Here is a 72,089-nt window from a genome sequence, read left to right on the forward strand (position 1 = left end):
GTTGTGTGATGGTGTGCAGTCACACCGTCACTTACTTACCTTTGCTATGTGTGTTTTCCTGTTCCTTTCACAGTAGCAGAACATGACAGAATTCCAGACCCAAATAATAAGTGGCTCCTATCCCCCCAGAATCCACCCCAGCCCGTTCTGTACTCCCTTGTCTGGGATTGTATATGTTAACCTCTGCTATGTTTGTTTTCTTGTTCCCTTGGATATTATTATAAGTCTGTATATTTGAATTGGACTCTGCGTCTCCTCGTTCCTCACTCTGTGCTCCTCACGGAAGCAGAACATGACAGCATCTTTATGTGGCAAAAAGTTGACTGTGCAATAATTTATCCATTAAATGTCTCTTTGAACTTTACTTGTTGGCTTAGTTTCACTTGATAGGACCTGTTTTTATATTACCCCCCCCCCCCCACCTTATTTTTATATTTCAGCTCAGTTCAGTATTTTGTGTTCTTTTATTTGTGGCAAGTAGCCATGTGATCCTGCCCTTTGCTGCAGCAACAGAAACCCCTTCAGTAAGATGCAAGGTCAACCTGTCAGGATTTATTTGCAATAACAATCAGATGAATGTACTGTACAGCATTTTTTAGTAACACTAAACCCCTATGTTGTGAATGTAGTCTGCATTAACTATACTTCAATAACACTAATCTTGACTTCATGAACAATATATTGCAATTACTGCATTTTCATATTGTTACAGCATATATATATAATACATACTTGTATTCCTTCAGTTTCAATCTCTGCTAGCTGTATCCTATCTTTAGTATAGATCTTTTTTTTCTTTTCTTGCTCCTAAAAAATGGTAAATAAACTAGTTTTGAGTAAAATTTGTATCTATATTTAATCTTTCTGTGTTGTGATATGAAATATGAAAGTCTCTGTATTCATATAGTTGAATAGAAAACTCTCAATGACCAAGACTCTCAAAATTCTCACTTAAGCAGCTCAGCTTGTTTCATTTGTTTTGACTGTCATTTTGCATCAATACAGATGCAGCAAACGCTTGATGAACATGTCTGGCTTCCTGATAGGTTTGTAGGCTGTGATTTATGATTATGTAAATTATGTCTAAGCCCTTTCTATTGATTAGAGTGTTTGCTTGCACGTTTTGTTTTGTCAGCGTCAAACTAAGATGTACAACAATTCTTACTCCATGTAAAAGCAGAGATGAAACTCTGCAATTATGCCTCACACAAACTTTGCAAATGCAAACAAAAAACATCCTAATTAAAGATATGTGCTTGTGTGGCAAGATTTGAGGTGAAAGAGGTGTTGAAATGTATTTTTGTTTTGGCTAGCTCTGAGATAGTAAATGTCCCACAAGAGCTGTGCAAATAGTAATAAAACAGCTTTGGGTTTCTTACAAACTTTGAAATCCATTCTATTAGCATATTATTGAGGCTGTAACATAACAAAATTTACAAAACAAAAGAAATGAAGCAAGCAAGATAGATGGGCATAGTTTACAAACACTTCCATTAAGATATAATCACACCATAATGTTTTTACAGGTCAGAAGTGCATAAGGGGGAAGGGCAATCAGTCTGCCATACTGAACCTTGTGCAGTTGCTTAATATCAATAAATCGCCCCTGGAGAAGAAGGTTGGCCCTGTTGACTGTATATCTCCCCTGATCCATCCAGCCATGCGGCACAGATGCAACATTAATTAACATAAAACCGCTGGCCATGTGCAGGGACTTCAAAGTGCCTAGACGTCAGTCTGAGTGACTGCAGAGAGCTTCGGTGTGACTAATGAGCTAGCCAAAGAGAAACAACAGCAGTAGGACAAGTGTTGGAAAACCTTCCCCAGTGACACAGAATCAATAAAGCAAACTGTTGTCGTTCTGGGAGGAATATTTTGTCTTTTTTTTTTTTTTTTAATAAAGCTGGTCATGTCTTTCCGGCAGTGCCTCTGACTAAATAAGACATGACTTAGAGTAAAATATGAGTCGTCTATCGTATTGCTTTCTCCAGTGAAAAAGTCAACTCGTCTGAATCAGAAGAGAAATATACAGAGATCAAGCAAAACATATGAGTGTACAACAGAAGACTTTTTCACTGGAGAAAGTTATATTATGGATTATAGACTATGGATTATAGATTATAGATATTTTGGACAAAAAAAAGGAAAAAAGACTTGTTCCCTTTCAGTCGGTCACGTTTGATGTCACGAATGGGATCTCGCCCGAGAGCCCAATAACCCAATCTCATTGCGGGGACATGACCATCTCGGCGTTGATATCGAGAATCGATTACCTTAAAAGGTATAGAGTCCCCTCTGCCACACCCCATTCTAGCTCTTCTTCTCGTAAGAGGGCTACTTCGGCTGGTGGCCACGGTGATCTGAGGGTTACTGTGTGGGCTTCCCCGACGAGCCAACCTCCTCGGGCCACACACCCCGCAGCCGGTTGAGATTCCGGATGAGTTTGCTGGACCCTCTCAGGCTCCTGGCATCTCCTTCGGGGCTCGCGAAGAGGACCGTATGTCGATCACCGCTTCACAACGCAGGCTTGAGTCCTCGGGAGATGAAGATTCAGCTGCGTTGCCTCCTTCAGGAGTGCCAGCATTGTCCGATGTCCAATATCCACAGTCTGAGGCCATCAGACACATCCTGCCCCTAACCCTGTCAAACGCCAGGCCAAGCAGCGTTTCTGAGATGGGTGACCCGGAGTTGGAGACGTCAGCTCGTCAGGAGATGGTAGCAGGACCACTCCTTCCCCCGGAGGAGGACCAGGGGAGAATCTTTTGTTCTAGTTTTCTTTTTGTACCGCCACTGGCCCTGCGGCCGGTGGTACCTATACCTTCACTAAAAGAGCTGTTTCCACTACCTCCGGGTCCAAAGAGGCCATGAAAGGCCGCTCTCATTCTCCTCTCCCCTTGCCAGTTCTCATGCCCTCTTTGCTTCTTGGAGCTTCCTCCTGGGCGCTGGTGCATGGCACCTTGCTAACAGACATCTGTAGAGCTGCTGGCTGGATCCACTCCACGGACTGGATGCGTGCGCTATTCCCCTCAGGTGAGTTCCTCAGTCAGAACCCGGGGTTCCTCCAGCATTGTTAATGTCCAATACTTGCGTAAATACCTTTTGGTCAGCCCTGTGTAGGACTAGGTGCCTCCATGTGTTGTGATTCCCCTTTTCTGGGCAATCCCACGTGTGTATGTCCACAGTAAGTATCTCCGCAGCATGTGTCTTTCCCTTGGCAAGCCCCTTGCCAGCTCTGCCATTGAAACTTCCACCGCGGGCTGGGTACCTCAGAGTTCTTATGTATCCCCACCTTGGTGGATACCTGCCTTCTGTAAGTCCTCCCACGGGCAGGCAGCCTGCTAGCATACGTCCAACTGGAATATGTTACCCAGTGTATTCTGTGTGAGCTATAGGCCCTAAATCGTGCTGGCCTTATGACAGGGTGCTATCACTCACACGGCCATGACAGCCAAGACAGCCATGTGGTGTTTTGTAAGGGACCCCATTCATAACATCAAACGTGACCGACTGAAAGGGAACGTCTTGGTTACGAATGTAACCCTCGTTCCCTGAAGGAGGGAACGGAAACATTACTTCCCCTTGCCACATTGCTGTTCCGCTTAATGGCCGGGTCACTGGCTCAGCTCCTCAGCGAAGACTTAAATGCGAGTTGCTCGCGTTGCTCCTTACATATTCTTATAAGTTTGTGTGTTTACACACACAAGGAATTGGACTTGGCAACAGGAGCTTCCAGTGCAGAAGAAAGTATGGACATTGTGCAAACATACATGATTGAAACATTTCTAAGTTTTCTGTCTACTCTCTATACCTTTACAATTATATTAATTTATAAGAAAAGGATTTCCAGTCCATATAAGACAAATATGATAATCAGTGGACTTTGTCCTTAATAAATATTTAAAACCGTAAGGTCAAATATCAAAACAAATTAAAAAGAGGAACCCTGCTTGGGTTGTTAGATATTTAATTAGTACATGTAATTACTTTAAGCAAGTCAATATAGTGTTTTTTTTTTTCATGTCATGTGTAAAGTATGTTGTACAGCACTGTGGAAAGGTTTACAGACAGATGCAATTTCTGTGCATTTTTGCAGTATTGGTTTATCATGTTTACGCAGCACATCTCAAGAGTAGTTTGCTTGCCTCTTTTCTAGAGTGTTTTTAAAACTGTCTTTAATTCACACCATAAATCACATTAAAGTCCGTAATTTGTTGAAGCACATGAAAGATGCCCTGTGCAGCCACATCTTCTGGTTTTTATCAGGCATTTCTGCTAATGAGATCGCTCTCAAGAGACCTTTCGTAATTACAATTATCTCAGGAATTAAACCTTATAAACCTTAACTTGACCCTAGATTTTACTTGGTTTTTATTTTATTTGTAAATGAATCAGAACTCAGCCAGAGCCCAGCTCTGCTACTTTACATTAAATAAGTGAAATAACCAAAACTCATTTACAGTAGGTTGATAGAGGAGTATTCTGTAGTAAATGGACTGTAATGCACTAATGTTGAGAGGGAATACATATGCAAGTACACCAAGAATATATGGTAACACTTTATAATAACTGCATGCTATTAATCATTAGTTAAGCATTAGGAAACAGTTAATTCATCATTTATAAATCTTTAATAGACATTTATAAGCAGTTTATAAATACAGATATAAATGCTTTATACCTGATTTAAAAGCATATCTATAATGTATTTAATAATTGTTTTTTCATACTTTATTAATGATCAATTTATCATTTCTAAATTAAGTATAGCATTATTTACACACCAGTTATTAAGGAGTTGTCAGTGGTTCAAATTGTAAGTTTGAAATTGTAAGTAAATGATTAATAAACTATTTGAATGTGCATTCATACATTCTTTTATTCAGACATATAGTAATAGTTACTTATAATGTTAATAAATGGTTTATTAACATGTATTTCTACTGTAATTCAGGGTTAATTCAGGTAGTTATAAAACATATGTAGTTGTTAGTTAACTATTTTTGTGAGCTCATCTAAAGTGAGGACTATTTATGCCTTGTAAAGCTTTTACAAATTAGATTTAAAGGATGTTAATATTTCTATGTTCTGTATCACTGTGTTGTGTTTGTTTCTGTTTTTTTTGTTTAGAAGATAACTGAGCCTTTAAATATCCTTTATAAATTCTTTACAAGGCATAACTAGTCCTCACTTTAGATGAGCTCACATAAATAGTTATGTGACCACTACTAAATGCTTTATAACTACCTGAATTTACTACATTTCTTGTGATCTTATGAATCACTGGCAACTCCTAAATAACTGGTTTGTAAATAATGCTATATTTCATTGAGAAATGATAAATTGATCACGAATAAAGTATGCAATTACACATTATAGATATGCTTTTAAATCAAGAATAAAGCATTTATATCTGTATTTATAAACTGATTATTACTGTCTATTAATGCTTTATAAATTATGAATTATCTGTTTACTAATGTTTAATTAATGATTAATAGTGTGCAGTTATTATAAAGTGTTACCGAATATATATATATATATATATATATATATATATATATATATATATATATATATATATATATATATATTTTATTATTATTATTATTATTATTATTATTATTATTATTCATAATGATGAATAATACTTTAATGTTATGTAATTATCACTGAACAAAATCAAAATAAATAAGATAAAGATAAATAAAATGAGAAACCACCAGGGTTACTGACATAAACCAGGAGGGCTGTGTTTCATTTTAAATAAGTGAGTGATGATTTGGGAGCAAACTAAACATTATGCAAATAGATTTCTTATTGAGCCTGACACTGTGCGTCACAATTCATGGAGGCACTCAATTACCTAACTACCTTTCCATGAGAATGAGCAACCAAATTGAATTTCTGAAATCTTATTCCCATGGATATAAAATATCCACTCTACAGCATTAGCAGTAATTGAAATTCACACCTGATCCTTTTATACACTGGCCACATGACAGGAAATGCAAGAAAAAAACTGCAGGGTTCCTTAAATCCTGCCCTGGAAGACCACTGACCATCAAAGGCACCTGAGCAAGCTGGTTAGTGTTTTCAGAGATACTGTACTAGAAAATTACAGGTAGATTACAGAGGTCTACAAAGTTCAGAATATAAGGATTGGTTCTGATTTAAACCATTAATTCTAACAGAAAGACTGATTTTAGCAAAAGCATACATGTAGGAAAATAATGTGCAAGCTTGATAGAATCATCTCTGTCCACCTTTCTCTTGAACAGATTATTCTGTCCATTTCCAGTCTCTGCTACTTCTAGCCAATATTTTTACACTATTTTCAAAGCCAATAATGTCATGTTGAAAATAGTTTTAAAAAGCACATGGTTCTATAGGTTCATAAGTTTACAGTGTCGCTTTCTTCAGTGTCTCACCCATCAAAGTTTAATGAGTGGGGCCCAAGGTTAGCTACATTCACTGAACAGATGGGTGCTCATATCCTACGTACAGCTCCTGATCAGGGTGTTTGTCACCAAGCTGATAAAATCAAACATTATAATTACAATTCTCTTTCTTACCATGCGTTCACACTGGTGAGCCAGCGGCGAGCTCCGGAGAGTAGTGGTGCATTGCATCTTGGACGTTCTTTGGGCATCAATGAGAATTGAAGTCATGTCAACTTTATGGTAATGAGCTATGACCCAGTTTGGCGACAAACAATTGGAATGTAGAAGTCCTACTTGAGAGGATTCCAGAGAACGCAATCCTGTAAACTTTGGTTCCGAAGCATTTTTGTGCTATAATGTTTGTTTTTCAGCGGGAATGCAATTCATTTATTCAAAAGAACACCAATATGACCAATTGCATTAAGGATACACTTTAATCGGGACAGTTTGTATTGTAGGCTGCACACAAATGAATGTTAATGTTAATTAAATACTAAGGCTAGTAAATGTCTCCCGTAAAACGCATGTTAAAAATAAGAATAACGATGAACACAAAAGCCATACCACACAACTGGCTTTTATTCTTTTTTATTTTGTCAAAAAACATTCTCAATTTTTGCATTTAAAATATTTAATGCAGTTAACTTATAACCTTACTTGTGGTCAGTCTGCACAAGATCAACATGCTTGTTTCCTTTGCAGCTCCTCTAAATAAAAGAACAAGCATTCGCTTATCAGAGAATCCATGTTTCTACATTGTTGTTGGCAGAGCGAATCACACACATACAACAGTGTCTTAAAAATGTACTTAACTAAAGAATGTGAAGTAGTCAGTATAAATGTTAGTCAATGCGTTTGCATGTAAGTGTATGTAGCTACTACCAATGTCAGTGGTCCAACCCAAACATAAACAGCAAAGATCAGTCATAGGGGATGGATCCGATTAGAACTCCAATGTAGCGGTGGGCTCCCATAGTCCCCACATCCTGTAATCTCTCTCATAGGTTTTTTTAGTGTAGCAAAAACCAACCCCCTGACCTCTTCTTGACAGTCACTCGTAAAGTTAATTCAGGTGTAAAGCCATGCCCTTCAGCAAATCACCTGTGTCTCAAAGACAGCGACAGTTACTTACTGAGCCGTCACACACACCCTTTTAAAACATCCTGCATCCTATGATTAGCATCATATATAGCAAGAATATATTTTATCTGTAACACATAAGTATAGAGACCAATTCACACTATTAACTAGTTGCTTATTAGCATGCCTATTATTAACATATAGACTGTTTATTATTACTTAAAAAGCACATATTCTGCATGATCGTATTCTCCATCCCTAATCCTACAATACCTAAACTTAACTACAACCTAACTATTAATATACAGGAAATTATAAGTTTACTGAGGCAAAAGTCATAGTTAATAGTTTTTTAATAGTAATAGTTGGACCTTAAAAGAAAGTCTGACCATTTTATCTTTATATAAACTCTGACCTTAGTATGATCATGTTTCCACAGTCTGACTGCCCACTCTGCCCCCAGCGATCTGGAACTTGAAAGTGAATTAAGGATACAGAGGGAGAGACTCACTGACATTTACACTGACTGCATAACATGTTTAATTTTTATTAGTTAAATAATTGTTTAACTTAAATATTGTTTAAGATGCCATTGCATGTGGTGACTCACTTATTTTGCTGCGAACTATGGAAGAAAAACATAAAAATGGTGGCTTGTCCAATGGTGGCTTGTTTTACCTTATTTTACCAATTTCAAATACTCCGCCTCTAGTTCACACATATGTGCTGACTTTCACCCTCTAATTGTTTTCTGTTTAATCGTCATTTCGCACTGTTTGAACTGTTTTATCTCCAAATCAAACATTCAGTTTCCTTGACCATTTATTTATGATGAATTTTCTGCATTGGCAAAATTTTTTAGTCTGTTCAAACAAATTCTCCTGAGAAAATATCCAAAGAACCTTTTTTAACAAAGCAACTGAACAACATTAAATAGGAAAATATTTTGTTGGCTGTAGAGGTCCTTTCTAGGTGCCGATCCCCCATCTGGTCTGGATACGTACTGGTTCCGTGTGACTGCAGTGACCCTCTGATCTGGATACAGACTGGATCTGGTGGCTACGGTGAACTCGGAATAAGAGAGATCAGACTAATATTAGTCTAACGATATTGCAAGTACATCTTGGTTGTCGGAAGTGTTCCCGGTTCTGGATTTTCCTTTAACGGATTTGAATATTAGAAATGTGTTCGTGTGTTATGTGTTAGCCAGGTTAAATAGGTGGTTCTTAATCTAGATTTAAACTGACAGAGTGTGTCTGCCTCCCGAACAATGCTAGGTAGGTTATTCGAGAGTTTGGGAGCTAAGTAGGAAAATGATCTGCTGCCTGCAGTTGATTTTTGATATTCACAGTATTTTATAATTGCCAGGGTTTCGAGAATGTAGCGGAAATGGAGGACTGTAGTGCAATGATATTTCAAATACTGAGATGCTTAACCATTCAGGGCCTTATAAGTAATAAGCAAGATTTTAAAATCTATAAGATGTTTGAAAGGGAGCCAGTGCCGAGTTAGTCTCAGCCTCAGATGTCATGCCTAGAGACCATTGGCTAAACGTCTGATGCATATGGGACACAAAAGTGGATCTTTGTGACATTGATTTTGGTTTAGCTTCTTGTTTTCATGTGATTTCCTCATGTGTTCCTTCCATGTGCTACCCTTGTCTAAGTGTCTTGTTCTGATTGTCCTTGTCATGATGTTCATGTGTCCTGTTTTCTCATTGTTTCAGTGGTTGATTGTTCACAGATGTATGCTATCTTGCTATGTCATTAGTCCATCAGTATATGTAGCCCACTTATTTTAGTTTCTTTGTCTAGCTTTGTTCATGTAATCCACTGTATTCTCTTTTTAGTGAATTGCTGGCCTTCTGGTAAGTATGCTCATTTACTGTACATGTACACAATACTTGGTAGGATGTCCTTTTGCTTTAATTACTGCCTCAATTCGGCATGGCATGGAGGTGATCAGTTTGTGTGCTGAGGTGGTATGGAAGCCCAGATTTATTTGACAATGACCTTCCGCTCATTTACATTTTTTTTTTTTTTTGGTTTCTTGTTCCTTATTTTCCTCTTGACAATACCCCATAGATTCTGTCATGCAAAGAAAGAAAGCATAACTTTGTTTCTCGATGTAGTATTATTGCTGCCGCTACCGTCATGTCATGGAGACGCTTTGTTTCATTGTCAAAGCGAAACTACTTTGTTTGGTCTTCCAAAAGAGGACACAACTAAAAATCAGTGGTAAAGTTGTATTTACAGCACTGTCCCAGAACAGTTCAACCCAAATATTCAGATGTGTGCAGTGCATTTTATTAACTTGGAAGAGTAGCCTACATTGTTGTATGTGCACAAAGGTTGTTTCTATAAAGTAGGGAAATTCCAACTTTGCAAGGACAGTCTGGAGTCACAGTACGTTTTCATATTTAAAGAATTTGCCATTGACAATTCAAACGTGAGTTATGAGAAGTGTAGAGTAATGCTGTTTGTTGCTATGCCCCGAAAGGTGGGGTATAAAGGAGCAACAATAATGTACAGTATGTGAAAAATATCATATCATATGACTATTGCACTACTGGACAGACCAGCCTTGATGACTATAAGAACAATTACATGTAGATGGAACTGTAAATTTGCCAACTGTGTACCTGTAACTGTAAATAACTGTGTAACAGCCATTGTTCAGTCAAACTCTTCATTTCATGATGCTGAAGATGCCTATTTGCAGAAGAGATCAGACAAGCAATCTCATTTCAAGCAGCAAAAGCCCTACAAGGAAAACACTGCTTCCTGTTTAAACATGAAAGTGCATATCAAGTGTGCATGAATAGACATATGGTGTGTACATAGCCTAAGATACTAATGGTTTGTTATAGACAGGTATTGACTGACTTTTATATTTCCACGGTTATCTTCATTTAATTCAACCACTCCCTGCTAACGTATGTGTGTGTGAGTGTGTGTGTGTGTGTGTGTGTGTGTAATTGTGTGTGATTTGTATAGTAACTGTGTGTTGTAGCCATTTAAGACCATGTATTTGTGACCCTGGACCGCATAACCAGTCATAAGTCGCTTGGGTATATTTTTAGCAATATCCAAAAAACATTGTATGGGTCAAAATTATCAATTTTTCTTTCATGCCAAAAACCATTATGATATATTAAGTAAAGATCATGCTCCATGAAGATTTATTTGTACATTTCCTACCGTAAATTTCAAAACGTAATTTTTAATATGCATTGCTAAGAACTTAAATTGGACAACTTCAAAGGTGATTTTCTTAGTATTTTGATATTGTTTCTGCTCCATCAGATTCCAGATTTTCAAACAGTTGTATCTTAGACAATATTATCTGATCCTAATAAACCATACATCAATGGAAAGCTTATTTATTCAGCTTTTATATGTGAATAAATCTCAGTTTCGAAAAAATTTACACTTAAGACTGGTTTTGTGGTCTAGGGTCACATTTTATATTATTTGTTTAAATATTATTTGTTTATGTTTTTGTTTAGTTCAATTTGCTATTTAAGAAAATGATAAACATCATAAGGGTGTGGTAAATCGGACAGCAGTACGCTAGCTGAAAGGAAGTTGCCCAGACATAATTTCTTGACCACTTCATCCGTTTTTATTTGTAGAATCCTTTTATTATAACACGTTTGGTTTGGTATAATTTGCCTAATCTTTATTTTATTTATTTATTTTTATTTATTTATTTTTTGTTCAATTTTGTCAATTATTTACCTAAATAAGAAGAATTAATAAACGTTTCATGGAATGAAGTGTGTTCAAGACAAGGCCCGCTACCATGCTTCCATGGCAAAAACAAAGACCGAAACGCGGTGCATTCATAAATTCATTGAACTTTTGTGAACATTCAGTTGAGTTTGAGTCTGTGTTTACTGCTTAAATACAAAGTCACTTCAATGCTCCTTGTTACATATTCTAAGTAATTAGGACTGAAATAAGGTTATTTTCAGTAAATATATATATATATATATATATATATATATATATATATATATATATATATATATATATTAGAAGTGATAGATGTTTCCATTTTGAGCTAATTTGCTAAACAGACTTTTAAAGTCATTGTAACTTGAGACGCAGTGATTGTGAAATCATCCTGCAAGAACTACAGTTCACAAAGTCTCTGGAATGATCAGAAAGATTCAGAAACAATGTAGTGCAAGCAAACTTCCTCTAGGTATAAATTCATATAGAATTAGTTTTAACTGAAAAATAAATCCAATCTTAAAGTTAACCAATTAAAAGAAAAATAAATGAATGCCAGGATTCTGATAAACACTTTCTAAAACTGTCTACAAAACAAATATACTGTAAGCTATACACTTGCAAGCTAAACTAAATTTCATTATTATCCAATGCAGACAAATTGCATAGAAATACTCGACTTAAACACCCGCATCCAATTTATTTATTTGTATCCAATTTTCATTAGGCTTATATTTATTAATTGTAACATTTGATTATGTATCCACTTATTTTGTGATACAATGAATTATATAATGACTGTTATATTACATGCATCATTATTTCATCATATTTTTTTTCATTTTACAGTATATTTGACATGTTAGATAATTTTTCATGTTAAACGTAACATTTAATAAATATTTCACATCTTATTATGCTTTATTAATTTAAACATCTATAATGCATTTAATAATTTAATTATATATTTATTTAACTTTTTCTCATTCCATGTTTGCATTCACAGCAGGCTTTCGATGTACTGAGGCATGTATAATGGTTTCTTCACAAGAGTGAGCTTAACTGTTGGTGTTTACCGTTCCTTCTTCTGCTATGCTGTCAAACATCTCCGTTCCAGTGTGAACTTCCCTTTGTGAAGTCATAGGGTTTCCAAAATGTCATTTGGCACCTCAAAAATAGTAGATAAAGATGTCAAAATATGTCCTGTTTAATGATATACTGGAAATAATCAAAGTCCGGTTGAAGCCCATCTTAAAGGCTTAAAGGCCATCTTAAAGGCCATTTAATATGCTAAATTCAGACGGTTTACATCAACATGATAATATACAGTTATCATGAACAACAATATGATGTTAAGCAATAAACTACAAGAGTGCTTTAGGCATAACAAACAGTGGAGTTATTGCTTATTGCTTATATGTATGCATTGGATTATTTTATTCAGCAAATAAATGCAGTGCTTTGGCTAACCAATGTAATCCTTGCCATAATGCAACAACCCAAACCAAAAACAATGAATTAAATTAGCATATTTAGCAGACGCTTTTATCCAAAGCGACTTACAGGGCATTCAGGCCATCAATTTTTACTTATCATGTGTTCCCGGGGAATCAAACCCCCAACCTTGTGCTAGCTTGCTTGCTAACGCAACGCTCTACCAGTTGAGCTACAGGAACTACTGTGGGTCATGTTACAGACCTTACTGTATTACTAATTACAGATTACTCTAGCATGTACTGTTATTTATTACGACAGAGTAAAACAAAACCTGAACTGTTAAGGAACTCGGGGCCTAGTGGTAAGAGAGTTTGACTCCTAACCCTAGCGTTGTGCGTTTGAAATCTTGGGCCAGCAATACCAAGACTTTGGTGCCCTTGAGCAAGACACAAAATCCCCAACTGCTCCCCGGGCACTGCTGCATTAATGGCTTCCCACTGCTCTGAGTGTGTGTTCACGGTGCGTGTGTGCACTTTGGATGGGTTAAATGCAGAGCACAAATTCTGAGTATGGGTCACCAAACTTGGCTGAATGTCACATCACTTTCACTTTAAAAAAAATGTGGTACATGTCACATCAGTATCTATTATGAGATCCCTCACAAAAACAAGACTTCACTTAGTATTTTAGAGTTATGAACATGGTTTTTATCTTTTAATTTTATCAAATTATAATTTTAAATAATTTTATTTATTATTATTTATTAAATTTTTTATCCAATACACACATTATTTATTTATTTCACATACAATTTGTGTATAACCACACTACTATAATAATAACAAAGCTGTTTACACAAAATAATACGTAGTCAATTAAGTCTGTTCTGTCTGTTTTCATTTATTGTACTTGTTTGTTTGTAGTATAATGTCAGATCCAAATCATGAAATATATATTTCAAGATGTATAAGTAAAATATGAAATACAGCATAAAATATGGTAATTATATAATGAAACAACACAGTTTGTCCACCATTAATAAATTTGCAGTTCCTTAAATTCAAATACTAAATACAGTTTTGCTTCCCTCAATTGAAATTAAAGGGGGGGGGGGGGGGGGGTGAGATGCTCATTTTCACTCAATCTCCTGTTAATCTTGAGTACCTATAGAGTAGTACTGCATCCTTCATAACTCCAAAAAGTCTTTAGTTTTATTATATTCATAAGGGAAAGATAGTCTGTACTTATTTTTGCCGGAAAAACACGACCGGCTGGAGGCGTGACGTGTGGGCGGAGCTAAAGAATCACGAGCGCGATTAGGCTTTTGCGTTGAGAGCATTTGGAAGCTGTGACACTGTGAGGACAAAACCAACCAAAACAAACCATGGCTAACAGTCAGATTCAGCCGTTTATTTATGATCCAGAATCAGATCCAGAGGCTGAAACTGAACGAGAGCAGCAGCAGCAACGACTCGCTCCGTGCGGGGCTCGAACCCGGGCCTCTGGCATAGGAGGCGGACGCACTAACAAGGAGGCAGAGATATTTGAAGCAGTTTTACTCACCGCCTGCGGTTCCAACACACGATCGTGACCCTTTTTTGTTGTGATTGCATCATCCTTAAGAAATAAACGATACGCAAATCCGTCGTCAAACTGGGCCTTGTTTATAAAACAAGCATCTTCGAAATGCAGGAAACAAACAAAAACACTTGCACAGCTCCGTTGATGCTCTGTAAAAATAAACTCCATCCACTGGTCCCTTAATGCTGTTTTTTTTGGTAATCTGTGCAGGGTTGTCTTGCCCTGGCAAACAAAAACACACTCCTTTTGTGACATTTCGCGACGCTCTAGCTCTGATCAGTGAAGTCTGTTGTGCTCTCAGTGCTCTGCTATACAGGAGCGCGCGCTCTTCCAGCAGAAGTGCCTCAGGACCCATATAAGGAAATTCCGCTCCATCTAACGTCACACAGAGCCATACTCGGAAAAAACTTTCCGAAACTTGTGACAAACCGGAAAGAGTATTTTTGGAACAGAAATACTCCTTCAAACGTACAACTTAATTTTTGAAACTTTGTCCATGTTTAGCATGGGAATCCAACTCTTTGACAGTGTAAAAAACTCAGTATGCATGAAATAGCATTTCACCCCCTCTTTAATTTAAAACGGAAGAACTGTGTTGGAATTTAAAAGGCATCCTCAGTTACATTCTAATTAGCTGAAAACCATGATGTGAATAATTCCAAAGCAGTCACTTATGAGGTTCTAGTCCAGTGAAGATGTTGCTGTGGAAGGCAGCAGCTGACAGCAGGGCAGCTTACTGAGGTTTTGGAACAGAGCCCTTGTGTGAGAGCTGCGTGTGTTGAGATACTTGTAAGCAGCTCTGATTAAAGAGATGCTGGATGTCATTCTGCTAGGCAGACCTATGGGACAGCTGCCAATAAAAGCGCGTCCCCAGGGGTGTTGAAACAGAGATAGCAGTCGGTAACTGACACGAAGTGCATGGCAGTAGAGGGCTTCTCTGAAGGACAGAGGTCGGAGTTGTGCGGAATTGTGATAAACATCCCCGCTGTCACAGTGTGAGGTGTGAATTGTTCGTGACAGAGAGATCGACTGCACCGTTACAGAACAGAATACTTTTCTTTTCCCATTTGTATATAACATTTGGACATTAAGCTGATATTCTGATATCAGGAGTGTAAATTAGACTCGGAACTTGAGAATGCGAAATATGGACACAATTCTGTATGAATTATAAATAAATAAATATTAAAAGGCTTAAAGGGCTCTATCATACACCCGGTGCAATGCGGCGCAAGGTACGGTGCAAGTGTTTTTGCTAGTTTCAGCCTGATGCAGTTCTACATTTTCCTTCCTGCACTGTGTTGTTTAAATTATTCTTATTTAAAGAGCTTGTTAGTAATATGCGGCTATAGGCAGGTGCGCAATGTGCGTACACTTTGTTTACTACACACACAGGATTGCAGCAGCACACAAATTATTTTACAAATTAAAAATGATTTTCCGCCATGTAAATAGTGAACCCGCCATGGTGCAAGCGCAACTGGCTTTTAAAAGGGATGGGAGATGAGACTCTGATTGGTTTATTGCACGTTACACCCAAAAACTACTCTTTTAAATTGTAACGTTTTGTAACAATTTTGGAAAAAATTAAATTTGACTGTATTTTTGATCAAATAAATGCAGCTTTGGTAAGCAGAATATATATATATATATATATATATATATATATATATTTTTTTTACAGTAATATTTAAATCTTAATTATTTTCACTTAATTATTTTTGAGAAGATGTGTAAATTAATTCAACTCTTTGGGCCCTATTTTAACGATCTAACCACATGGTCTAAAGTGCACAGTGCAGGTCGAATCCACTTTTGCTAGTTAAACGATGGGAAAACAGTTGGCACCCGGGCGCATGGTCTTAACGGGTTGTCCCTGTTCTCTTAATGAGTAATGGGTGTTTTCTATTTTGATATATTTTACAATCTAATTTATTCACTCAGTATTACTTGATCCTCCAGAAATCATTCTAAAATTCTGAATTTAGAATATTTTTTAAATAAAAAATGATGATTTTATTTAAGATTATTTGTTACCATACCACTTATTTGTTAGGCACTTTACAACAACCAAAGTTGACCAGAGTGCTGTACTTTTAAAAACAATTATTTGATGAATAGAAAGTAAAAAAAAAAATTAAAATAACAAAATAAAGCATTCATTCATTCATTCATTCATTCAGGTTGTTAATTAATGTATGTGTTTAGAAAGGGACTTTCGACAATAAATTTGCCCTGAGAAATAATAACTAGCGTAAAACCTGTAACAACAAAGGCTTTAAATGAAAGCTTTCAAATGCAGCACTCAGTGCAACCAGAATTAGCTGATATATTACAGCATAAAATGCCCTTTCCAAAACATTGCATCTAGCACTCACATAAACAAATGCATATGATTTATTCTGACTGACACCATCAAAGTGAAAATAAGGTCGCTGATTCTCTGAAATGCAGCACGAAAGAGCTCAGAGGCAGGTATGTAGCTTTCCATAAAAATAAGAAACAGCCTTATCAGGTTTGAAACAGCCTAGACATTTTTATCTTCCAGTTTATGACAGAAAGATACCCTGTATTAAATGTCAGTGGAATTTTTTTTTTTTTATACCAGCTTGAGGATCAAGCTTAATAATGTTTTGTTTTAGGCATTAGCCGTGATAGGACTGAGAGTGGTATCTTCACACAGCTTAACATCATTTAATCTCTGAGTTAGAATCCATTTAAGATGTTTGTTGTCACATCTGTCAAGCAGGATCTTGTTAAAGCCAGCGATCAGCCTTGCACATATTTGACCCTGTCAGAGAATGAAGTGTGGGTAATATCCTTAGCTTGAGTGCTACTCTGCAGAATTAAACGTCAGTGGATTCACAGCACATTCTTACTTGGTGGATCCCCAAGAGTCAAACAAGTTCAGTGTATTACACCTCACACTTACAGTACATGCATCTCCAATGACCACTTGTGATCACTGCTAGAGATGCAAATAGAACAAGGAACTAGCATTGCCAAGGTTGTGGGTTTCATTCCCAGGGGAATGTAGCTAAATCATGAGTCTGCAAAAGCCAGACATAAGTGTAAATGTGCCAAGACACATCAGCGTTTACACTTTAGTGTTTCTGACTATACCTCCCAATAAAGATGACTGATTGGATAACAAAATGTACTGGACATCAGGGCTGCATGTAGGACATCTTTAGATATCATCCAACTGATATTAACCCAATATTGAATATGTACAAATCAGAGCATGACCAGATCCATCCATCCAAGTGACTGCTAAATGAATAAATGCAGATATATTACATTTGTAAGAACTTAGAGACTGAATGATTGAATGCATTATACATAAAACCTGGTAATACATTTATATAAAAAATTAACATTATGGGTTGTTGAAGACTTATTTGTCTGTGTCTGCCATGGGATTTCAAAATTGTGAGTTAATGTCTTAAAGTTCTGACTTTAGACACCTCATTTGCTTTGTTTTATTCTGTGCAATAAGCAATAAGTTGTTTGTCCCTAAGATGTTATAAATTCACTGTAAACCTCAGCTTCATGGGGCTTATTGCTTTTATAAAACGGTTATTCCATTCACGTAGTAAGGTTTCACAAAATAAAACAGAGCAAAATACGTGTAATCATACTAATAAAAACAGTATTCTTTCACCAAACCTTTCCTCAGGCCCCATTCCCACTAATGCATTTTCATTTTAAAATGGCATTTTAGAATTAAAGGTCCCCTTCTTCGTGATTCCATGTTTTAAACTTTAGTTAGTGTGTAATGTTGTTGTTGTTAGAGTATAAATAATATCTGTAAAATTCTAAAGCTCAAAGTTCAATGCCAAGCGAGATATTTGATTTAACAGAATTCGCCTACAAAAAAACGACCCGTTTGGACTACAGCCCTCCAATTCCTGCAGTAATAATGTCACTAAAACCGTTTTTTTTTTTGACTAACCACCGCCCACATGAATTCACAAACAGGGGGGCGTGGCCCTGTTGCGCCTAACCTGATTTTACCAAGTGAGACATGTTCCTGGGACAACATCGTTGTTGACCCTGGAACAACATTGTGATTAACCAATCAGATTTGAAGAACCAGTTTATAGATTTTGTGACGTTTATGCTTAAAATCAGTGTTTGGTGCTTGTACATCAGTGTCATTCATCTATCATTTCCTCTGATTTTAGGGATTACTCATGGTTAAGGTTAGGTTTAGGTGTAGGGATATGGTTAAGAATATATTTTTGGAGTAAAATGTTGTTCCAGGGTCAACAAAATATGTTGACCTAGGAACACATCGGACTTGGCAAAATCAGGACGTGCCCCTGTTGCGCTCCAACGGAGAAGAAGGAAGAGCTGTTTGTTTTTGTCGCCATGTCGTAGAAACGCTGTTTTTTTCATCTCTGAGTCCAATCACCTTTGTTTGGGCTTCCCAGGAACGCTGTACTTTGAGATAAATGGTTACAATTTATGTTTAACTCGGTTCCCGAAAATTATAATGCACATGTAAAACTATGTGCAGCTCATTTTGCTGACAGTTTGCTGAGGACAACTTTCTCAATCTCAATCAGTTTAATGCTGGATTTGCACAAAGATTATTCTTGAAAGATGGAGCAGTTCCCTCTTTGTCTGGAGAAGGCGTTGTTTATGGACCACAACTGGTAAGTGTATTTTATTATTTAAGTTGGTGCGTTTAACTGTTTCTGTAACTTATTACACAAAGGGCAACGCTGTTTAGCTTTGTTAACTTGATGTTAGGGCTGTGCAAAAAACAAAAAAAACAAATGCGGTTTTCATGCGCATCTCGTCAGTAAAAACGCTCCTGTGATCTCCAGCACGTGCGTTCTAGCCACATCACGTTAGCAGGAGGACAGCCTGCTCTCAGCTGCTGTCGAATCACAGCACAGGTACCGCTGGCCCAATCAGAACTCGTTACATATTTCTGAAGGAGAGGCTTCATAGAACAAGGAAGTCATCAGCCTGTTTTTGTGACAGTGAAAACAGCAGAATACAGATAGGTGAACTGTGTGAAAAATACTGTGTTTTTTTACACGCGAAACATGAACATGTTATATTGCACATTGTAAACACAATCAAAGCTTCAAAAAAGCGCGTAAAACGGGAGCTTTAAAACAATCCGTGTTTAGACTGGCGTTACAGCTGCGTTTCAGAAACGATCTCCAGCTACACTACATAACCAAAAACGCATGTCACGTGACCATTCATCACTGAGCATGAGCATAAAAGTGTAGACAAGAAGTCGGTTGCTAGTCACTGGCAGGTTCAACGATGAACATGATGGTGAGGAAAATCAAGGACGTCTTTGTGTGGACAGATGAATTGTTATTCAAAGTAACTAATGATTACAAGGCGGACATGGCAGCTGAAAATCTTGATTGGGAGTCATGCCAAAACAAATACAGCGACATACTTCAACAGAGACTTGATACGGTTACACGGTCTTCAAAGATACCCAGAGATCAAGTGGGCAGCCATGCCCTCGTTTACGAAGGTGTCCATTTAGGTCCGTATATACTGAAATGCAATCCCGGTGATTTCAAACTAAAACAGGTCAGAAGCGTTTTAAAAATTATCTGTTTTTGAATGTGGAAAACGGCGGAGTACTGTATACGATAGGCTTAAACGTAGCAAAAGTAATGCATTTTAAAATGAAAATGCACTAGTGTAAGCTGGGCCCACTGATCTCTATATATATATATATATATATAACTGGATAGCTTATCGCGTTCTAAACTGCCAACAGGCAGTGAAACCACCGGAAGTGTTCGATCCACCATCTTACTAATCCCTACCAGCAGAGAGCACCATTGAGTTACATTCAAACCGCTGTCCAAAAACGGGACTCGTTTTAATGTTATGTGTAATAAAGTAATGTTTACTTCAGATGTTATCTGTAGTGTTTACGGTCTTTTGGGACAGGATAAGCGATATATTTAAATCGTGTAGGTGGTTGTGTCTGCTGCGCCCTGACGACACAGGTAACTGATCGAACACAAAAATGGCTTATTTCTTCATGAACAAAGTTATTCAGGAATTATTAAACGAACGTATTAGTATCAGAAATGGATTGTAATATATTACAATGAATTATACAATTATGTTGTTAATATTTCTCTGTAATGAAATTAAAAAAAAAAAAAAAAAATTACTATCTGGGAAATAAAGCTTTGTGTTTATTTCTTAAATCTGTACTGTATATAGTCAGTTATTTCTCTGAATAAATTCAGATTTCACAACGAACACTTTGTATTTTGTTATACGTGTTGAGGTTGTGTCCGTTTGATGTTTATCATGTTCATGATGCTGTCATGTGTAGGTAAGGAGGAACTCAAGCGCAGACAGGAATGCACAAAACACAGAGTTTATTAAGGGAAAAAGGGGAAAACAAAACCCATGAGGGGGAAAACAACGACTAGGGCAAGGACAGATAATCTAACAAGACTAGATAGACACGAATAAACAAGACTCTTGACACAGGAACTCTTACTAAAGACAAACACTCACGGGTAACACAACGACTTCTTCAAGGGGTAGCAATGATACAAAATCTCCCCAGGAAATCACAATATAGAAACACAATGAACCGCACAAGACAGAGCACACTAGGGGATATAAATAAGAACACTAATCAAGACACAACAGGTGGCACAGGTAAGGCAATCACGACAAAACTAGGATAACAAGGGGGCGGGGCAAGGGAATGAGACAACACAAGCACATGGCCCAAAGACAAGGCCATGTGCTTGTACACAAAACACGGGCCTGTCATGATCCTGCCTCAAGACTAGGAAAAAAATCAAGGACACGAGGGCAGAATCATGACAGAACCCCTCCCTTAAGGAGCAGCTTCCAGACGCTCCTCAAGGGAACATCAAACACGGGACATGACAGACTGGGACACAGACACAAACCAACAAAACATGACAAATAACAATAAAGGTAAACATGAAAACCCTATGACAGGGTTAGGGTGACAAATAAAAAAAAGAAACAAACAAGGAAGGGGAGGAGGTGGGACAACAACGTTCATGGGGGGTAGTCCAGGTTGGGTGGGTGGGGCAGGAGTCTTAGGAGGACGGGACGAAGGCTGACGACGAGGGATCTGGGCAGGTTTGGGTGGTGTAGGGTGGGGAGTGGTTTCTGGACAACTGACAACATCTATTGGACACTTGACAACATCCACTGGACAACATCTACTGGACACTGGACAACAAGTTCTCAACTACTGGACACATGACAACATCTGTGGAGACAGAAACTGGCTCTGGAACCGTTCTCACTGCGGCTGACTCGGGATCAGCGCTCACTGCGGCAGGCTCGGGATCTCTGGGAACAGCGTCTGGGGACAAGACAGGACTGGCAGGGACTTCAAGGATCTGAACAAGACATGACAAATAATCTGACAAGTTCCTGGCAGCAATAATAACAGGCATCTCTTTACGAGCTGAGACAGACTGCAACACTGCTTCTGCAGCAGAGTCGGCCGCGGCTCTCTCCTCAGCACTCACGACTGTTGACTTGGACACAGTTCTCACAGTCGCTGGTTCCGGATCAACGTTCCGGATCAACTGCTGCTGGCTGACTGACGGACGTGGGAGGTGCCTCAGGATTCGGGGAGGGATTTGCCTGATCCCCCAGAGTTGCAACGGCCAGGACACGACCCTCTGGGATCACTGGCAGCTGGGCAGAAGGTGGGGACCTTGAGGGGGAAACCTGCGGCTCTCCCTGGGAGAAACTCTCCCATAGCCGGGCATAGTTCCGTAGTATGGGAGGGTGACCCTCTTCTTGTTGGTGGGGGATGACATCCAGCATTGCCTCCGGAACTCCAACTGTTGCTGAAGCTCGGAGGGCCACCTGTCTGCTGAGTTCCTAGTTCAGCGGTTCATTCTGTCATGTGTAGGTAAGGAGGAACTCAAGCGCAGACAGGAATGCACAAAACACAGGGTTTATTAAGGGAAAAAGGGGAAAACAAAACCCACGAGGGGGAAACAACGACTAGGGCAAAGACAGGTAATCTAACAAGACTAGGTAGACACGATAAACAAAAGACTCTTGACACAGGAACTCACGGGTAACACAATGACTTCTTCAAGGGGTAACAATGATACAATATCTCACCAGGAAACAATCACAATATAGAAACACAATGAACCGCACAAGACAGAGCACACTGGGGATATAAATAAGAAGACTAATCAAGACACAACAGGTGGCAAAGGTAAGGCAATTAGGACAAAACTAGGATAACAAGGGGGCGGGGCAAGGGAACGAGACAACACAAGCACATGGCCCAAAGACAATGTACACAAAACACGGGCCTGTCATGATCCTGCCTCAAGACTAGGAAAAAATCAATGACACGAGGGCAGAATCATGACAGATGCTCACTACTGTAATGAATGTAGCTTTTTAATAAGTAGGGGAAATTCCCGACATTTAAAAAATAACCGTTTACATGCCTAAGGTGTTCGCATTGTAATAATGTACAGTGATACTTCATATTTATAAAAACTGACTTGTTAGGTGATGTTTTCTCATTAAAATCATACAAATTCCTATTAATTCAATGGAACTTTTTCGCACACTAGGGATTACCAATATGGCGGCACGGCGGCTTCACTTTAATGACGTCATGAGCAATCCAGTTCTATATTATAGATCAGTGGCTGGGCCTCAGAAAGAGTTGTGGTTCCAACAAAGTGGTTGCCGGGCAACACACTGAAAGCAAAGGTGTATGTTTGTAGTGTAATTTACAACTGCTTTGAACACGGCTCAACCAATCAGAATCAAGGACAGGAACTATCCGAGTTTACACCTCACTTTTTTTCGCTCTCTCTGGCTACACACACACACACACACACACACACATGTTTGTTTTTTGTGAAAAGTGGGTTCATCCCATAGGCATAATGGTTTTTATACTGTACAAGCTGTATATTCTATGGCCCTACACCAACCCTACACCTAACCCTAACCCTCACAAGAAACTTTGTGCATTTTTACTTTCTCAAAAAACTCATTTTGTATGATTTATAAGCGTTTTTAAAAATGTCCTCATAAGTCATCCTCACCTTGTAATACCTGTGTCATACCCATGTCATTATACAGAGTTGTGTCCTGATTTGTCACAAAAACAAGAGCGCGCGTGCACGCACACACACACACACACACACACAAACAAACACAGTTAATTCAATAAACACACACAGTTAAACACAATAAATTTTGGCTTTAAATCTCACAGTCACCCCCACCCCCTTTTTAATCATGAGGTGGAAAAAGCTCCCATACTTACTGTATGATGAACTACAAAAGTAGTTTTCACCCACTACACTGAAACATCATCATTAAAGTTCTCTTTGTTGACTGTTCCATCATATACAGACCTGTCAAAATGTTTTATTATAATAATTTCAGAAAGAAAAATTATAATTACAAAAATACTAATGTTTAGTTATTGTTGCAAACCTAAAGGAAACATTTTCTGAATTTCACTCAGCAAACTATTTTCAAACAGGCAGTATTTGCATTTGAATTGTGTTTCGATGACATACTGACTTTATCATATCAAGCCTCTTTTACAGTCATCTTTATGACATTCCCATTAATACCGCCCCCTCTGCTTACCTCTCCTGTTTCTGAGCTTATTTCCCCAAAGACTTCCATTACCTTAAATTGTATTCGCCTGTTTGCACTGCATGCTGGGAATTCCCACAGATTGTTGTGTGATGTCTGGTGAGTGATGAAATCAGATAGATTGAGGGTGAGTCACTCACTCGCTCGGGTCGCCATAAAATTAATGAACTACGTCTGAATAACGATCCAGTCTTCCTTAGAGTCCCACCTCTTATAATTGACATCTAAACTGCTGCCACACTGGTGCAATATCTCAGCGCTGCCTCTGAGACTCCAACAGCATTTTGCGTTAGATTATTCTGTCTTCAGCATTTCTGATTAATGTAATAGATAATGCTGTTGATTCTTCCTTCATAGGATAACTTAACTGTAATTGTTCACATCAAATAAATTACACTGTCATTTGCTCTATATATAAATAAAGCAGTTGATTCTATTCCCATCATGACTGAGACACCCCCCCCCCAAAAAAAAAAAATCAAACAAAACAAAACAATTATAAATAAATAAAATAAATAAATAAATAAACAAATAAAACAAATAAATAAATAAATATTCAAGACCTTCAAGATGAAGAGTGACATGACTTACCTTAATGCCCAATCATTGAAAAAAAAAAAGCTTTGGATCACAGCTTTTAACCACTATTCCAATTAAAGATTGTTTTTAAAGCACATATGTGCAGTTTTGTGTATTTTTGCAACTTTGAAGCCCCATACAGTTAAGTGAGTGAATGTCACTGTCATAGCTATATTGGGTAATTGTAAATGTGCAATTGTTTACTCGTTTTCTACAGAGCCCTTAAAGGGGCATGGTAGATTTTTTTTTTTTTTTTTTTTTTTTTATTATTTTTTTTTTTTGAACCCCCAATTGCTCCCTGGGTGTGTGTTCATGGTGTTTGTGTATTCCCTACTCACTGCTGTGTGTGTGCAATTGGATGGGTTAAATGCAGAGCACCAATTCCGACTATGGGTTACCATATTTGACAAATGTCATAACTTAAAAAAAAAAAAAAAAAAAAAAAAAAAAAACTTTAGTGTGGCTTTAATGTGTATTTTAAATAAAATACAAACCTTGGGCTTTTTAGGGCCCGAGCACTGCAGTGCGAGGACCCTATTGGAATTGCTCCGTTTATTATTATTATATCATTGTCTTCTTATATTAAGCCTTATTAAGGGTGGTTTTCTATGGGGTAAAACATTTTCTTTATGGGAGTAAATGCTTAATGTGTAATTTAGCGCTTTCTGTTCATATTCTGGGCTCATCTGCTTTCCTAGTAGAATTCATTAAAAAACTAAATTCAGCCTTTTTATACCACTGTCTTAGTCCATAAATTAAGCACTTTCTTTATATGGGTGATACAATGTTTGAATTGCAATTTAGTGAGAGAGAGAGAAAACAAAACAGAAGCAATTCCCCTTATTACAAGATTATCAGTATGATTTCGCAGCTGTTATTTCAAAGTACATACCTTACATAGTTACTGTAACGTTTTATGTATTTTCTTTTTTATTTTATTATTTCAATTTTTTTATTAGAAATAATTAAAAAAAAATTTATATAAATAAAATATTTTATATAAATAAAATATTTATTTTTTTATTATTTTATTATTTCTTTTTTTCTTTTTTATTATTTTTTATTATTTTTATTATGAAATACTTGGTATGTGGTAGTGAGTGGTAACATAGAGTACTTGCAGGTAGTATTAAATATGTTATTTTATTTCTTTTTCTTTCTTTTTTTTTTTTTTACACTTAAATTTAACATGAACACATATATTTTAAAAAACCACATTTTAAGGTAACACAATGATTGCATTAGCCCTAATCAAGGGTTTTACAAAGAATATGGAAAATGGATGCATGGTTACATGATTGTAAAACCACATTAAATTATACAAGGCACATGACAAAACATGAAGTCACTGGGACACATCAGTAAAACCATCAGTATTCCACCGCATTTACTGTGTTTCATTTTTGTTATATTGGCAGATCAATTATTTAAGAATGAGCCGTTAGATTACCTTTTATCAAAAGTCACCTTATATAATAACACAGGACTTAGCCCAGGAGAACAAAAATATTTGAAAGAAATGGTGATGAATTTTTAATGGAAGAAAAAGATTCTCAATATATGATTGTCTGACTCATCATTTTGTCCACACTTGTCTAAAAAGAATCATAGAAATCAATAACTGTTGTATCCACATACTATCCTTCATCACTATCGTTTTGAAATCACCCCTCCATTAAAACAGTGTTCTTTTTTTTATTTAAAACACATACTGGCGTTAAATTAAATCATATTGCATTTGCATAAATAGATGCATGCAAACAGACAGGTGCTTTTGTAGCACATCAGTGGGAAACATTGTGGAAAGCGGGCCTTAAGGGTCCCCTGCAGTGGAATCATACTGGAGTGGGGTTGATAAATGGGCCGTGGAGAATAGTGCTTCTAAAGAAGTGCACAGGCAATCAGCAAAGTAGCAGAATAAAGAGATTGGCCTGTGGCACACATCAGCCCGCACTATAGAGGAAGAGTGCAAACACAACACAGCAAGCTGAAAAGATTTATTCAATCTTTTTGTGTTAACAGTACTCATCTAGCCGAACGACAGCTGATACATTTGCACTGAGGTGACTTTTCTCCGCTGAAAAGGAAAATGTTTGTTTTTGAGAGAGTGAAGTTATTTTAGCACATAGCCTGTAGGTGAAACTGGAGGTTGTTTTAGAATGTGAACTACAAATGCTGTGTCAGATTACATATTGAAATGTCAAATAGGGTGTCTTGTCATGAGCTAATTGGCTCTTTTTGTAAAAGCTTTTCACACATTCAGACTGCTGCTGCGGTGCAAAATGAGTTACGCTTACTACCATGCACGGATATGCCATCGTAAATCTTTGATATGTCTGTGCTGACACATCACGGCTATTGCAAATATCGGTGATTACTTTGAGGTCACGACAATGAGCTATTCCAAATCCAAGTGAACAGTCTGAGCCCAAAGGCTTTTAAGCTAATTGCTTTCCCTCCCTTCCATCCACTTTTCCCTAAAATTAATGACAGTACCATATGACAGTTCTTAATAGAAAACATGCTTAAAAAGCTAATTATGCATTATGTTTTCAAGTCAAACATGCTAAAGGGAAATGTATTTACTCACAGAAAAGTGCATTAATTTGCAACAACGTGTCATTTTGATGTACAGCTCTTTAGTCATTAAAGATTTTTGTTCTGCAGGTGGTAATTAATATACTCCCACTGAGCCTAAAATGGCAATGCTATGGAAGTCCATTTCCGCCAAAAAATAAAATAAAAAATAAACAAGGTAATTGCAACCTTTTATCTCAAAATTCTGACAAATTTTTCTCAGAGTTGATATAAACTCGAAATTCTGACTTCAATTCAAAAATGTAGTTCAATGAAACTGAGAAAAACGTGCAATTATGAGTTATAAAGTCAGAATCGCAAGATATAAAGTTGCAATCCAGAGTTATTTTTTTAATACTTGCAATTCAAGTATATTTTTCACAAGTCTGAATTGTGAGAAATAATCTCACAATTGCCAGAAAAAACAATGTGACTAACAGCCACTAAATAAAAATAAAACAAGGTAATTGTGACTTTTTATCTGTCAGTTATGACTTTATAACTCACAATTGCGAGTTTTTAATTTCACAATTCAGACTTTATAACACTCAATTTTGACTTTATAACTAATTTCAGCAAATAGTATTTTACTAATTATTTTACTAACATTAAAATTGGTGACTTTATTAAAACTTTTTTAATATAAAAAATCTAAACTGTATTAATACAATATCCGAAATTGTTTAAGTTGGACAAACTAAAATAAATGCCAATAAAATCTAACAGTTAATTTTGAATACGGTAAGCGTTTATTACTAACATGTATTTTATGAAAATAAATTACAATTTGACAAACACAATATTTTTAATGTATACCTTTTTTTTTGTTACATTTCCAATCAAGTGAAATGATCCTGATAAGTTTCAATAACTACAGTTATTATTATTTCAATATTAATATTAGTTTTATTAAATTAGGGTTAGAGTTAGGGTTAGGGTTAAGGACACATTTAACAGTTGTGTGAAATGAAAGGGAAACCCCCTAGCATGATTTGAAATAGTCTGTATAAGGACAGTGTTTTGTTTGTATTTGAACAATAGTGTAATATGGTTAGATATTATGTCTGGATTTTTTTTTTTAAAGAGAATTAGCAATTAAAAAAATACAAAATATCTAAATCAAATCATGTCGAATTTAAAGGCATTCGACATTGTTGTTTCTCGTTTATTATTTTATTTTCAATATTTTATTTATATTACTTCAACTTTTTTTTTAATGAGTTTAATCTCATATTGATGAGATTAAACTCATAAAAAAAAGTTAAAGTAATATAAATAAAATATTGAAAATAAAATAATAAACGAGAAACAACAATGTCGAAATAAAATAACGTGCATAAACACACTCATGTCAGCATCTGCAGTGATATAGGATGAAAAGTAGTGCTTGTGGATGTAGCATGATGCAATCGACTGGAGTTCAAGTCTGCCATTTTCACATTGTAAAAGTGGAAATCAATTTCCTAATGCGTGCTTAATTATAATGTATAAGTTGGGTAGGTTTAGGGGTAGGTAGGCTATAGGGAGGGCTTTGTTGTTCCAATAAGACATAGGGCTCTATTTTAACAATCTAAATGCATGATCTAAATCTACGGAGCAGGTGCACTTATGGCGTGTTTGAATCCACTTTTGCTAGTTTAACAATGGGAAAACATTCGGTGCTCCTGAGCACATGGTCTAAAAGGGTTGTCCCTATTCTCTCAATGCGTAATGGCTGTTTTTTTGGGCGTAACGTGCAGTAAACCAATTTTCTCATCTCCCATGCCCTTTAAAAGCCAGTTACGCTCAGGCCATGGCAGGTTCACTATTTACATGGCAGAATAAAAAAAAAAAAAAATTGTGTGCTGCTCCTGTGTGTGTAGAAAGCAAAGTGTACACATGCACCTGCCTATAGGGAGATAATACTAATGCGCTCTTTAAATAACAAAGAAAAATAATTGCGCCAGACTTTGGACCAGGTTTGTGTTGGTTTACGGTACAGTCTATTTTCAGTTCCTCAAAATATCAACACACCAACAATGCACTGAACACACCTCTTTTTTTTAAACCATGGGTGCACAAATGGGCACAGATGCATTTGCTATTTAAACAACGCAGTGAAGAACGGGAAAATGAGAACTGCGTCAGGCTGAAACTAGCAAAAACACTTGTGCCTCATTGCACCGGGTGTATGATAGAGCCCATTATCTATTTAATAATTGTAATAAATAAAATATTTTACACTGTTCTTGCATCCTGATAATGTACAACAATGAGGTGCAAATAGTATTTGTAACTGTTTATAAGTATCAATAGTATCTAACTACTATTTACACTTTGTAACAAACGTTCATAGTCATGGGAAGAAGAAGGCGGGAACCGTCAAACATTTAAAGACTTTAATAAAAAAAAAAAAAAAACACAAATTTAAGTCCAGGCCTGGTCCTCTCTCATCCAACACTGTCATAATTTCTCATTTTATCCTTCTGGAGCTCCTCCGTGTGACTCTTGACTAGTGAGTGGCGCAGGTGTTGTGTATTATCACCTACTCCTCCGTTCCCTGCTCCTCCCCATCATGGCAGGCTCCAGTCTCAGGAAAACGGCGGGGACACCTCCACTACCTCGCGGATGGCAGCTGTCCCTCCACATCCCAGTCAGCTGACTGCGTCTTTTTCCACTTAGTGTAAATAGCATCTATGGCTATCTGCACTTATAGTGTAAACAGCATCTATTGCTATTCTCACCTAGTTCAAATGGCCGCTGTCCTAAACTAAAACCATAAAGCATTTCTTATTGCATTAATGGCTGTACAGATGGTTACAGATGTTTCATTATATGGATGGTGGTATACACAAACATCAACAAGGCTAAAGTAATAGCCAGTTTCTTCACGAAACACAACAATATATATATTTGTTTCTTATAATTTAATGAGTTTATTATCAAGATTTTATTTTGACACTGAAATGTAAGGTTTTTTTTTTTTGGTAGCACTTTATTTTACAGTCCTGTTCCTCATGTACATACTATGTACTTATTATAGTAATTAAAATAACTATGTATTAACTAGGTACTAACCCTGAACCTACCCCTAAACCTAACCCTACCCCATGAAGTTACCTTGTATTACCAAAACTTTCTTAGATAAATACACTGTAAGTACACTATACGTACATGTAAGTACACATACTGTAAAATAAAGTGCAACTTTTTTTTCTTGAAACACAACTTAAATTTCACAAATTGATCTTTTTTTCTAAACATTTTATTAAAAAATATTATAATGACTATAATGTCAAGATGGTTTTATTTATATATTATTGTTTGGCCCTGATCCTCTTTTAATGGGGTTTCTGTTATGTTGAAGTTTTGCACGGTTGCTGGTGTCCGTGTGTTTTCTCTCATTTTTTATTTTCCCCTTAAATTTTGAGAGATAACACAATGTTAGTTTCTGTATAATGCCTCTTTCAACATTGACAACTTTCATGATGAAACTATGTCATGTACTAAATGACATTGTAAAAAAAGAACCTCTCTTAAACATGTTAAAAGGGGTCATATGATTGTTCCTTTCTCTTTGGAGTGTTACAAGCTCTTGGTGCATAAAGAAGATCTGTAAAGTTGCAAAGACTAAAGTCTCAAATCCAAAGAGATATTCTTTATAAAAGTTAAAAGTCAACCACACCCCCTAAAACGGCTCGTTCTAACACACCCCCACAACTCTACGTCACTATGTGGGAAGATTTGCATAATGGCACACAGATCGGCATCCAGAATACATTAATCCACAAATTATTTAAGTTATTTGGTTTATAAATGTGCCTTACACTCCCTCTGATGCAAAATAAACCAATATAGAGAGTTATTCCGTTACTCCTAACAGTAAATTGACTGAACTCCTAAAAGAGAACCAATGATGTGCACGAGCAGAGCAGCTGGACTGAGTCTCGTGCTGCTGGCCTGGGAGACAACATAGTATGTTTAGGGGCGTAACATTTCCGTCACACGCAGGCATTCGGCCAATCACAACGCACTGGATAGCTGGCTGACACTCGCTCTGAGATAAAAACAAACCAATATCCCGGAGTAAAACATTTACTCAAACAGTACACTGACCAAACTGCTTTGAAGAGTGAACTGAAGATGAACATTGAGCCGAGCCAGATAATGAACGAAACATCGACTCGTTCGCGATTTAAGAACCAGTTGCATCGGTTTTCTGATCACCAGTAGTTCTTTTGGACAGTTCGATTCAATAAACCGGTTGAAGAAAACAGTTCACCGGTTCTTTTGTGCTCGACGTAATGGCGTCATTGGCGATGATTGCCCTCAAGCCTTTGGTTTAACCGTGCTCATAACATTAGCACAGAATCAGTTCAGAATCAATCACCAAAATAATCAGTTTAGTTCAAACACACTGTGTGTCGGTTTGCTTCACGCTGAATCACACATGAGCAGTATCATCAGCTCCTCGGTTCTCGAATCGGACGCGTCTGACAGAAACGGTTCTTGACTCGTGAACGAGTCAGTCTATTGTTCATTATCTGGCTTGGCTCAGTGTTCATCGGTGTTCATCCACTACTTATTCTAAAGTGTGCATCTGATATATACACTGTGCTATCCCATGATGCCAAACAGGCAGTAAATGGCAATGTAGTGAAGTGATGCAACTGATGCGGTAAGTCACATGACAATGACAACAAGGAGGGTGTAGTACATCCAGACTTAATTATTTCCCACACTTTCATACTACGTTACATAAAACATATTTTTATTAGTGGATGCAAAGTTTACTCCTAAACAACTGTTGTATCTAGTAAGTTTGCAATTTTAGACAGACCTTAGACACTTCCAGAAATGTGTTGGAGGAAGTTGGAGCTAAACTCTGCAGGACATTGACTCTTCAGGAGCAGGATTTGACACCCTTACCATTGGGACTCTAGTAATCACCACACTATGCAACAAAGGGCCTGTGGGCCCCTTCAGACTCTTCTGTATGTACTCAAGACCAATCTCAAGCAGCTAGGCATTGGAGGGGCTTGATGGTGTAAAACCCTGGTGAACTGGCCCGATCCATAATTCAGCCAAGGTCAATTTTATCATGAAAATATGTGCTTGATAGGTATGATGGACCAAATCTAGGAAAGACATGGATCACAGAATGCTCTATTCACAGTAACTCCCCTGTGTACCCACATGCCTGGAAAGAATGTGCAAATGGTTGGTGTATCATTGCCCTACTGGATTTTATCAGTTTAATCCCCCTGTTCCACCTCAGCATTAACCCCACCCACCTCACTTGCTCTTGTCACCCTTTGTACAACATGAGGCCAGCCAGTTTTCTACAGTTTTATTGAACATCTGCCAACTGGAGAATGGCAAGTAATTTCTGCTGCCATTTCTGCTGGGTGGGACTGGCCTGAGTCCAAAAGATATGCAAATCATGACTGCAGTAGAAACAACATTGAAATGCCTCTCCAAGCTAGAGAAAAATGCCCCAACTTCATCTGGTACTCTTGCTTACAGGTACAGACTGAGTGGATGAAAATCATTTTCATAATACTCTGAGGTCACCATATAATGTTATCAAGATTTACAATCAAAAACATCATAGTTTAAAAAGTAATAAGCTATATTATGTCCCGGTTTTTACCCCCTCATCAGAATGCTCTGTTTGAATAGCCGTGGCAGATTGTAGACTCAGAAGTAAACGTCCACTGCTGTGATTGGCTAATAGTTGTGAATTTGTGACAGCGGTCAGCCTTAATAGATGGATGCTGCTGTGATTTAGGTCAAAAACTATATAACTCAATACATATAAATTGATCTATAAGAAAAGACAAAACAAAAGTGACCACGTAATGAAAACTGTCTCACTTGTGGTGTGAAATTACTCTCGGATTCAATATAGTCGGCACAGAAGCATCTTTTAGTTTCAATCTTTTTGAAAATCCTGCTTTGAACTGTGCCTTGTTTGTAAACAAATCCACGGTAAAACATCAACAACAAAAAACAACAAAGGACCAAATTCTTACAGATGAGGTCTGCATCTGCATTAAAAATAAAGTTGAGTTTGAGTAGAGAAGGAAGGCAATGCAAACATTGTTTTTCCACAACTACACGGCATCTTGTTGTCTTTCTGCACCATCTATATCGTTTGGTTAACTCTCGTTAAGTATGAATGTGATCTGGACATCATGCGCCATGTTGACGTTATCATGTGACCTATGACTTAAAAAAGACAAGCACTCAATAGAGTTGCACTCAATAGAATTGTGTGTGATTGGTTAAAATTTGCAATACTTGTAAAAACGGCTAAAATGAAATGCATTGCAAATATCTTAATTTAATCCTGCAATCGACACTCTCTATTAATATACACTTTGAATAGACAGATGTAAGCAACAGATGTAATAGATTATATTTGTTTGTGCAGGGGCAGTTTTGTCCAATTAAATCTTTGCCTCAAGTCCCCGTGGCCATACACGCTCCACATATGCTCTTTTGACTGATGTTGTGTGAACAGAAACCAGCAGAACAAACTTGACCAAAAACACATCCTCGATGTCTTTTGGTCTTTCTGTAGATGTTCTCGCTGGCTCTGGACTCACTGAGGATGAAGGGACCAGATCAACAACTGGCACAGATGAGAAAGTTAGGGCAGGTGGAGTGATAGGGTGTCTCATCCATAGCTCCAGACCGTTTCCAGGATGATGCTGTGAACTCTCCATCCTCAGTGCTCACACCAGTCTTTTCAGATGCTGCAAAGATGCACAAACACAATAGAAAAGCAGCCATTTTAAGAGCACAATGCCATTTGATTTCTGTATAAGTAGTAACAAAATTATTTTACTTTATTATTATATATATATATTTTATTTTAATATAGTTTTGCCTTTTTTCCACAAATGCCGCCTTGCTCTTCTGCTCCACCACAAAAAGCTCTGCATTAAATGTACAGCAATCAAGAATCAGTGCTGCAATAGTTCTGTTTGAAATTACAAAAATGAAAATAAACAACTTAAGATCTAAAAGCTGTTTTATTCATTTCTACAGTGAACTCACTCAAAGCCTTTGATGGCAGCATTCCTTCATCAGACACTCTGCACCGGGGTAAACACACGTCTCATCTGTCCCTGCAACATCCAGACAAGATTCAAGTCACCTCTGTGATTTAGCTGCTTAATACTGCATTTACATATTGAGCTGCTGATGTGTTCATTCACATTTATCCAACACAAATGCTTCTCAATTTATTGAAAATGAAACTGATAACTTATGTTTAGTTACTAGATTTGTTTATTGACATTACTTACTAATGCAGTGTTGACAACAGTGAATTCTTCATAATAGTACACATGCATCACTCACTCAGACCTCTGTTTAATGTTGTGATGTACTCATATAACATTTTCCTGTCACATATTGAATATACATTTAGTAATAGTCTTTAGGATGTACTGTACATAGTTTATGTAAATCCACTTTGTTGATGTACGTGGTGCTTAATGGAGCGCCACTGTTAGTCATACATAATAAAAGTTTTTTTTGTTGTTGTTGTTGTTTTAGCAAAATCCCAAATAAACTACCCTCTTTAGTGTCTTTGCACCTTTAGCAATTGAACAGTTTGTACAACTGTTTGCTCTACAGTAGTTGTGATTTTAACTCACATTTGTAAACACCCTCGTCGCTGTTTTTCCGTCACGTTCAATGATGACATATCCTCTTCCGTGTGCTTCTGGCATAGAAATGTGTCCATGGATGAACACTTCAGAATCTGGGCTGATGGAGTAGGACATCCTGGTATTCTTTGCCTATTCTTACATGAATACTGAGATTTTGGACATACTAATCTGTTCACGTTCGGTTTTCTGCTACTATATAGTAGTTAAGTAGACATATTAGAATGCAAATGAAGTATATATATCCAAATCTCGTGAAAATTAGTCCACCATCCAGGTAATTCTTGCATGCTCCTTTATGAATACTGAGGATTCAAACATACTTTTTATAAGTCCCCTAATTAATTATATTTATAATCTATTGTTATGTATATATATATATATATATGGTAGTTAAAAAAATTCTTGCACAAAGGGGCTATGCTATACTTTAAATAAATGGCATCTTTTAAATAAATATTGAAACATAAATGCAAATTATAATTCTTATGACATTTTTTTCATGAATACATTGGAGAGATTAGACTGATATAATTCAATCATGTTTTTATATAGGTTGAAGACTTTTTCGATCACAAATGATGTTAAAGGGACTCACTGCTCCACTGGGATTTTGAATCTACATTCTTCACCTGTTAAAAACCATGATTTCAGACATTCAGAGACTGTGCTCCTAAAGTGTCCCTGGAGACTTTCTGGGGATTTTCTGATAGTTTTACTGCCTCAACCATTTGGGGTGCCGTTTGGTGTCTTTTATACTGACAGCATGCTTTCCTGGCCAAGAAGAAAGCAACTTTGTCAATCCTTATTTGGATGCTGGTATGCTGCCTAGGGAAGAGCCATTATTGCACAATCTAGGCCAGCTGTGAAACTTGGACCCACACAGGTATCCACCAGTCGTATATTTACTTCACTTGCCAGGGAAAGGCCTGATTGGGCCAACATCTCTGATTTAAAGGTGGGAAGGTGGACGCAAATAATAACAGGCTAGCAGCGCCTCCTCCAATATTCCAGCCCTCTATTGCTTTTCCTAACTCTTAGACACAGAGATAACTTGGCAATATGTTTCCACACAGTCCTGATCAGTCAGTTTTATTGATAAGTCGTGGCTAATAAAGAGTGTAGTTTGTGACTCAAGTTTCAAGGCATTTTTGCAGCAGCAAAATAAACATTTATGAACATCAGAATATATTTTATTTAAATCGTGGAAAGACGTCAATACACACAATTTTAAGTTTTAAGTCAATACACAAAAAGCTTAAGTTGAATGGTGAATTATGTCTTCTGAATAGTAGGTGCATCACCCGATTTTTGTAATTGTGCATACTTTGTACACCCAGCTCACACATGTCCTTTGAATTTGTTTTGCACTAATCAGTTGTTCCACAATGTGGCAACACTGGCACAGGACATTGATTCACAGTATAAAACACAACTAAAAAGACAGAAAAACTAAAAATATCGGACACTGCAACAACAACATAGGTATGCCTGCATTGACAAGCACTTGTGTGAGGGGGTTATGAGATGACCACTGCTTTAGTTTAAAAGAGTATTAAGATGTATTATTATTAAAGATTAATTTATTTTATTTATTTATGATGATGATGATGATGATGATGATGATTATTATTATTATTATTATTATTATTATTAGTAGTAGTAGTAGTAGTAGTAGTAGTAGTAGTAGTATTTTAAGGCAAGTGTACAGTCATTCACTGCTTTAATGAAAAAATTGATGTATAATATTATTTGTCTCCTTGACGATCCACATAATATTATAATGTTGTCATCAAATTCTAGGCTTACTGAAGTGTGATATCAGTCCTCTATGAAGAAGTGTTGGTATAACTGTCTTTTGTAATCTGTATTTTTTTTTTTTTTTTTTTTTTTTTTTTACCAGTCATTACAACTGGAGAAAAATAGCAGTGACACTGCCATCAAATGGAGTATACATTAAAAAAACGTGCTTTCAACTTTAGCGGCTGTTTGAACGGTGAAATATTTCAGTGTTGCAAAATAGTTAATTTCTCAAATAAACAGGCAGGAAAGAGTTTTTTCTTGTTCATTAATCTCCCGAATAGAATGTCAGTGTTCCTTTTGTGCTCACCGCTAATGGGCATTCAGTGTCTCGCCCTCCTTGTGACTTTGTCACGCTGCTGTCCATGGTGCTGGAGCATAATTGTCAAGGGACACAAAATAACGCTGACATACACACAGAGGGCTCATTCTCAAGGTCTCAAGGCTCAGCAGCCTGTCCACATCTCATCCCAGTCCTGCTGTCTAGGACAGAAAGGGTGATACGAGATGTTTTCTAATCCAGTCTGGTAAGACACAAGCTTAGGTTAGTCACATAGCAGGAGTGAGTCTGGCTGCTTAGATGACTTTTAATGATAATATACTTTATATTGCTTTTACAGGGAAGAGCTAATGAAATGTTTAATAATGGCTACACATAATCCATTTGCTGTTCTGAAGATATCTTTATATGCTGCTGAGTAATAAAACCTTAATTTTTTTGCTGCTCAATGATTCTGCATCTGAAGACATTATGCTAGATTTCAGTTCTATCTAAATAAGTAAGCAATAAGGTACAAGAGGCCCTGCTGCATGCCTTGTGTACCTTATTGATTTTATAAAATGATTACCACACATTGCAAACAAAAAAGTAAAAAATGTATGTATTAATATATTACTTTTTTATCATTAAATGCCATCTTTCCGCTAGAAAAGTAGTTCCTGAAAGTGACAGTAAATGGCAAGTGAATGTTCCCAACATTTACCATGCCTCATCTGATTGAGCATGGATAAAAATAAAGACAAGGAACTGTTTTTATGCACTGCGGATGCGGCTTTTAACACAATATATGATATTTCCTCAGACAGATTTGCTTATCTCTCAGCATGAAAAATAATCAGTTTTTCTGTCTTTTAGATTAAACCAGACCATTCACTGCACAGCATGAGTTTACCTAAGAAGTGTTGTTAAGGCGAGACATACAGATAAAAACCATGTATTTTGTTCTTGCATGCATCTGCCAAATTTTAGATTTTAGTCTATTTTGCTTTTCTTAAAGTGATGAAAAAAAAAATCATTTTGAGAAAACAGCCTTTAAAGATATTTATTGTTTTTGAAATATACAGATGTAAAGACGTAAAATGCACAAAGATACAACAATACATTTTCTCAAAATGAGTTTTTTCTCCTTCACTCCAGAAATGTACACTTCAGCAGCATATACATAAACCAATCTGCTGAAAAAAAAAGTGTTTGGATATATAAAGCATTCATACACTCACTTTCAGGTATTGACGTCAAAATGACTAAATGTAAATGTATATTTAATTTTGGCAATTCTGTAAAGTTGATCAATGCTTTGATTTGATTTGAGACCACTTAAATTGACCAGTCCATTATACAAAGGGATCATATTGCTTCAGTAAACTTGAATTAAACTTTTGCAGATGAATGAATTACTTTAAAACTACCGTCTGTTTTGAGTGTCTTGATGAAATAGTTTGTTTAAAATCCTGCAATATCTTTAGATAGCAGTCAATCGTCAGCTGTCAGCCGCATGTAACAACAATTTTATGACAGCAGACTGTGAGTAATGCCTCTGGGATTTTATTGGGTCTTTGCCAAGAGATGAGCTTATAAGAAAACTTGATTTGCCTGATTTACACTATATTTCAGAATGATGAAATGCCTTGTCATACTGGCACAGTATGAAGTCAAATAAGACACAATTTATCCAGATCCTGACTGACACACTGCTATTATTTTATTCATGGATGCTTTAATTTGCCCTTTGGCTGCAGCATCTCTTAAACATGTTTTCTTTTGCTTCCTTACAATGTCACACATTACTGTATACTGATGTAGGTCACTGTCACATCTCTTGGACAGATTTTCTACACTGCTATTTATAGTACAGTTGCACAGATAGATGTCAAACTGTGTATTACCCATAATTCTGACACCTGTTTGTCTGATCTGCTATTGTTAGAAAAAAAAAAAAAGCCTTCACTCTACTGGCACACACGTTTGCTGTTCCTTAAAAAATGTTGACGTTTGCCCTACCTCTCCTTGGCGTATTCATGTCAAATGCAATGGCAGATTTGTCAAGAAATTGCTCTCTGAGGTCTTTTCATCTTCTCATCCAGTTCACCTGTTTCAATGATTCATTCACAAATCGGAAATCCCTATCATAATTTCATGTTTTGAGGTAAGTCCTCACACTAAACTACTGTATGACCTTAGAAGAATGTCATGAAGGTGAAACAAGACAGAATTGTCATTAATCTTCAATCCATTCTGAGCAAAGTATGGAATTTGTGTCACTGGTATCACAAAATAAAATTGCAAAAATAATTTATCAAACAGGTTTCCTGAATGTCTTCCCCAATCAGTAATTTCTAATTTCAGCCTAAAAATCATTTAACAGATTTGGATATTAGAAGCATATTAGTATGTTATGTGTAAGCTACTGTAAGTTAAAGAAATGGGTCTTTAATCTAGATTTAAACTGACAGAGTGTGTCTGCCTCCCGAACAATGTTAGGTAGGTTATTCCAGAGTTTAGGCGCCAAATAGGAAAAGGATCTGCCGCTCGCAGATATTCTAGGTATTATCAAATTGCCTGATTGCCAAAATTGAGTTTTGAGAATGCAGCGGACGTGGGGGATTATAAAGTAACAAGAGCTCATTCAAGTACTGAGGTGCTAAACCATTCAGTACTTTATAAGTAATAAGCAGGATTTTAAAATCTATACGATGTTTGATAGGGAGCCAGTGCAGTGTGGACAGAACAGGGCTAATATGGTCATTCTTCCTGGCTCTATTAAGAACTCTTGCTGCTGCATTTTGGACTAGCTGTAGTTTGTTTACCAACCGTGCAGAACAATAAAACATTACAATAATCAATAAATGCATGGATTAACATTTCTGCATTTGACATTGAGAGCATAGGCCATAATTTAGATATAATTTTGACATGGAAAAATGCAGTTTTACAAATGCTAGAAATGTGGCTTTCTAAGGAAAGATTGCTAACAGGTAGCACACCTAGGTTCCCAACTGATGATGAAGAATTGACAGAGCAACCTTCAAGTCTTAGACAGTGGTCTAGGTTATTACAATCGGAGTTTTTAGATCCTATAATTAACACCTCTGTTTTCTTTTTTTTTTTTTTTTGAATTTAGCAGTAAGAAATTACTCGTCATTCAGTTTTTTTTATATCGACTATGCATTCCGTTAGTTTTTCCAATTGGTATGTTTTGCCGAGCCGCATAGAAATATAGAGCTGCGTATCATCAGCATAACAATGAAAGCTAACACAATGTTTCCTGATGATATCTCCCAAGGATAACATATAAAGAGTGAAGCGTAATGGCCCAAGTACTGAGCCTTGAGGTACTCCATACTGCACTTTTGATTGATATGATACCTCTTCATTCAATACTATGAATTGATGGTGGTCATATAAGTATGATTAAAACCATGCTAATGCACTTCCATTAATGCCAACAAAGTGTTCTAGTCTATGCGAAAGAATGTTGTGGTCAATAGTGTCGAACGCAGCACTAAGATCCAACAGCAGAAATTAAGCATCATGCATAATAGTTTGTTTTCCAAAAAAGCTTTGACTCTCTGTAAGGCTAATGTTGCTAAAGCTACCATTGTCTCTGCCTGTTTAAACTAATGCTGCTTTTGTGTGCTACCAGAATGATCGTGAATGGGAATGTGGTGGTTAAAAATTTAGTTTGGAAGCAATGTTTGAGGTCAGTAATACTGTCACCGTAACACTGGTATGCCCACGAGCATGAGCCCTTGAAGCACTTTTCTGAGAAGTCATCAGGGTTGCCAGGTTTTCGCAAACAAAACCCTCCCACAGACATGAAAGCAACCCCTCGGCAACAGTGTTAAAGTAGCCTAATTCTGCGGAAAAACCGCAGACTTGGCAATACTGAAAGAGGGGCAGGAGCACCAGCTCATTCTTATTTAAAGGGGACATACACATGAACAGAGCGTTTTGGCTCAAACCCTAGAAGTAGCAATTTCAACAAGCTATCAAAAAATTATCTGAGGGGTATTTTGAGATAAAACTTTGCATACACACTCTGGGGACAATTTAAAATATTGTATCAATGCATTTTATGGCACCTTTTAAGTTGTCTGGGGATCGAAAAGATGTGTATTTTTAACATAACAAAAAGCCTTTTTAAAGTATCAATTAAAACCTACCTCTTTTCTCAGGGTTATTCTTAATTTGGGTTTATCTTATGTATCTCTTAAATACTATGGGTTGTAGTTTTTTTGTGGATACTGTAGGTTTGATCTTTTCTTTTTAATATATATTACGATTTTGTTAAAATTATCATGTTATGATTGGACTGAATACCTTCCAGCCCTTTTTTGTTTGTGTGTACTTGCTCTGCTTGTGAAGCACTCTGGTCAATATTCTTGATGTTTTAATGTGCTATATAAATAAATTTGACCTTGACCTTGACCTTGATCTCTTCTAATTTATGTGAGGTGTGTTCCTCTCTAATACTTCTATAATGTATGCAATCCAGTGTCTCTTAATGGGCAAGAATATCAAATATATGATTATAATGATAACTATGAATCTTTGGAGCCAGTCATGCTGAAACACAGTTGTTAGATTTTCTGGTACATGTTCCACTTGACTGGTTCTGACATTTAACTCATAACTCATGGACAGATCTCTCCAGGGGATTCAGGACATGATTCTTTCATAACAAGGGAGCTGATACACATTGAGTCTCCCTGCATACATGGGCTGAGAATCTGAGCCTGGAATCATTAGAGCCCTGAGTATTGTTTAAAATCCAGTTACGATTCAGGCAGATTTCAGTGGTTCTTATTACAATTGTGATGACCTTGGGTGTCTCTGGAGAAATCCAAGGGCGGACATAAGCTCAATGTGAACTTTCAAAAAATGTGTAGCTTTTGAATAATTTAAGGGTCAAAGAAATAGTCCATTCAAGAAGTTGTTTATCATTATAGGTGTATGTTGTATATGTGAGCAGAATATTTATTATTATTATTATTATCTTTGAAATCCGTTCATGGAACACATTTAATATCTGTTGATGGTGCTCGACATCTAAAATATTTTTATTGTAATTCATAAGGTGTTTTGAAATAGTACATTCGATTTTTTTCATGAAATAAAATATTATGTTCACCAAGGCTTTATTTGATCAACTATATAATCAAAAATCATATTGTTTTTCGTTACTCCAGTCTTCAGTGTTACATGATCGTCCAGAAATCATTCTAATATGCTGATTTACTGCTCTAGAAACATTTCTTATTATCTAAGTTGAAAATGGTTGTCACTTAATGAACTGTGGACACTGTCACAGTTTGAGAAACAGCATTTATTAGAAATAGAAATCTATACCAAATAAAGAAAGAAAAAAAAAAACGCAGTAAAAAGCTGTTTGAAAAAGAAAATGTATATTTATTATATAACTTTACTTATTACATTAAAACTTATATGCATATCTTAAATATCAAATGGGTAATTTATATCTGAAATCAACAGACATTGCTGAAGGCACATCCTGCTGAAATGATTTACATTTAGATGCCACTAAATGCCAGTAAAGTAATCATCCCACAGATTTTTGCCTGTCTCATAAAATAGAAAACAACTCAAGGAGTTTTCATCACAATTCAGCAGACATTCAGTTTGATATTAATCTTGTTTCAAGGGATCAATATGCTCTAAAAGCAAATTGGCTCATGCCTTTAATCACTCTGAATGCTGCAAGTTGCTTAAAGCCCAATTATGCTGGTGATGCATGTTTGTTTAAAAGCTTCCCTGTTTCTGTCTGAAGATTTAAAGGACAGCTGTGTTGTTCATGTAAAGATGTTTTCTGTTTTTATATTTGCAGTGTTCTAAATGAAAATGAGTTATTTTAATTAAACATATTTAACTATCTGTACTAATACAGTCTAGTTGTATAAGATTGTTTACACTTTTCAAATCTGGAATCTGACATTGACATATATTGACAACTTTATTTTCAACGATGTATTTCTAATAACATACATGTTTCGTGCTTCAGATTTCAAATTCAAACATATATTTTATTCTGCTGCTATTAAAAATGTAAAGGTTTAGAAACTATAACAACTGCAAGTTTTTCACCCCTACACATATTTTTAATTAAATTACAGTGTCATCTCTGCAATGCAGTTCATTGTAAATGATAAAATATTCATCTCACAATCTGCAAAGATGCAAATCAGATTGGTTCATTCATTATAAATAGGTGTCAATCAAGTTATAGTTAATAACTAATACAAGTGCCCAAGTTTATTGACGTCATGTTTGAATGTCTTTTATACCCCTTTATAGAAATACTACATTACTATTAAAGTGTTAGAGCATTCAGAAAGGACTGTATAGTGACCTGCATTTAAACCTCTTCTCTGAGAGCTTCTAAATGAAACATTAAATACAAAGTGGCCAATAGTTATTCAGAAGAATGTATGAAAACCAATAGATTACAGTCACTGCAAACCAAGCCAGACAAATATCTTATTATAATAATACTAATCTATATGTTCTGTTTTGAATAATAGCCATGAGTGCACTCACCATCTTTGATGCAGCATCCCTGACACAAAGAAACATTTAGTCAGTGCTTCATGAACAGAATGCCAAATGAAGGAAACGTATGGCAAGACAAGCAAACGAATGGATATTCAGAGCTCTGTAATTGTAATTCTAAGGAAATAATTCACGTTCCATTCTGCCTTAGAGCCAAAGATGAGATATGCTTGAATTTTCTCATTTCAAAAATACTGTATTCAGTTTAGAGGCTATAGGATTTGACAGTTGCAATAATGATTTTTCATCCGCTCTTACATTGATTGTCTACTACGGTATATATATAAAAAAAGCTAAATAAAGATATAATATGATTTATTTATAAGATTAATATACAGTATATATAATAAAACATTTTACTCTCATCAAGGTTGCACTTATTTGATAAAAACATACAGAAAAAAACAATAATATTGTGAAACATTATAAAATGTAATTGATTCTATTGTTATTAGCATTAAAACTAGTTATTGCTGCTTCATATTTTTAATGCTTAATACATGTTTGGGGGCTCGGGAGTAAAACGATAGGCTGAAACAGAGCTGATGGAGGTGGAGACCCAGGCGGGAGCCAAAGAGCCGATGAGCCAGGGTGACACCGCTGGTCTGGAGGGCAAAGGCAGAGTTGACGGTTTGAGGGATTTAGGAGGAGACGGGGGACTTGAACAGAAACTTGGTGGTGCAGGAGGAACTGAGGAAAAAGGTGGACCTGGAGGGAGTGTGGAACCTGGTGGAGTTGAAGGGATTGAGGGTTGGGAATCCAATTGTGGAACCAGTTTGACGCCTGACCAAAACATAGTTTGGGGAAGCCAGTAGACTGATGGTGGACAAAGGAGCCAAGGTGTCTGAGTCTTGCCTTGAAGGCTAGAGGTGCAGACAGAGGATCATGCCACAAAGGTGGAGCTGGGGACCCATGGCATCAGGAGGCACCAGAGAAGAGGAGCAGAGGGACTGACAGGAGCCAGTGGGGGCAGGGGCCGTAAGAATGACTGTTTTTAGAAGAGGCAGTGAAGATGGGTGGGTTCATTGGAGACACAGGAGACTTGGAGTTGGGCAGGACCAGTGGAGACAGGAGATTACGAGAGTTGTCCTATTCCAAATTCTCACAGTATCCTACAGAAGCCAGGATGAGGCTCCATTCCATTCCCTTAAACTCCACTAACCCACCCACTGGAACAGATATTGTAACCAGCTCACACTGTTGTCTCCAGGCCGACGACTGTCTTAGCATCGCGGCAGACTCAAGCTCCTTATATGTGGTGGGCTCTGGCAAAGGCTCAAGGGTCCAGAGTGGGCCTGGTGATGTCCTCCTCAGCGAGACAGATGGTGAACCCATTGTTCACCAGCACCCACTCCACAAACACTGAACTTAATAAGAAAAAAAAGAGACTGCATGAAACTAAATTGCTAAATAGAAATGTCCATTTTAAATAATGAACTGTGTCCAACTTTATATGCGTCACTGCTTACTATTGTAAGCACACTTCCAAAATGTCCTTATTGTCACTTACAGCTTTAACTTTGAGTTCATTTGAGTGCTGTTAATCCTAAAATCTCTTCGCAAAATAGACCTGTGCTTCCCAGATTTCGAATATTAGGCTTTTCTTTGACTAGTTTTAGGATCAATAGGAGCTGAATGGGACACAATGCAATAAAAACTGTGCTTAGGGTCACCAGCACTGCCACACTCTCAAAGTCAGCACTTTTTTATGGGATTTTCCAGCCAGCTAAAAGAAGGGGATTGCCTTTTGTGCCTATTGAGTATTCTTACACCGCAGTGTTGATCCTGGCGAATCATTCTTGCTGTGGGGAAGATTGTGACTGGCACTGCAGATATACAGACTCTTTCTGCAGGCAACAGCAGGTTTTTGCAAAGGAGGACGTAAACCGCAGCATTCATCACTCTATGAAGCAGTTTGATTAAAATGGTGTGACAAGTTTTCTTTCTCTCTCCCCCCACACACACTAAACTTATCAATCTCAACATTACTCTTTGAGTTTAGACAGAATTACAAGAGGGAAAAATGAAGAAGAAGAAGAAAAAAAGAATCAATATGAAATTATGGTTCTCTTTTAAACCAATCAGTGAATAAATACATATATTAAAAGTAAATAAATACATACATTACCTACAAAAATGAGAAATGTGATTTTGATTAAAAATTTAATTACCTCCACACATCCCATTATGTATCTCAATATTCATTAGCTTGATTTGAATTGAGTGTATATGTACATCTCATGGGTTATTTTCCGTTCCTGAGAAACATGTATTTTGCTCTTTGCTGTCGCAATTATGGTTTACATATATATGTACATTTGGAAACCTGAAACTGGAAATTCTTGAATATTTTTGTCTACCAAAACCAATTGTAGGTCAAGATGAAATCAGTATTTCACACTCGACTGTCCTTGTTTTCTTGCTGTATAATGAAATTTACACAAACATAATTACATCTATAATTACACTACAATCAATCACTCAATCAAATGAAAAGCAATATACTAAAACATCAGCTATTATATCATAAAACATTCTTTTATAAAAGCTAATAACAAGTCAGAACAAAGTCTGTTAAGAACATCATTGGCCATCGATGAAGAACTAAGATTTACTTTCACACATCACCTTCCTCTTCCTTTTTCTACTATTTGGCACATTTAGTGTTATCTGTGACACTAATATGCCTTAATCCATCAGAGCTGGACACAGTTCATAATTGTAGAATTGGCTTCCTTTCGATTTGAATTGAAATGGAATGACAGGAAGAGGAATTTTAATAAATTATTCCATCATTAATTTTCTCTCCGGCTGAATTAGACCAGCCTAACATCCCATCCCACATCCCACTACCATTAACTGTGAACAGCATCATTTTGAGTCAAATTATACAGATTGTTTCAATATTTTTCTTCAGTATGCTGGAATAAAATGTGATTTGTATCTCATAAGAGAAAAAACTGTATTCAAAATCATTTTAAACTGATAAGTTTATTTATATATTTAAAGGGGGGGTGAAATGCTCGTTTTCACTCAATATCCTGTTAATCTTGAGTACCTATAGAGTAGTACTGCATCCTTCATAAATCCAAAAAGTCTTTAGTTTTATTATATTCATAAGAGAAAGATAGTCTGTACCGATTTTTCCGGGAAAAACACGACCGGCTGGAGGCGTGACGAGTGGGCGGAGCTAAAGAATCACGAGCGCGAATAGGCTTTTGCGTTGAGAGCGTTTGGAAACTGTGACATTACCCTGAGGAAAAAAACATCATCCCAAACAAACCATGGCTTACAGTCAGATTCAGCCGTTTATTTATGATCCAGAATCAGATCCAGAGGCTGAAACTGAACGAGAGCAGCAGCAGCAACGACTCGCTCCGAGCGGGGCTCGAACCCGGGTCTCTGGCATGGGAGGCGGACACACTAACAAGGAGGCAGAGATATTTGAAGCAGTTTTACTCACCGCCTGCGGTTCCAACACACGATCGTGACTCTTTTTCGTTGGGATTGCATCATCCTTAAGAAATAAATGATACGCAAATCCGTTTGTAAAACAAGCATCTTCGAAATGCAGGGAACAAACAAAAACACTTGCACAGCTCCACTGATGCTCTGTAAAAATAAACTCCATCCACTGGTCCCTTAATGCTGTTTTTTTTTTTTTCTTTGGTAATCTGTGCAGGGTTGTCTTGCCCTGGCAACCAAAAACACACTTCTTTTGTGACATTTCACGACGCTCTCGCTCTGATCAGTGAACGTCTGTTGTGCTCTCAGTGCTCTGCTATACGGGAGCGCGCGCTCTTCCGGCAGAAGTGCCTCAGGACCCATATAAGGAAATTCAGCTCCATCTAACGTCACACAGAGCCATACTGGAAAAAAACTTTCCGAAACTTGTGACAAACCGGAAGGAGTATTTTTGGAACAGAAATACTCCTTCAAACTTAATTTTTGAAACTTTGTCCATGTTTAGCATGGGAATCCAACTCTTTAACAGTGTAAAAAACTCAGTATGCATGAAATAGCATTTCACCCCCCCTTTAAAGTTTTGGAAAAACACTTTCACTTTCCCCCCACCTCCCTGGGTTCCTTGTGTTTTTATTATAAGGGACCCTGCAAAGTTTTACCCTGTTTTTGAACAATTTCTGCACAATTGCATTTCAATCTATCCAAACACACATATTCTCCACAGACTTACGTTAGAAAAGAGCAAACGCACATGACATAGAAAGAAAATTACATTTGGGAACACGATTGTTTAGTAATGATTTAAGGCTATGGTCTTTCATTGTGCACTGAATAGAATAAAAGTTAATATATTAAATATTCATAAACAGTAAACATTAAGCTAAATAAAATTTGGTATATATGACATTTAAGGTCAAATCTTATATAAACTATAATTAATTCCCACTAAAATATGTACAGCATCATTGAAAACAACACCAGCAACAGACTTTATATAATCTTATTGGATTTTCTCTTATTTTCAGCAGCTGGATTGTAATTGAAAGATAGTTTTAAGTAGCACACAATCTGCTGTGTGCAGTACTGATCTTTAAGATCATGTATAAAGATTGCTTTGTACTTTGGAGGTCATTTAAGGTTAGACGATAGTGTTTAATGGAATCTGAATAAAATTATATGTGTCAAAGGAAAGCTTCAATTACTTTTGCTATCAGTTTGCAGTTTCATTTGAAAGCCACACATGATTGATTATAAGAGCAAGATTAAAACTTGATCTCAAAATCATCTCATCACTTTAAGATGGCATAATAGATTTACACCATCCTTTTACTGTTGTATTAATGAGAATAAGCGCTCTTTGTGGGACCCAGGGCCATGTGTGACCTCTAGGAGTTCCCCTCCTATGGCTCCCAGAATGCAACAGCAATTTTTAAAAATCACACTACATGGGGTAAGCTGGAAAACTGTTTTTGCTGCGAGACAATACTATTTGTAGAATTTGACTTTTCATTTGAAATTTGTAATTAATTTTTACATAATGACAGAGATATTACCATAGACTAGCCTTATACCTCCCTATATCATAAATATATTACTGCTCCTTCAAATATATTTCACATAATAATACTGCAATTTTTTTGATGTGCATATTTAACAACATTATATTTTTGAGTGTGTGCTCATGAAATTCATTAAGACTGAATGTATTTATTTATGTGTTTGTTTGTTTTAATAATAATAATAATAATAATAATAATAATAATAATAATAATAATAATAATAATAATAATGTAAAAGTACTCCAATAATGTTTACAGTTTATCAGCATAACCTGAAAAAAAAAAGAAAACTAGTTTGTACTTTTATTTATTTATATTTTCCCCAAATAATCAGCATATAATTATGTTATCCAATGGCCAAACACTAACAGTGAGTTATTATTATTATTATTAACTATATTCATGTTTGCATTTGTGTTTGCATTAGTAATAGTGCATTACATTTTGCACATTTAACTTAAAGTTTGTTACATAATTTAATAATCTGGATGATGCAGGGCTCAATTTGAATTTTGATGAATTAATCGATTTTAATTCAATATTTTTGGATGAATTAAGAAAGAAAATGATAATTGGGGAAAATGTACCATATTGCCATCTTGTGGTAAAAGTGTCTGTTAGCAAAACGGTATGTTCCTTAGATATGTGTTTAATAATACACTGTTTTCCCAACCCAGTCTTGTGTGCCTGACATTTGGATCGAATCCCGGGCCGACCCGTTTAATCACACTGTTATTGAAGTCAAAACATGCTTCACTACGAGACATTGTTGAAGAAACATATGCAAATAAGGCTGTTTTGTTTTGGCTGATACAAAAGAAAAAGGTCGTTCTCCAAACAGAAGCGCCACTGAGACTCATTATACTGTACAGTCATTAAATCCACATTAAATCACAGGAAAGAAAAGCAGAATTTAACCAACCGTTCATCTGTCACATATACTTTGTGTAATAATCACTGTAGCATTACAAGCCCGTCCTTTAAGAACCAAATAATCCCTGGGAAAATCATGGTGAGATATTAAATGAAATTACTTTTTGTAAATTACAAGTTAAAAGTCATTTTTTATTTATTTATTTAGTATTATTTGTTTTTTTTTTTTATTATTATTATTATTAAAAGATGTTAAGCTTTTAGCTTATGGTATTTTGTCATCTTGAGCTCCCTTGAAAGTGTGCTGAGTTAAAGTCCCCTGTTGAGAACCTTGAGAATGTTCAAAGATGTGGGAATTTTTTTTTTTTTTTTTTTTTTTTGACACCACCAGTTTATCTTGATTTGCTCATAACTCTCTATTGGGCATTTCTATTATTGTGAGCTCAGTCAAGGAAGTCTAATATACATGAGGGAAGCTATCAATCTTAATGAAAGTTGCTCAGCTGGCCCTACTTTTCGAGCCATCAATAGAAAAGATACTTTTTGCCCTCAGGATGGTGTAGTTGCAGCATGTAGCAGCAGGGGCAAACTGCCCAAACCAAATAGATTAATAACCAAAAATGTGTGATGCTTTCAAAACCTACAGGTGCTCAAATTGTGAAACTTGTATATTAAATAAATGCAATGCACACAAACTGAAGTAGTTTAAGTCTTTGGTTCTTTTAATTGTTTTCTTTCTTAATTTGTTTTTATTATTTAATTATTTTTTATGACAAAAATCTCAACAAATTAGAATACTACATAAAACCAAAAAAAAAAAAAAAAATTGTTGGCTTTCTGGAGAGTGTGTACATTTACTGCTTCAATTCAGCGTGGCATGGAGGTGACCATGACGTGACGACATCCTGATTTATTGAGAAGCACCATATTGTCCAGTGAGTGGTGCTAAGCTTAATGCTATATCAAGATTAAAAGTAAAATACCATCTTCAGATAATTTGCCCCCATAATCGCAATTATGAAAACAAAAATAAACAAAGGTTTGTGTAGCTTTAATGCGGTGAATTGTTTGTTAACTGTAGATGCGTTCTAGGAGTTGTACAAATGTGAGTAGAGGGATGTACTTCCCTAAACTGATTTAAGTAATATAAAAAGGAATGAGTGTGTTTTATCCAATCTTTATAATTGTCGATAGAAAGAGTGGTGATAACTGACAACTTAAAATTACTATCACAGCAGTCGTTCCTCATCCCAGCTGCAGCAGGACATGCAGTCACCAGCAGATGGCGTGCAACTTCAAACTTATTCTTATACCTGTAAATATATATTATGTGTCCTACTATAATTTGAAAAAAATAAAAACAAAATCCCCTGAAATGCCACTGGTACTCTACAATAAATAAAAAAAGACCACATGGCATGACCATTGCTATAGTGGACCCACAATTCATCTGGAATATTTTTAACAGTAGCCTAATATTTAACAGTATTGGGTAAATATCAGTTCAAATATCATAAATATCATCTACACATTTCTTTTTCATAGAATTACATTTTCTGAGTCACCTTACTCAAATATATGCTTGAGTTTTAACTTTGTTAGGTGATAAAATATTGATAAAAAAAAATATAGCCCTTAATTGGAATACCAGTGCACCATCACACTCTACTGTAAATGGCCAGAATTACAACGTTCCTTTACAACCCAAAAAAAAAAAAAAAAAAAGTTAAAATACCTATATGTGGAGAAATTTGCTTTGCATCGTGTGGAGGTGAGAGTAACTTCTCTGAACATGTGGCTGAACAGAGAAGGCCCCTGAAGACATGTGGCCCCTTAGGGCCCCTGGACACGCTCCTAGGACAACATGGGACAAAAATATATTACACACAGAAAGACAAAAGTTGATCTCCGAAAACAACAACAACAACACGAGAACAATTTGCACCTGCTGGTTTCCACTGAGTGGCGTCAGAAGCCAGTTATCATTAAAAATAAAAACAAATAAAAAAACACAGTATATGTTTGTATATATACATACACAAACATCTAAATCTATTAAATGTGAAATGGATAAATAATGCAATGCAAAATCTATAATGAAATATTTGACGAGACCACCACAAAATGCATGGTGGCATGACATTCAATCAACTCTTATGATGAAATGAGTTCAACAGATTCTCAAAAGAAATGAACAGTATGATATACAAATAAATGTAGTTGTAATAAATCTACCAATGGTGTAACAACAAGAAAAATACAATCTGACACTCCACAAATATTATTTAAAATAATTTATATATATGAGATTCAGTTAACATAATGAAAACAATTTATTTATTTAAAGAAGTTGTAATACAAGGACAATTTTGAGGGCAAATAGTATGAATTATTATAAAATTGTGAGGGCCATTGTCACATTATAACCACAAGGTGGAGATAGAGCCATATAAGTGCATCATTTCCCCACAAGGACATACTCATTTTTGTGCATCTCCAGAACAGTGTGTTGACATGTTCAGTTGCACAACTCAAGTCAATCTCAAATCTTATTTTACTGTAAAACTCGTAATTAAAAGACCGTTACATTTCACGGAGTCACATAAAGCCTGATATTCTGGCTCTGTGTGGGTACGGTGTGTACAGTTTTGGGGGTGGACGGGGGTCTAGATCACTCTCCACCTGTGGTGACAGCTGGATGAGGAAGGGCTAAATTTAGCCGGATCTGTAGCCCGGGGTCTGGAAGTCCTGCAGTTCCCCTCGTCTGTCAAACTGTCTCTCTTTATTAGACAGAGGGGAGCTCGGGGACCATGGGAAAGTCAAATAATCATTTAAACAAGAACGTGGCTCTGTTTCAGCGCAGACCCACATTTTTTTGGCCTCTGAAGGGATCTTGTTCACAATGGCAGAACCCCGTCTCCATTCACTGCCTGACAAGCCCTGATTCGTCAATTCTTTTCATGTCACTCAGCCAATAATGTCACAAATTCACTCTTTTCGGGGGACGAGACGGATCCCCCTCTGCGACACATTCTGGACGCGCTGACAACACTGACACGTCTCCTCTAGCCTCAAATATTTGGAGTTTTATATTCATTGTTCCGTTTCTGGTAAACTTGAAAAGCTTTGTTTTGCATATTTGCACAGCTTTGGGGCGCAAAGTGCAATACCGCGTCTACGCACGAGCGTCTCATTTGCATCAAATCTGTGACTAAGTGAAGGAGAGGGCCACATAAACATCTTTGGGCGACAGCCTGACAGAAGTGTTTAGCTCAGCAGGCTTTGTACAGACGTCTGCTGAATGAAACGTCTGGTGACAGGATTCTTGAGAGGACACTGGAGCAGAATGGGAAAGTGTTTGTTCTGGACGGTTTACTGTGGGTGTGTGAAAAGTTCTTTATTAGTGAGAAATTTGGATTGATTGCATCAATCAAGGTTGTAATTTGCAATGCAATAAAATGAATATCATTTCATCAAAAATGTACACAATTCCTGCTCCCTGAAAAAAAAAAAAACGCCATGCACCCACACAGTTATCTAGGATTTCATCTGCTGATGGTCATATATTAGAAAAGCGCCAGGATTGGCAGTTAAACTTTAATAAGAGAGGAATAGTCCACCGGAGACGTTCACAATTGAGTGAGTGAAAATCCTCAAGGACAGACTTAATTAATGCAAGCAATTAAGTGCCTTTTATCTTAAAGAAGAACAAAGAATGTTTCCTCAGCCGACAACGGAAATGGTCCACTCAAATAATGGAGGGAGGTCTTCAGGGGAATTTAAAGTGATAATATATCCTAATTTGGCAAACAAGTCAGTGGCACTGAATGACTCTATTGTCTGGCCGCTGTTCTATCCCAGCATGCCCTGCTCTTCATGCAAACCCGGTTCTGCAGACAACCTTTCTATCACCCAAGGCATGCCAAACCGCGCCGTTTAAATGACTTGTCAAAGTCATTGTTCATTGTCAGATTCTTTGTTCACTCTGCTTTACGAACTCCCAGTAAACTGATTTTGTTATTTTGTCTTTCGGATTTATTTGAATGTCTCCAGACAGTTCAGTACGTAAACAACTGGAATAAATGGCATGTATGCTCGTTTGCATTGAAGTTACTGTGAAACAGCCTGAAACAAGACAATGCAAGTGTATCTAGTATGATGAGCACACAGTTGCATTGGGTGCTTGAATGTTGTTCAGCAGTCTGCTTTATTACCATATGACAGAACGAACTGACGGTTATAGCATTGTAAAGATGATAGATGCAGAACTTTTGCTCCGTGCACCATGCAGAGCAATCAGCCATGTGGAAAATCGGGCGAGAGTTTATGTTTTATTGGCATTCCGTTTAAGGGCGGATGTATCAGGAAATGTGATGCTTTCTATCTAGATTTTGTCAATTAATTATGGCCTGGTTTAGAGTCATTCTGGAGAAATGGCAAAGGAAACGTGTGATCAGTAGGAGGATTTGAAAAGATGGTTTTGAAAGCGTCTTACTTTTGCAGCCATTAACGACATCAACACTGGCACCGAGTCTTTGACACATGCCAGAATGAAAGCTGGTAAACTCAATGAAGGCCATTCAACCTGAAACCCAAGTCACTAAAGCGTGTTATGGTGGCATTTTATCCAGTGAAACAAAGCTTTTCTTTTCATAGAGCAATATGCATGCAATATGCTTCCTAAATGAATCATTCCGTCGCAAATTAAAATGATGTCTAATTAAAAATCGTGCTTCATGATGTTCAAAAATGCAACATGGTATTTTACATCCCATCGTTGGCGCGACTGGATCTTTGAGTTAGTGAGCTCAATCCAATAACTGGATCCATGAACCAGTTCTTAGGTGCAGGTTGTTTTCGATTAAGCAGATGATGAAATTCACAAATCAAACTGAAAAGGGTCACTTACTGACTCAGTGATCCTTTGTAGTCATTTGAAGGTTAACAGTTCAGTGGAGAGAAAGATTTCAGTGATAATTGATATAATAAATTGATGCATTAAATTGGCCTAAAGTGACAGTGAAAATATGTACAATGTTAAAACTATTTCTATTTTAAATAAATTATGTTTTCAAACCTTCTGTTCATTAAAGATTTCTGAAAACAAAAATATGTATATATATATATATATATATATATATATATATATATATATATATATATATATATATATATATATATATATATATTGACTTTGTAGTGCACGATCCAAACTTTTTTTTTATAATTCATGAATGAAAATATTTTGTACCATTTACATGGTAATGCAATGTCTGATTTTAAAATGGGTTTTAAAGGATGCATTTTGAGATTTTAAGTTTTCAGTTGATAAATAATTTATGATGATTTCTCAAATGTGATAGAGAAAAAGGCAAAAAACTCCTTGCTTTGCTTTGCTTTGCTTTGCAAGGACTTTTAGTGCATTCAAATTCATTCCTATCTATTTATTGTCCCTGTCTCTGATTTAAATCTAGAATAAACCCCTAATCAGCAGCTGTAATAGCAATGCTTGCCCATATGTACTTCTCAAACAAAATGCCGTTATTTGTCTTATACCTCAATCCAGAATTGGTGCATTATGTCATTGTATTGGTTACTTCAGATAACCTTAACCACTATACAGTAGTTTAAAAGCAAAGCATACTCTGTGATGGTGGAAGCAATGGTGTCAGGTGACACTTAAAAGGGAAAGCCATCTGCAGCAAAAGATATATGACCCAGTGTCTAAGTAATGGACTTCTGCGTGAACAGTCCCTATAGACCCCTAATGCCTTGTTAAGAATCTGTTGAGCCTATTTCGTCTCACTTCATTGCCACTAACATGGAGATATTGTATTACTGACAGGAACAAATAAGCACATGGAGACAGAATAATACAGCCTCGAATGTTAGTAAGAGGTTTGTGTTCCTCTCAGAAGGGAGCTTTCCTGTCCGTGTGTGACGTTTGCGGCTCCTGAGACAGAAAATGGGGGAGAAATAGGATTTTAAGTAAATGAAAAAAAAAAAACTGTTTGCGTTAAATAGTTTTGCTGTATCTATTTACGGCACGCTGGCTGCTGTTTTGTGTTTGAGGGACCGACTGCAATTGTGTGTGAAATTGAATTGGTGAAATGACAGATCTCTAAGGACCACGAATCAGTATTATTATTTGCCGTTTAGTGTAGGACGCATGCTTGTTATTCTGGTAATATTTCAACAAATCATTACATTTATTCCCGCTAATCTTAAATTTAAACCGTGAGAGATATCGTGTACGCTTTATTTATTATGTGACTGTAGGAACGGCATCACAATGGAGGTTATTTGGTCTTTATTAGAGAAAGAATAAAAGTGATTTTCTGAGCTGTTGTCGCACCAAAGACAAACGCATATAAAACTAAAGCTGATTTCAAAGTCACAATCCATTTTATTAATAATAGCAAAGCAGAAAAATGTATTTCCTTTTAAAGAATAGTAAGTAGCCTATTTCTTGTGCAATCATTTGCAATCATTGCTATGTAGTTGCTACAAGTCAAGTCAAGTCACCTTTATTTATATAGTGCTTTTAATAATACAAAGTGTGTCAAAGCACTTTACATTATTAAATAGGAAAATAGTGTGTCAATAATGCAAAATGACAATGGTAAACACTCAATTTTCAGTTAAAGGCAGTTCATCATTGAATTCAGTGATGTCATCTCTGTTCAGTTTAAATAGTGTCTGTGCATTCATTTGCAATCAAGTCAATGATATCGCTGTAGATGAAGTGACCCCAACTAAGCAAGCCAGAGGCGACAGCGGCAAGGAACCGAAACTCCATCGGTGACAGAATGGAGAAAAAAACCTTGGGAGAAACCAGGCTCAGTTGGGGGCCAGTTCTCCTCTGACCAGACGAAATCAGTAGTTCAATTCCAGACTGCAGCAAAGTCAGATTGTGCAGAAGAATCATCTGTTTCCTGTGGTCTTGTCCTGGTGCTCCTCTGAGACAAGGTCTTAACTAAGGGGAGCTACAGTGTTCTGGTTTGTTTGTGAGGTGGCTACTCATTTGATCAACTAAAAAGGTGGTCTAAAAATGTAAAGTCTTATGATTAATTGCAAGCCTCTTGTTAACAGGATTGTTTCTTCTTGCGCTGATGACTAATTGTTTTACATGACTGTAAACTGGAGGCGACAAGCTGTCGGTGGCTCAAGGAAACAGAAAGTGGCACTTGACTGATATGAAGAAGAGCCCATCATCTTCCTCTGTCCTACAGTGTGTCCTGCTCAAGGACAAGCATCAGTCTGCCCCATGGAGGCACACAAAGAATGATCACAGATTCACTTACAGGATTTAAGGAAGGTAAATATGAGTCTGGAATAGTATGTTTTTTTTTTTTTTATTAATTTTGTTTAGTTATATTGCTTTAACTCAAAGCACTTCCTCTTTCAAAAATAATAAAACATCACAGAGAAAGCACAATTTACAATGTGCCTTTATCTAGTTTATAATTAATAATTATAATTATAATAATTATTATTATAATTACCCTCTCAAGGCAACAGTTACAAACTAACTACCTTATTACTCCAGAAACATATTTTATGTATCTGGAGTACTAAAAACTTGTTACTAAAACTTAATTTGAGCCTGAGAGGGTTATATAGTTTATGATTAATTTTTATTGCTTCATGATTTTTTTTTTCAAGTATGTTCGAAGAATGTTTTGCTAATGTTTCAATTCATGACTTTAATTCTTCAATTCAAAACTAGACACGAGTCTTGAGGAAGTACAGTACATAATTATAAAGAAAAAAAATGTAATCATAAACACAACATAATCCAAGTTTAACTGGAGAATCAAACATATAACTTGACAACACACACATTTAAAACCGACACATAAATCTACAGTAAACACCAAAACCTAAGATATGTGTTTTATATGAAGACGACTCGAAGACTCTCTATTCCCTTTACTCTTTGGGATGTTTCAGGCTGATGGGAAAAAGAGATCAAAATAAAGGTGAACAAATGTAAATGATTCCATTTCTAACTATAACATCCTTAAATATCAATAATAAGACCAAAATCTAGCCCACGCTGCCACACCATTGATCTACAGCATTCAGTTCTCAATCACAAAGTAACACTTTCAATAACTCCGTGTATTAAGAGATCACAGTGTGTTGGGCTCGGCCTCAGCATCTCAGGCGTTAAGTGCTGTAATTGCTGGCACAGCAGTGAGGCGAGGCAAATCTGTGTTAATGATGTGTGGGGCTGCTAGATATCCCCTCATTTACACATCCAGCCAGGACTCACTCAGCTGAAGTATTAGTGGATCTCGGCCATCCTTCTTTACCGACCACCGGAAGCTGGAATTATGGGCTTTTTCCAATTTCAAATGATCTTGTCTATTAATGAGATGCACATAATTGTGTGTGGGGCCACCACCGCGGTACGAGGTTTCGGACAGCAGTCATCATTAACCCCAGCGGTCCGACCTCGTCACATCTGGCTGTCGTGAGGAATGGCCTCTCTGGAGCTCAAGATGGATTGGCTCATCCATTCAGACGGCTGGACAGTAGGACGATCTGTCAACGGCCTCATTCATAGTCCGCTGCAGTCAATTAAAAAACATGCTTTAGACACACATGATTCAGACTGAGCCCAAACTGAACAATGAATTAAAAAGCTCATTACGTTTGACGCGTTTAAATCTGCTGCTGGCTATAGCTGGTGGTTTACATTTTGAGCAATTAATAAGACACAGATCTTACAAATATCCGGATGATGTTCTTGTATATGTAACACAAAACATAGGTTTATGATTTATTATGATTGAGAAACATATCTATTAAGTTTAGTATCACTCAAGTAAATCCTTAAAAACCACTGAGAATTGAATGCAGCCCATAAAGACAGATTGATCAGCAGTAGAATGTGTGTATCTGTAAAGATCTGACCTTTGAGGGCATCTCTTCAGCTGCTCCGAGTTTCATTAGCATAGCTGATCGTTCCCACACCAGCAGACTGGCCAATATCTTTCCTCTTCTCTTGTTCCAAAGTCAAGGATCAAAGTTACTTAGCCGCTTGTCGGTATACGCTCGGAATACCAATCGTTACTAGCAGTGCCTTTGTATGTGTGTGTGTTTTTCTTGCTTACTACTGCAGGGTTGAAGGAGGATTCACGGTGGTTCAATGAAACGCACAAGAGGAGGGGAGAGCAAGAGAAAATGGGGGGAAGAAAGAAAAAAAAGGACAATCCCAGATGGCACAACAGACGGTTTTGTGTGTTTCAGACAAAAACAGGAGCACTGATGTGTCTTGGAGAAATATGAATTGAAAACCACAGTTTTTGAGCCAAGCTCAAAAAAAAAAAGAAAAAAAAAAGAAAAAGAGATGCAGCTCATGGGATTACAGGATTGAAATATACACACAGAGTAAAGTCAGGAATATGTGGTTCCCTTCATTAAACACGAGCTAAAATGATTGTAAATAAGCAAGGCTGACAGAATAACTCTTTTGTGCTCAAAAATGTACATTTTAAATTAAACATTAAAATTAACAAATTTAAAAACATGTCAATATATCGGATATCTTTGATCCTGGATCTTTGCTAGCTATTCAAAGTCATTGATTTGTGTGTTGCATTTCTGCATTAATGCAGCTTGTTTGGGGTCAGTGCCCAGTTCAAAGGTCTATCCAGGGGCATCGCAAGCTCTTGGCAAAGCCAAATAGGTTTTAGGTAAAAATATCCTTGTGCTTATTGGAATTTGTTATACGATCGATCTGACCAGAAGCCCCTGGATCATGAGCAGCCAACTAGCTCCAAATCATCGAATGCCTTGGTTCACCCATAGTAATGAATGTCAGGTGGATTTTGGATGCATATATTAATCATAGAAAAAATTGTTTTCTTACCTAGCACCTAAACTAAACTAGACTAAAATAAAAACAGGAAAATTGTGTAAATTTTACTTTAAAACACATTTCTAATTACTAGTAAATTTTGCAAATAAATGACGAGTTGAATCTTTTTGAAGTAATGACTAAAAAAGTATTTTCTTGTAAAATTTATTCCATAAAATGTTTAGTTTTCTTTAGTATTTTGAATAGATGTGCCATCAATCTAAATGTATACTCTAAATGTACTTAAAATCCCTCTGGGGAATATTTGATATGGTCACTTCAGTGGTCAAGTTGACATTCAGAGGATGGTCTCACATTTACGTAAACACAATGCTAGATTGATTACACACTAATTGAACAAAGCTGAATTAAAAATGTATTAGAAAGCTGTGAAAGTGTGCACTTATTGCTGGAGAAACGGATCTATGCTTGACCGAACACTTAGCTGCCTTTGAGTGTGTGTGAAAGGTCAAACACCGCTGGATCGGCCAGACATTCGCCAGATCAGGCATTGATGTAAATAGAGCTTTCAATGCATTTCAGTGGCATTCACTGTGTAAGAGCATAAAATGAGCCTGGATCATTCAAAACAAACAAAACAAAAAGAGCGTTGATGACTCACATATACCATATGTGAATGAAAAACTTGTTTAATCCAATGAGCTTTGGGAATTCATCACACTGGACAAAGACAAATCATTAGTCCACTAATGAGGCATTTTTAGCCTGAATGCACTGTAAGTGACTTTGGATAAAAGCGTCTGCTAAATGCATACATTTAATTTAATTTAATTTTTCCCCCTCTCAATTACTAGTTCCAGTGTTACCTTAAATGGCCAGTTTTTCGCGCTTTTTTGAAGCTTTGATTGTGTTTACTGTGTCCATGTTATATGTGTTCATGTTTCGCGAGTAAAAAAACAGTATTTTTCACACAATTCACCTATCTGTATACCGCTGTTTTCACGTCATGAAAACGGGCTGATGACTTCCTTGTTCTATAAAGAAAAATACATAAAATTCAGAAATACGTAAGGAGTTCTGATTGGGCCAGCAGTTCCTGTGTTGTGATTTTACACCAGCTTAGAGCTGGTAACGTGATTGGACTCGTTTTGGAGTCGTTTTGAGAAGCGGGAGCATGTGCTGGAGATGTATTTATAATCACAGGAGCGTTTTTACTAACGAGATGCGCATGAAAATCGCATTCGTTTTTTTGCACGGCCCTACCATCTAGTTAACAAAGCTAAACAGCGTTGCCCTTTGTGTAGTAAGTTACAGAAACAGTTAAACGCACCAACTTAAATAATAAAATACACTTACCAGTTGTGGTCCATAAACAACACTTTCTCCAGAAAAAGAGGGAACTGCTCCATCTTTCAAGAATAATCTTTGTTCGAATCTGGCATTAAACTGATTGAGATTGAAGAAGCTGTCCTCAGCAAAATGTGCTGCACATAGTTTTACATTTGGATTATAAATTTCGGGAACCGAGTTAAACATAAATTGTAACCATTGATCCCTGGGAAGGCCAAACAAAGGTGATTGGACTCCGAGATGAAAATAACAGCGTTGTGACGACATAGCAAACATAAAGGCAGCTCTTCCTCTAATCCGTCGGTGCGTAACAAGACCACGCCCCCTTTTTGTGAATTCATGTGGGCGGAGGTTAGTCAAAAAAACTGTTTTAGTGACGTCATTACTACAGGAACTAGAGGGATGTAGTCCAAACTGGTCGTTTTTTGTAGGCGAATTCTGTTAAATAAAATATCTCGCTTGGCATTGAACTTTGAGCTTTAGAATTGTACAGATATTATTGATACTCTTACAACAACATTACACACTAACTTAAGTTTAAAACATGGGATCACGAAGAAGGGGACCTTTAAATAAATAAATAAACAGTCACATGAATTAATGAATTAATGAATGAACTAATGAGCAGACGGACAGAAAAATAAACAAATGAATGAATGAATGAATAAATGAATGAATGAACAAACAAGAAAACAAACACATAAATATGTCATTACTTTTTTATTGTAAAATTACTCAAAAACCCTCTGAGGAACGTTAAATATGCATAGTGGTGCAGAAGCCATACAACTTTTGACCAAAACATTTTGCATTATAATGAAATGTTTACTGCATAACTCCTTTGTTGTAGCTCTTCCTATCTAAGGTTCTTGCTTACCTAGATGAGCTATGAGCTTGTGTGAGCGGATAAAGATAAAAATGCATGTGTTTTATGGTGTGTGACCCATGTCTGGCCGCAGTTATAGATGGCTGAGCTTTTGTTTCAGGTGCTGTACTGACGGCCCATTTCTCTCTCACGCACCATTGGCAAGCAATGCATTAGCCTGTCTGCTTATACCTAAATGTGAATTTATGCTTACCCTAATGCTTTTTTGAGCATACAACAACCAGTTTCTGTTTGATAAATCAGTGTTATTTATTAAAAGCCAGCAGTTTGTTGAGGATGAATTCCCTGGCGTGTGCATGTATGCTCAGTTTAACGGCGGTGGTCAGAGAAATAGCCTTGACTTGATGATCCTCTGGTTTAACGCGTTGATAGCCTTTTTCTTCCTGACTGATCGCTTTGACTTTGACCTTGACCTTCAGCTAGTGTTAGTGGGGAAGCTCGGGAAAGTGTGCCAGTTTTATCTGTCAAGTGCAAGTGAAATGTGATATACAATAAATAAAAGCCTTATACCACTAAACAGCACTTTAGAGTGAGTGCAAAAACAAAATGCTACCAAACATACAGTTTCTTTCTTAATTTCTTTCTTTCTTTGTGGAATTCATTTTTGACTTAAATACATCTGTTCTGTGATATATTTAAATTTCTGAATTTAAATTATTGTAATATTTGTGGGTAGCATGTCTGAAAATGTCTAGAGCTGCATTTCTCAAAAAGCATCGTATGCTTAAGTACACGATGATCTACATCTTACGATGCCCTTGTGAAACGCAGCCTATAGGTTGTTTAATGCTGTGATCATTAAAATGTCAAACTACAATACTTATTTATTCAAAATGTTGAAGCAGTTTTAATATTAAATTTTTAATATGATTATTTACTAAATTACAGTCGTAACTGGGTATAAGCAACATATTATATCATTGTTATATCCATGTTATACCTATGTTATACAATCATATATATATATATATATATATATATATATATATATATATATATATATATATATATATATATATAAGAAAAATAAATCAGAAATAAAATCTGAAATATTCTTGTATACCCTCATGACTGTATGAAATATATAATTTGATCATATCAAATCTAACCTGAATACACAAAATAATAAAATTACTAACTGGATTATTGTTACAATTATTGAAACTGGCATGTTTCAATAATTGTAACGACAGGGAAGTCGTGGCCTATTGGTTAGCGAGTCGGACTCCCAACCGAAAGGTTGTGAGTTTGAGTCCCGGGCCGGCATGAATTGTGGGTGGGGGGAGTGCATGTACAGTTCTCTCTCCACTTTCAATACCACGACTTAGGTGCCCTTGAGCAAGGCATCGAACCCCCAACTGCTCCCCGGGCGCCGCAGCATAAATGGCTGCCCACTGCTCCGGGTGTGTGTTTACAGTGTGTATGTGTGTGTTCACTGCTCTGTGTGTGTGTGCATTTCGGATGGGTTAAATGCAGAGCACAAATTCTGAGTATGGGTCACCATACTTGGCTGAATGTCATGTCACTTTCACATGTCTTAAGCTAGATATTTACGATCTTGAAAATCTTAATTTGAGTATTTTTGTAAAATAATAATAATAAAAGTGATATTTAGATCATTTATCTCTTATGTTGAATTTTATGAAGTGTAAACTACCTCAGTAACTGAATATTTTGGAATGTGACAAAATTTGTAATAACATGCAAATGAGTTATTCAAAATATGATAAGAGCAGATAATTATAAATAGGTCGCAACATTTTATGGAGAAGCATTTTGCACGTGTGTGTGTGTGTGTGTGTGTGTGTGTTTCTGTTTATTGTAACAATGAAAGGTATTTGCAAACTTTAGGCCAAGTCTACACACCTCCATAATTTGCTGTTTTTATCCCACTGTTACACAGAGACCCTGTGTGATGGACTTGCTTCTTTCGCAAAAGCATGAAAATTTGCTGAACAGCGAGTGCATTTTGGTGTAATTTGTGAAGTATCCACAGCAACAACAACAATGTGGCCGTGCTGCTGGGACACAGAGCAGCCGGATGGTGCGCCTGTCCCTCATCTCTGAATAAGGAGGTGTCAGGCCTTTACTTTAGCACGCCGCTCCGCTTCACGCCTCATTCATTCGCGTCACAGCAGCAGGCCATCAGGGGAGAGCGGCGGGCACACAAAGACAGACCCTCATTGATTAATGGGCAGGGAGATGAGCAGGGTCACAACGGCTCCTCTGCATGAATATACAACTGAGAATAATGGCCACACTGCCATTTTAGGGCATATCATAGCCTGTGTTTTGTGACAAAGGGTGGTGTGCCATTTCATAACGTCTCCCTATACAATCTCCCGCCCAATTCAAGCAATGCATCTTCAAATCTTTCCCCCAATGCCCCATTATGCCATCTGCCATCAGTTTTGGGTTGCAATCACCAGCAGGAATCCACTGGTCGAGTTTTACGACAAGACAGTTATACAAGGAAGTGCTTACGCCGATGAAGAATGTGATTGGCTAATCTCACTCTTGGATTGTCAGGATGGAGGTTATAGAGAGAGCAATGATCCATAAAAATTTAAATGGAATAGCGCTCTAGACAGTTGAAACAGCCGCAATAAATTGTTATAGTGAAAAGTGTGTGTATATACTTCTAGGCTGAACCTGAATTTGTCAAGTCTTTGATGATATTTCAAAAAACCTTGAAGTTACATATTGTATTGGCATTGGTATACTGTTCCCAAGAAAGCTCTATTAATACTTTTATTTAGGAAGGATACATGAAACATTGATTCAAAAGAATAAATCCTTTTTCAAAAGTAACATATATATATATATATATATATATATATATATATATATATATATATATATATATATATACATACTTTCTTTTGAACTTTTGTATTTGTTAAAAAATAAAAAAAAAATAAAAAAAAAAACGCAGCGGAACTGTTTTTATAATTTCTTTTTATTTTCTTTCTGATAATAAGAATTGTGATTTCTGACTGGAGTAATGCTGCTGAAAATTCAGCTTTGAATCATTGCAATCAATTACATTTAACAATATATTCAAATAGAAAAAGGTAATATTTCACAATTTTACAGTTTTTACTGTATTTTTCTCAAAAAAATGCAGCCTTGATGAGCAGAAGAAATTCTTACCCCCAAAGCTTATTTTTCTTTTAAACAATACTTTCATGGTATTTTCTTCTTATTCCCTCTTTGCAATTGTGCAACCATATTAATTTCCAAAATTGTAATGCTACTTTATATAAATATATATAACGTGCACTTGAACCAGAGAATGCCTGGAGGTGTGAGTGTAGATGTGATGGGGTGGCCATCCTTCCACAGTGTTTACCTGCCTTCAGCGTAGATATGCTATGATACTCCAGTAATCTCCGCTATTTGTTTGTCTGTTTGTTTGTTCATTTATTAATTTGGAAAGGAAATAAGCCTAGTCGTCATGATAATATCACAATAAATAAACAAATATATAAATCTTGAATTGTCATAAAAATGCACAATGCAGTTTACATAAATTATCCATGACTAGAAAGTCAAACTCATGTAATTTTGGTCAAACCTTAAAGATTTTATTTTTTTCTTCCTCATAGCAATATACATTTTTTACTACTATCTGGTTTGTATTCTAGAACTGGCCAAGCAACTTACCACAGCATACTGACTGATTTTGTGATGAACATCACTACCACTCCAACTGATGTTGGATAGATATAGGGCACAGGAAAACCCTATTGGTTAGACAATAAGAGATTCTAAAGACAACAAATGTTAAAGTTAGAAAGGTAAAAACAGACAATATGAACTGGTAAAGAATATGTTTTCACAATTACATTTTGGAAATTCCAACTGTACCAAATTAGTGAAACGTGTGATTGCAAACAAATGCTATTCATACCAGTCAGATAATTTATCATCTTACTCTTACTCTAGTGTGTTAACTTTTGTAAGAAAAAAGTCAGAAAGACATTCCCCTCACTGATGCTGGTGACAGAAGTGACCTGTTCTTTTGAGCATGTAGAATAGATGGGATTCATGGGTTCAAACATTCGTGCCAGAACCCGAAAGAGACCCGTAATGTACTACACCGAAACGACCTGGACCCGTCTATTATTTTAAAAGCTGGACCCGGACCCGTGTAAATCCAATAAATGCCTACCCGGACCCGTCTATTATTTTAAAAGCTGGACCCAAACCCGCCAGGAAGAAACAGACCCGACTGGACCCGATTGTCACATATTCCACCTTAAATTGCTATTACAAGTCAATAAACCTTTTGCGAAAAATACAACTTTTTGTCTTACCTAATATAAGGAGCCATAGTCTCTCTTCCTTGTACCTGACTGCCTGTGATGCATTACAATTCTCTGACAAGAATGTTATCCATGTTATTCCTCTCGTTATTCCAACGTATCCATTATTACTGTGTGCACTTGCATTAACTCTTGAGTCTGTGCTTTGGTTTTAAGCTCAACATGTGAGTATATTTGAATATTTTCTTCTTTCGTTATTTTGAATGTGGGGGAATTCTTGTGTTTGTTTTTGGTATTTTCTACTTTTTCAGAAGGACTTTTTCCTCCATCGGTGACAGAATGGAGAAAAAACCTTGCTCAGTCAAGGGGCCAGTTCTCCTCTGACCAGACGAAACCAGCAGTTAAATTCCAGGCTGCAGCAAAGTCAGATTGTGCAGAAGAATCATCTGTTTCCTGTGGTCTTGTCCCAGTGGTCAACTGAAACAAGGTCTTCACAGGGGATCTGTAAATGGGGCTCCTCTAGTTGTCCTGGTCTCTGCTGTCTTTCAGGTCTGTAGAGGTAAGCCAGGTTAAAGAGATAGGTCTTTCGTCTAGATTTAAACTGTAAGAGTGTGTCTGTTAAACACAGTTGATATTGATATTCTAGGTATTATCAAATTGCCAGAGTTTGATAGGGAGCCAGTGCAGTGTTGACAGAACAGGGCTAATATAGTCATACTTCCTGGTTCTAGTAAGAACTCTAGCTGCTGCATTTTGGACTAGCTGGAGTTTGTTTATTAAGCATGCAGAACAACCACCCAGTCATAAATGCATGGATTAACATTCATGAATTTGACATTGAGAGCATAGGCTTTCTAAGGAAAGATTGCTATCAAATAGCACACGTAGGTTCATAACTGATGACGAAGAATTGACAGATCAGCCATCAAGTCTTAGACAGTGTTCTAGGTTATTACATGCAAAGTTTTTAGGTCCTATAATTAACACCTCTGTTTTCTTTCAGAATTTAGTAGTAAGAAATTACTCGTCATCCAGTTTTTATATCGACTATGCATTCTGTTAGTTTTTCAAACTGGTTTGTTTCACCGTTGTTGATGCTTTATTTTTCATTAATTTAGCCACTGTATTGAATAAATACCTGTTGTTATGTTTGTTTTTCTTCTAAAAGAGTTGAAATGTAATCAGATCTAGCCATTTTTAATGTTTTTCTGTAGGATAGGCTACTTTGCTGCCAAGCAATATGAAATACCTCTAGTTTTGTTTTCCTCCAATTGCATTTTTCGGGCTGCTCTCTTTAGGGTATGAGTATGCTCATTATACCATGGTGTCAGACTGGTTTCCTTAATCTTCCTTAAGCGTAAAGGAGCAACTGTATTTACAATGCTAGACAAGAGAGAATCCATAGTTTCTGTTACATCATCAAGTTGTTCTGGGGTTTTGGATATGCTAGGGAATTGGCATATATCAGGAAGATTACTTACAAAGCAGTCTTTTGTGATAGAAGTGATGGTTCTACCATACTTGTAAAAAGAAGTAGAATTGACAGTTTAAGCTATATGAAGTTTACACAAAACTTGCTAATTATCTGAGATATCATTGCTTGATGGTTGCATAATTTCAACACCATCAACTTAAATCTAGAGTATGATTTCGACAATGAGTATGTCCTGAAGCGTGTTGTCAGTTGAGTTCAGAATGTCTATAAATGCTGATTCCAATGCATTTTTTTATTATCAACATGGATATTAAAATCACCAGCAATTAAAACTTTATCTCCACACTGATGTTGTCAAGTGTCCAGAGATCTTTCCTGTCATGTCCAGAAGATGTTGTCAAGTGTCCAGAGATCACATCTTGAGAGTTTGCCCCAACCTACTTTGTCTGTTTAGCCATAGAGATTGTTCCTGTCTTGTCAAGTTTTCAAGTGTTGATCCTACCGGTCACATCTGGGCCATGTAAAGTGTTCCTGTCTGTCCTGTCAGACCTACAGAGGTCATTCCTGCCTGTTCGGTCAAGACCTATCTTGTCTGTTTTATCTTGGCTTTTTAAAGGTCGTTTCTGTTTGTCTTGTAAAACTCACAGAGGTAGGCCCCGTCAAGTGACGCTCCTGGGAGAGGGGGTACTGTCAGGGTTTGGGGCTAATCACCTGCCTTTTGGGTGTGTGTGTGTGTGGTTTGACAGCTCTCTGTGTCCACCTGTTTGATTTGAGTTTTCCTCGCTCTCCTTGTTTCTCCGTTGTTAACTTTAATTGTTTGCCACCTGTTCTCAATGCTCTTCTAATTTCTTCCCTTTTATAATTCCATGTGTTTCGTTGTTCATTGCCAGACTGTTGAAACCCTTACCAATAGCTCGAGCTGGTCTGTGTACTCACCTTGTCTTGTCTTTAGGCTCCAGTGTCTTTTGCTGTTTTGCTCTGCCTCTTGTTCTCATGAATGCAGTACTCCTAGAAGATTCCAGCTCTCATTTCTCTGGGTCTTGGCTGCTGAATGAGTTAAACTGTGGAATGATACTCATCTGCCTTGTCTTATCTGCTTTCAATAAAGGTCTGTTTAAACCTGAAACTGAATCCAGCCCGTTTCCTCCTGACATCCTTAAATGCAACTTGTGTGTTTGCTTCAAGAACGCAGCCATACATTTTTGTTGTCTCTTTATTTTCTTTCTTAATTCATTTATAATTATTTGATTTAATCATAATCATTTAAGGCATTTGCATATTCATTTTATTGATTGAGTCATTGGTTATGTCATGAGTAGGTGGCTGTAATGAAGGAGATCCTCAAACAGTCCTCTAATCTAATAATAAACACAATTAACAGGAAAATGAGCAGCGAAACAACCATGTACACATTATAATTTAACAATACAGGACAAATAACTCACTGAAAGTGAGGGGTTATGTACAAAGGGCAAACAAAGAACCTACAAAGTTAATGAATAAGGTAACAGATTGTGGAAGAAATGAAACAAGCAGGAAAACTATGTCTAACTAAGAAAACTAAAACAAAACCGAACATAACCATAAGTCACATGTTAAGCTTACTGGAATCTGAACCCTGGAGTAGTGGTAGGTCATGGACAGCTGACCAGGGCGGTGCCAACTGGCTATGGATCCTGCAGGGTGGCACAAATAATACAGGGAGCCAGGGAGGTGTGGGTAGTGGAGGATCCAGGGAAGTGCCAGCAGTGAAAGGAGCCAGTGAGGTGCTGGTGGCAGTGGGCTACCAGTATTTTTAGATAAAGCCTCTATGGCTGTGACAAGCAGCTAGAGTCATAGGGAACACAGGAGTTCAGAACAGCCTCCGTGGCCATGACGATGGACCAGGGGATATTGGGGTTCAGAAATGCCTCCATGGCTCTGACAAAGGATCAGGAGACACTGGAGACAGGACCAGCGACTATGGCCGGAGCCAAATGGCAGGAGCTATGGAGATTTGTGTACCCACACACACAGAATGAATATAACTATGGACAACATTGCACTCTTTAGGTTGAGTACTGGGGCTGAAGTGGCCTCCTGACTTCGCTCTGGAATTATGTTCTATGAAGCAGGCTCTGGAAATTCTCTCTCTTATGTGTTCTCTGGAATTACACTCTCTGGAGTGGATTACAGGATTGCGCTCTCTACAGCGGATTTGGTGATTGCACTCTCAGAAATGGATTCAAGGATTGCACTCTCTAAAACGGATTCGGGATTTACGCTCTCTGAAGCGGATTCAGGGGATCTGGAGTGATTTGGGGATTGCACTCTCAAAAATCGATTTGGGAATTGCAATCTCTGGAGCATATTTGGGTATTGCACTCTCGGAATGGATTCGGAAATTGTGCTCCCTGGAATTGATTCAGGAATTGCTCTCTCTGGAGTAGATTCAGGGGTTGCCCTCTATGGAACAGTTGTGGGATTGCACTCTCTGGAATGTATTTGGGGATTTTGCTCTCTGGAACGGATTTGGGGATTGTGCTCTCTTGAGCTACAAGTCCTCTGCACAATCTAACCTGTGTTCCAGCCTGGAATTAAACTGAGCCATGCTGTTTTCGTCTGGCCAGAGGAGAACTAGCCCCCTGACTGAGCCTGGTTTCTTTTTTTTTTTTTTTTCCATTTCTGTCACCGATGGAGTTTTGGTTCCTTGCCACTGTCATTGCCTTTGGCTTGCTTAGTTTGGACACTTGACTGATTGCACAGACTCTCCAACTAAAAATCATGGATTTGATAACTGTTCTCTCAAAGCAATTGAGACCATATTTCGGGTTCGGGGGAACCTGACTGTTCGCAGCTGGCTACACGATGGATGCGTGGGAGAGGTGGCTGGTTGTGTGTCTGGTGGCTCTTTCTGTGGAGGACATTATATCTACCTATTTGGAACCATGATAACAGGTATTCTGCTGATTGGATTAGGTATTGCCCTGGTTTATCGAGGAATTCAGAAAACGGTGACAGCTGTCAAAGGCTTACAAGGCTGCCCATCTTGATCGAAGCAGTGAGCAGAGCGCTCAGCATTGAGACTGAGACTATTAACCGCAATATGGATAACAGCATGGAGATGAAATGCAACATGGATAAAATCATGGAGAAGCTCACGGCTTTGGAAAAAGCAATTGGATCGATCGGAGACCAGAAATGGACAAAGAGAGTAGCCATTGAATTGGAATGCGGCTACTTGCCCCAAGACCAAACAATGGCAATCTTATCTTCTTTCGGCTTCCCTCTGCCAGCAATGGTCTCGGCTAAAGCCGCTGCTAGAAACAACAACAACCCTGGAACAGCTCTGCAGTGAGACGCTCTCGCGTTCCTACCCCCCGTCTTCCACCTGTTGATGTTGACTCTGTCTGGGACCTGAACAAGGCTGTCTCCATGGCAACTTGCTCTGAAGCTATCACAATCTGCGGACTGAGTCACCTAGATTGAATCACAACTCTCCAGGCCTACAAATACACGAACTCTAACACACACACACAGATACAGATATGCATTCACCCCCAACCTCCCTTTATCCCTCGCCTTCACAGCTTTGTACCGCCAGTCTGTCAAGCGGGTCCGTGACCAGCGCTTTAATAGCTAGGGCTGTAGGACGGCTGCTGCGTGCACTGGATTACCTCGACCCCCCCAATTTCCATCCCCAGTTGCAAAGTTTTGTGTTTATGATGTATGTGCTTTTGTTGCTGAGGGTTTTTTTCGGTTCCCATACAGTACTCCCAAAAAGAGCATAGTCTGGGTGTTGTTTTTTTTTTTTTTCTTCTTCTTCTCACTTCCCTAATGTTATGCTGTATTTCTTCCTTAATTCCCTGTCTTCCTGGTCTGTCTACCCCATTGTAGTAATAAAGGGCTACTACTACTACTTTTGAAAGAGAGCTGAACTAGATGATGACATCACTGAATCATTAATGAACTGACTTTAGCTGGAAAAAAATTACTCTTTGTTACTGTACACTTGCATATTGAAACTCTTTTCTTGTTGATACTATAAAGCTGCTTTCACACAGTTTAATATAGTATAAAGTGCTATATAAATTAACGTGACTTGACTTGATATGGAGCTGACTTTGGGATTGCATACTGGACTCAGGATTGCGCTCTCTGGAGCAGACTTGAGAATTACGCTTTCTGAAGTGGACTCAGAAACTTCGCTCTCTGGAACAACACAGGAGCTGGAATTGCCATTGGCCTAGGTTCAGGGGCTGGATCAGAAGTTAGACCTGGGGAAGTTCTTGGAAGGGTGGAGACTCTCTTCATAGCCACCCAATTGGCATTATTGAAGGGTCTACTGATGTGGAAATAAGATCCCTACTTAATGAAACATCCTTCCTGGTCTTAGGTATGGGAAATATGATGCTGACTCTGGGCTTTGGTGAAATGTTGACTAGGACAGACTCTGGATGGGCTTTGACTGGAACAGAGTCTTGGGCAGGTTTAAATAAAAAAAAAAAAAAATATATATATATATATATATATATATATATATATATATATATATATTGTATAGTCTGAATGCACTGTAAGTCGCTTTGGATAAAAGCATCTGCTAAATTCATAAATGTAAATATAAATTCATAGGTACATATGGATTAATGGGACTTTTGGCTTTGCTCAGATGGCTGATTTTAGTTGGGTACTGGGCAATGAGATTTCACCAACTGTAAAGGGAGAGCCACAATGTCAGAAACTGTCACCCAGATTCACTTCACCCAGATTTCCTTTCTTTCTCAGGGTAAACCCTGAATAAATTGTGGGCAGTCAACAGCTGTCTTTTAATCCAGTAAGTTGTGTGGGCATAATTACTGTGTTGTATTGATGAATTCCACTCGTAAAGGAAGTATTTTTCGCTGACAGCAGCTCTTCAGCTGTGCTGAGGGAAGCAGATCCCCTTGTTCTAAGCAGATGGAGTTGTTATAATAGTAGATGTACAAGTACTTGTGTCTGAACTGATCATATTAATTTGAGTCACATTTAATTTTGTCTGCTTCACGT

This window comes from Carassius auratus, chromosome 10, assembly GCF_003368295.1.
Source record: "Carassius auratus strain Wakin chromosome 10, ASM336829v1, whole genome shotgun sequence".
NCBI classification, from domain to species: domain Eukaryota; kingdom Metazoa; phylum Chordata; class Actinopteri; order Cypriniformes; family Cyprinidae; genus Carassius; species Carassius auratus.